The sequence below is a fragment of the Chiloscyllium punctatum genome, chromosome 36, assembly GCF_047496795.1.
Source record: "Chiloscyllium punctatum isolate Juve2018m chromosome 36, sChiPun1.3, whole genome shotgun sequence".
Lineage (NCBI taxonomy): Eukaryota > Metazoa > Chordata > Chondrichthyes > Orectolobiformes > Hemiscylliidae > Chiloscyllium > Chiloscyllium punctatum.
In genome coordinates, this window is record NC_092774.1 from 66,948,914 (window position 1) to 67,021,002 (window position 72,089).

The 72,089-nt window shown below is 46.4% G+C and overlaps 2 long non-coding RNA genes and 2 other non-coding genes across 5 annotated transcripts in view; 2 read left to right on the plus strand and 2 right to left on the minus strand.

Annotated features, from left to right (window-relative positions):
* Positions 1-9,340: 9,340 nt before the first annotated feature.
* Positions 9,341-9,412, plus strand: trnae-cuc (transfer RNA glutamic acid (anticodon CUC)). The gene has a single exon. It is a non-coding gene; the product is annotated as a tRNA-Glu (tRNA).
* A 20,165-nt stretch (positions 9,413-29,577) lies between these two features.
* On the minus strand, positions 29,578-29,667 carry trnap-cgg (transfer RNA proline (anticodon CGG)). The gene is given in 2 exon segments: positions 29,578-29,613; positions 29,632-29,667. It is a non-coding gene; the product is annotated as a tRNA-Pro (tRNA).
* Positions 29,668-62,884: 33,217 nt separating this feature from the next.
* Positions 62,885-68,383, plus strand: LOC140460625 (uncharacterized). Its single transcript, XR_011954245.1, has 2 exons — positions 62,885-62,925; positions 65,449-68,383. It is a non-coding gene; the product is annotated as an uncharacterized lncRNA (long non-coding RNA).
* A 253-nt stretch (positions 68,384-68,636) lies between these two features.
* LOC140460624 (uncharacterized) overlaps positions 68,637-72,089 on the minus strand; it is a 7,348-nt gene continuing 3,895 nt past the window's right edge. For both annotated transcript variants that reach the window (XR_011954244.1, XR_011954243.1), the window contains exon 2: positions 68,637-72,089. This exon is cut by the window's right edge and continues 310 nt beyond it. This is a non-coding gene — a long non-coding RNA (uncharacterized lncRNA).

The following is a 72,089-nucleotide window of genomic DNA, read 5'->3' on the forward strand; positions in this document are numbered from 1 at the left end:
ATATTTGCTCGTCGGCGATATGTCTGCCGGTGCGCGATGGGAGCATAACCCAGAAGGGAAACCATCTTCCCTCTTCACTCAATGTCGAGTTCAGCAGTTTTCCGGATAACGGCGCACTGTTGTGCACCTCGCCTTCTCATCTGCTTCCCAAAAAACGTCGACGTAAATATTTCACATTGATACACAGGCCCAGTATGCAGAGTTGAGATGACACACTCGTGGAAGTCTGCGGGGTCTTCTCCTGTTCTCTGTACCCTATGTTGAGGAGGGCAATACTTGTCACTGGTCACTCCGGTGTCAGAGAAAAGTTGAGAAAGAAAACGGTTGAATTTTCTGCCAGTAGAGAGGGCCCGGTTCCTGGGGACGGGCAAACGGCAGCAGAGAGACAGAATGAGAAGCAGCTGTTGTTACAGTCATAGAGATGTACAGCATGGAAACAGACCCTTCGGTCCAACCCGTCCATGCCGACCAGATATCCCACCCCAATCTAGTCCCACCTGCCAGTACCCAGCCCATATACTTCCAAACCCTTCCTATTCATATATCCATCCAAACGCCTCTGAAATGTTGCAATTGTACCAGTCTCCGCCACTTTCTCTGGCAGCTCATTCCATACACGCACCACCCACTGCGTGAAAAGGTTGCCCCTTCGGTCTCTTTTCTATCTTTCCCCTCTCACCCTAAACCTATGCCCTCTAGTTCTTGACTCCCCGACCCCAGGGAAAAGACTTTGCCTATTTATCCTATCCATGCCCCTCATAATTTTGTAAACCTCCATAAAGTCACCCTTCAACCTCCGACGTTTCAGAGAAAACAGCACCAGCCTGTTCAATGTCAACTGGAACTTAACTCTGAGCAAGACTCAGCTGGTTCAAGAGGTAGGGCGGGGGCAGGGGCGCCGCAGCGGCCAGCGCGTGGCTCGTTGGTCTAGGGGTATGATTCTCGCTTTGGGTCTTCGTCGACGACGACATGCGAGAGGTCCCAAGTTCAAATCCCGGACGCGCCCTTGTTTCATGACTTGTGCGAAAGTGCTTGTTTAATTTTCTCAAAAAGCACCTTCGTAAAACGAGGTTGGGCTCCCTGGAGGACCAATGGGACAGAAAGCAGCGAAGTGAAATGATTGGAGATAGCGTTGAAGAAGTTGACCTGAGTGGTGCAGTGTTTGAGGGATGTCAGCGATGAGGGTCGATTGGAAATTTGGGACAGCTCTCTTCGGAGTACAGAAGTTTGAAATCTGGCCCGATTGAAGCTTTTCAAGTCATGCGAAGTCTAGACAGAGAAAGTAATGTCGTCAAAATGTTCCCACGCCTGAAAGGATCGGCAACGATTCGGCAGAGTTTAAAAGTCATGAGGAAAAGAAACAAAAGTGGCATTAGGAAGAACGCTTTTGTAAAGGGAGTGGTTGGGGTCAGTAAATCCCTAACTGACAAAGAGGCAGATTCATTATACGCAAACGGCAAGACTTGGTCAAACGATACACGGAGTCAACGGACTCTTTTCGTGAGATTCAAACATGCAACTTTCGGATCTCGAGTCAGACGCGCGACCGTTGCGCCACAAGCTCACACATGCCACGACCCTGAAGCTGTGCGCTTTTAATGGGGTCAGGAAAATGTTCCCCAAACGGAAATCTTCTCCACAAAGGGGTTTCTGAATTGAATTAATGTCTCACGTAAGGGACTGCGTCTGCTGAGAAGCCGAGACCAAAAGAGAAACTCGGTAGGTTTGACAGTACCTGTCAGAGAAAACAAAATTCTGAAATGTTGTCGCTGATTCTCTTTCCACAGATGTTGCCTGACCTTCTCAGTTTCTCCTGCAATTTCTAGTTTTGTTTTTTACTGAAAGTTCATTTCATCTTTTGGGATGAAACAACTGCAGTCGCCGTATGCAGATATTTAACCCTTTCGAATCACTGTGACGTGATTGGAGTCAAACAAACTCTGCGATGATGCACTCTTTCTCAGCTCCACAGGCAGACAGACCTGGGAAGTCAAACTGTCAGTGTGGTACTGAATCGTGGGCCGAGTGGTTAATGCGATGTACATGAAATCCATTGCGGCTTCCCCACGCAGGTGTGAACCCTGCCGAGTACAAAATGAGAAGTGTCGTCGAAAAGAAAGGGAGTTTGCTCCCCCGCTTCTTCTTTAAGATTCAAATCAGTGGAGGGGGGAAAATATTTCACTCAAATTGGGACTGGTGGGAATGTGCATCCCACTGCCTGTTCAGGTGGAACAAGCAGATACCCTCAGAGCTTCTTTGGAGGCTATGATCAAAGTGTTTGGAAATGAGACTAGAAGAGTGAGGGGCTTGAAATCGTGATCGAAATGAAGCAGGCACCTGTGGACAAAGGCATTTCCTTTGCCAGTGAAAGATACTGCTTCACAAAGTTGGGCCTGTGGAAGGGAATCAGTGACGGTGATTATATTTGGTTGTTCACCTTGTGAATGTTCCCATTGCTGCGCATGTCCGTGTTGGCGTCAGAACTCTGCAGCATGGTGGCGTTGGATGCGCACAGGGACTGGCGCACCAAACTCCACCTACCTGTTTGAAATGCAGCTCACAGCTTCTTCACACACCTCAATTAATCTTTCTCATTGTTCTGAAGCCGGCGTACGGTTTGAATTCCCGACCTGCGGGAATGAGAATCCTTACACTGTCTCGCGTCAGTAAATGTCCCTGAGAACATCTGAGTCAACTCACAGCGCAGTCAGATGAGGGGAAGCTGAAATAGCCCCACACGCTGTTCACGGGCACATTTTATTCTCCCCAACTCAACGCCTCAACCACTGCGGCTCCTGGCAGTGGAAAAGAAACAATCACCAAAACCCCGTCTAAGCTCTGTGAATCTTCAGAAAATCAGCAAACGTTCATCCCTTCGGATTTTCTATCCTAGGCTGACAGCGATGGGTTTTGTCACTCTTTTGTAGGACATTGCAAGTAGATGTTTTGCAGAAAAGCACCACAATGCCATCTGATTAATCAGGACCTGGATGTTTTCGGTCTTTGAATGTCAGTGTTGTGCAGCAGAACTTTGTTGTTGCCAGTTTCTAATACTTATCTTCCCAGTTCCCTGTATCACTTGTCGAAAATGTTTAATTTGTGTCTTGTAATCCTTTCACTGTCTGCTAATGAGGATAGTGTTTCCATGTTTTACCTAAATTATCTTGACCTTGCATACCTCAAGCCTCAAGCTAATTTCACGAGAAACCTTCTCCAGTTCAAAAGCCAACTGTTAATGATGGCTCTGTTTCTTGTCACGTGTCCAATTTCAGATCGATGTTGTTGATGTCCCTTATACTCCTTCAGATCCAGGTTTCGCTCACAGGGCTAGAACAGAACTGTCACTAAATACATTGACCAATCTACGTTCATCCTATCGATTGTATTAGCATCATCAACACTTCTCATCAAAATAACTCGAGAGACTTTCATCACAATTTTCTGTGAACAGTTCTACATGAGCTTTGCTGAATGAACCCCATACTTCTTGAAGTGGCTCCTTATTTTCGGCCCTGATTATTAATCTCTCTACGCATGGGAATGGATCCTTCCCACCCGCTCTATCTCTCATCAATGTGTTTAGTTCAATTCGATCTCCCATCAGCCTCCTCTGTCCTGATCAAATCCAGGGGAACAGGAAACGTTGGGGCTATGGCGCGGACAGGACAAGCCCAATACTCACCTTTCCTGTTAGAACTATTCCATGAGAAAGTTTAGACCTCAACTTTGGGCGTGTAGTTGTGGCCGAACACTTAAGGTGTTGGCGTAGAGATCATTTGGGGCTCCCCGCCCAGGGTGGTAACCTGCTGGCTATGCTTTCTTCGCTGGCGATTTTAAATAACTTCCTGTTGGTTGCATTATCGCTCAAACTTCACAAAACCCGTCTCAATAAAGACCCGTTTTCTCATGTCTGGGAATTGATTGCCATGCAGGAAACTCGGGTTCTGAACAAACAACGTATCAGACTCACAACGTCAGCTCTGTTTACCTTTCCACAGATGCTGCTCGACCTGTTGGCTTTCTGCAGTATTCTCTGTGTTTATTAGGCACAAGTGCTGCTTTTCATTCAAGAACTTCAATCCCTGTCCTCTGGTAACTGACTCTGGTCAGTGGCAATTGGTTCTTCTGATCATTAATCTGCCCATTCCCACCGCTTCTTCTCCCATCATGACCAACAGCCCCAGGAAATCTCCAGTTATCCTTATTTGCTCCAAAGCGAACATTCTCAACCTTGGGAATGTCTCCCCAGAATGGAAATTCCTCATCCCTGGACATGAGGCAAGGCGTACAATTGGGAAGAGATTTTGGCAAAATATTGTCAGTTAGGCAATGGAAAAATGTTCAAATGTTCATGAAGCAAAACAGAAATCCCAGTCTCCAGCTTTGTGAACCTTTAGAAACACTTTGGGAAGTGGATTTGGAGGAGAATGAAAGATGACCGGTCCGACAGTCCAGACACCGTCCCCTTGTTGAAGAGGCCGGGAGGTTGACTCTGATGTTCTCGGCACACGAACTGATCTGAGACATTTAAAGAATTGTCGTTCCTGCACATCAGGAATTCAAACTCCTTCTCGCCTCCGAGCCAATGAGAGAACTCGGGAACAGGCAAAACACTGAAAGGCTCGAAGGGCGACGGCCCCGGAGTAAGAAAGCTAGTTCCTCGTGACATGGATGTGTCTGCAGACAGCCCCCGGTATCTCCAGAATGCATCTCCCAGGCTTGATTATGGAAAAGTTAAACTGATAGACGACAATTGTAATTCTAGGCGGGGAGGCTGAATTATAAAATCACTAAGCGATGGTGCCGCCTACGTCTGCGCCTGTCTCTGTGAGGCAATTGGTCAGCGTGTTCGGCTGTTAACCGGAAGGTTGGTAGTTCGAGCCCACTCAGGGGCGGGGCGTTCGCTGCTCTCCTTTGGCTTCGAAGCTGTGCGCTTTTAATGGGGTCAGGAAAATGTTCCCCAAACGGAAATCTTCTCCACACAGGGGTTGCGAATTGACTTAATGTCTAACCTAAGGGACTGCGTATGCTGAGAAGACGAGACCCAAACAGAAAATCAACAGGTTTGACAGTACCTGTCGGAGCAAACAAAATTCTGGAATGTTGCCTCTGATTCTCTTTCCACAGATGTTGCCTGACCTGCTGAGTTCCTCCTGCAATTTCTCACTGAAAGTTCATTTCATCTTTTCGGGAGAAACACCTAAATATCTGCAAACGCCATGTGCCGATATTTAACCCTTTCGAATCACTGCGAAGTGATTGGAGTCAAACAAACTCTGCGATGATTCACTCTTTCTCAGCTCCATAGGCAGACAGGCCTGGGAAGTCAAGCTGTCAGTGTGGTTCTGTATTCGTGGGCCGAGTGGTTGATGCGATGGACATGAAATCCATTGCGGTTTCCCCACGCAGGTGTGAACCCTTCCGAGTACAAAATGAGAAGTGTCGTCGAAAAGAAAGGGAGCTTGCTCCCCGGCTTCTTCTTTAAGATTCAAATCAGTGGAGGGGGAAAAATATTTCACTCAAATTGGGACTGGTGGGAATCTGCAACCCACTGCCTGTTCAGGTGGAACAAGCAGATACCCGCAGAGCTTCTTTTGAGGCTATGAGCAAAGTGTTTGGAAATGAGACTAGAACAGTGAGGTGCTTGAAATCGTGATCGAAATGAAGCAGGAACCTGAGGACAAGGGTGTTTCCTTTGCCAGTGAAAGATACTGCTTCACAAAGTTGGGCCTGTGGAAGGGAATCAGTGACGGTGATTATATTTGGTTGTTCACCTTGTGAATGTTCCCATTGCTGCGCATGTCCGTGTTGGCGTCAGAACTCTGCAGCATGATGGCGTTCGATACGCACAGGGCCTGGCGCACCAAACTCCACCTACCTGTTTGAAATGCAGCTCACAGCTTGTTCACACACCCCAATTAATCTTTCTCATTGTCCTGAAGCCGGCATACGGTTTGAATTCCCGATCTGCGGGAATGAGAATCCTTTCACTGTCTCGCGTCAGTAAATGTCCCTGAGAACATCTGAGTCAACTCACAGCGCAGTCAGATGAGGGGAAGCTGAAATAGCCCCACACGCTGTTCACGGGCACATTTTATTCTCCCCAACTCAACGCCTCAACCACTGCGGCTCCTGGCAGTGGAAAAGAAACAATCACCAAAACCCCGTCTAAGCTCTGTGAATCTTCAGAAAATCAGCAAACGTTCATCCCTTTGGATTTTCTATCCTGGGCTGACAGGGATGGGTTTTGCCACTCTTTTGTAGGACATTGCAAGTGGATGTTTTGCAAAAAAAGGACCACAATGCAATCTGATTAATCAGGACCTGGATGTTTTCGGTCTTTGAATGTAAGTATTGTGCTCCAGAACTTTGCTGTTCACAGTTTATAATACTTATCTTCCCAGTCCCCTGTATCACTTGTCGAAAATGTTTCATTTGTGTCTTGTAATCCTTTCACTGTCTGCTAATGAGGATAGCGTTTCCGTGTTTTACCTAAATTATCTTGACCTTGCATACCTCAAGTCTCAAGCTAATTTCACGAGAAACCTTGTCCAGTTCAAAAGCCAACTGTTAATGATGGCTCTGTTTCTTGTTACGTGTCCAATTTCAGATCGATGTTGTTAATGTCCCTTCTACTCCTTCAGATCCAGGTTTCGCTCACAGGGCTAGAACAGAACTGTCACCAAATACATTTACCAATCTACGTTCATCCTATCGATTGCATTAGCATCATCAACACTTCTCATCAAAATAACTTGAGAGATTTTCATCACAATTTTCTGTGAACAGTTCGACATTAGCTTTGCTGAATGAACCCCAAATTTCTTGAAGTGGCTCCTCATGTTCGGCCCTGAATATTGATCTCTCGACGCATGGGAATGGATCCTTCCCAGCCGCTCTATCTCTCATCAATGTGTGTAGTTCAATTCGATCTCCCATCAGCCTCCTCTGTCCTGATCAAATCCAGGGGATCAGGAACCGTTGGGGTTATGGCGCGGACAGGACAATCCCAATACTCACCTTTCCTGTTAGAAGTATTCCATGAGAAAGTTTAGACCACAACTTTGGGCGTGTAGTTGTGGCCGAACAGTTAACGTGTTGGCGTAGAGATCCTGTGGGGCTCCCCGCCCAGGGTGGTAATCTGCTGACTAGGTCCACGTCATCTTTCGTGATGAAACACCCAGACCCGCCATTTGCAGATATTTAACCATTTCGAACCTTGTGAAGTGATTGGATTCAATCAAACTCTGCAATGATTCCCTCTTTCCCAGCTCCACAGGCAGAGAGACCTGGGAAATGAAGCTGTCAGTGTGGTTCTGTATTGGTGGGCCGATTGGTGAGTGCGATGGAGATGAAATCCATTGCGCTTTCCCCACGCAGGTGTGAACCCTGCCGACTACAGTTGAGAAATGTCGTAAAAAGGAAAGGGAGATTGCTCCACGATTTTTTTAAAGATGCAACTCAGTGGAGGAGTTGAAATATTTCAATCACATTGGGCCTGGTCGGGAATCTGCAACCCACTGCCTGACAGGGTGGAACAATCAGATACCCACAGAACAGTTTTTGAAGCTATGAGCCAAGTATTTGGAAATGAGACGAGAACAGTTAGGGGTGTGAAGTCGTGATCGAAATGAAGTAGGCACTTGAGGATTAATGTGTTTTATTTGCCAGTGAAAGATAGTGCTTCACAAAGTTGGGATATGGAAGGGAAGCAGTGACGGTGATTATCTTTGGCTGTTCACCTTGTGAATGTTCCCATTGCTGTGCATGTCCGTGTTAACGTCAGAACTCTGCAGCATGGCGGCGTCAGGTCCGCACAGGGCCGGGGCGCAATGGATGACGCATCTGACTCCACCTACCTGTTTGAAATGCAGCTCACAGCTTCTTCACATACCCCAATTAATATTTCGCATTGTCCTGAAGCCGGCATATGGTTTGAATTGCTGATCTGCAGGAACGAGACTCTTTTCACTGTCTCGCGTCGGGAAGTGTCCCTGAGAACATCTGAGTAAAGTCATAGCGCTGTCAGAGGAGAGGAAGCTGAAATAGCCCCACACGCTGCTCGCGGACACATTTCACTTTCCCCAACTCACCGCCCCAACCACTGCGGCTCCTGGGAGTGGAAAGGGAACAAGCACCAAAACCCAGTCTCAGCTTTGTAAATCTTCAGGAAATAAGAAAACTGTACATCCCTTCGGATCTTCCATCCTGGGCTGACAGCGTTGATTTTAAATGGCTGTCCAGTCAGTGCCGATTCGTCTTGGCTGAAATAATCTTCATTATCTCATCCCAGCATTTCTTGCCTCAGAGACCTGTGCGGCAGAGTTCATGTATATATTTCCTTGTATGGTATTTTTAAAATAACATTCGTTCGCTGGTTGTTTGTATCGGGTATTTCAGGTTCATTAGCCGCTCTTCAAGTGTGTTTGTAGGTTTGTGGGCGACCATGATGCTGAGAGGGTTGAGCTGTCTTGACATCATTTCACAGATGTCTTTAATGTAAAGTACTGTGCTCGTGTTTCTGTCGACGTTGTGTCTGCTTCTGTCAGTTTGTTGATGTGAAATCGTCACACTGAGTTTATTGGTGAGTCAAAAGTGAGGACTGCAGATGCTGGAAAACAGAGTTTAGATCAGAGTGGTGCTGGAAAAGCACCGCAGGTCAGACAGCTTCCGAGGAGCAGGAAAATCGACGTTTCAGGTAAAAGGCCTTCAACAGGAATTAAGGCAGGACGCCTCCAGGGTGGAGAGATAAATCGGGTGTTGCTGGGCCAAAGGTAGCAAAGAGTACAATAGGTGAATGGGGGTGAAGATGGAGGTGACAGGTCAGAGAGTAGGGTGGAGCGGATAGGTGAGAAGGGAGATTGACAGGTAAGACAGGTCCTGAGGACAGCGCTGAGCTGGAAGGTTGGAACTGAGGTAAGGAGGGGGAAGGGGAAATGAGGAAACTGTAGAAGACTGCATTGATGGCTTGTGGTTGACTTTATCTGAAGCAGAAGATGAGGCGTTCATCCCCTCGGCATCGGGGGGTGATGGAGCGGCGATGGAGGATGCCCAGGACCTGCATGTCCTCGGCAGAGTGGGAGGGGTTTGAACTGTGGGGCCAGAGGGCGATGAGGTTGATTGGTGCGGGTGTCCTGGAGATGTTCCCTCAAGCGCTGTGACTTGGCTCTGCGAGGAGTCTCCAGTCTCCCCAATGTAGAGGAGACCGCATCAGGAGCAATGGATACAAGAAATGACATTGTTGGATACACAGGTGAACGCCTTCTCACGACCGTGGCCCAGATTTGATTTCCGGGCAGAGAAGAAACTTTTCGTAGAGCTGTCAGCATTGGCCTGTGTCTCCCTGGTGGTCTAGTGGTTAGGATTCGGTGCTCTCACTGCCGTAGCCCGGGTTCGATTCCCGGTTAGGGAAGCAATTTTCAGGGGTTTCCTCGGTTGCCCCTGCTTCTAAAATACTCGGCTCGTTTATTTGTTGATCTTCGTAGTTCCTCGGTGCAGCTGTGTGTCGTGGCTCGTTGAAATCGTGTCCTGATTCAGATTTGTTTGCATGTGTAGGGATGATTGCTTCTGTCGTTAAGTTCTTGGTTCGCGTGCGTTGTTTTCCTGTAGACGCTGTTTTGAATTTACCATTGACTGTTCACTCTACTGTGACATGTAGAAATGGCACTTTGTTGTTGTTCTCCTCTTTTGTGAATTTTATGCCAGTCAGGATATTGTTGATGGTGTTGTCGGTTTCCTCTAATTTGTTTCATTTTTTGATGACAAAAGTGTCATTGCTGTAGCGGACCCAAAGTTTGGGTTGGTTCGTCGAAAGGGCTGTTTGTTCGAGTCTCTGCATTATTGCTTCTGCTAGGAATACTGATATTGGGGTTCCATGGGTGTTTCGTTGATTTGTTTGTAGGGCTTGTTACTGAATATGAAGTGGGTGGTAAGGCACAGTTCCATGAAGTTGACAGTGCTATCTTTGCTGATGAAGTTGATGCTGTGTTTGTGTCTTTGGTTGTTCGAGTAGTGTCTTCAGTTTTCTTTGGCTACGTTGATGTTAATGGATTGAACAGGGCTGTTATGTCAAAGGACATCATTATTCCATCCTCTTCGATCTTAGCGTCTTTGGTGTTCAGGAATTCTTGGATGGAGTAAATAGAGTTGTGTGAATCTTCGACTTGGTGTTTTAGCCTTCTACGGAGGCCTTTGATAAGTCTGTATATTGGTGTTCCAAGTCGTGAGACTATGGCCTGAGGGGGGCTCCTGGTTTGAAGAGAAGGAGAACGACAAAAAAGTGCCATTCCTAGATGTCACAGTAGAGCAAACAGTCAATGGGGAGCTTCAAACTAGCATCTACAGAAAAACAACACACACAAACCAAATACTTAACCACAGAAGCAATCATCCCAACACACACAAACGAAGCTGCATCAGGACATTATTTCAACCAGCCACTACACACTGCAGCACAGAGAAACTATGAAGAACAGAAGAGAAATACGTATATAGTGTATTTAAGGAGAATGGGTACCCAATAAACCCAGTCCGCCGATTTCTCATTGATGCTTCCAAGCTGACTCTCAAACATTCGATTTTTCCCTCCATTCTTTCCTGTTTGTTTTTTGTGGGTTTTGAAAGCTTTTGCAATCTTCTGACTGAGTATTGGAGTTGGGAAGTTATATTGTGGTTGTACAGGACATTGGTTAGACCACTTTTGGAATATTGTGTGCAATTCTGGTCTCCCTCCTCTCAGAACGATATTGTGAAATTTGAAAGGGTTCTGAAGCAGTAATGGGCAAACAGAGGGGAAGAAGCCCTTCTGCTCCGCTGAGTGCGGGAAGGCCTCTGCCCTGCTGACGCACCAGTTGGTCCACACTGGGGAAGGCTGTTCTCCGGCCCCAAGTGCGAGATGGCCTTCAGCAGTTCTTCCCACCTGCTGAGACACCAGTGGGTCCACACTGAGGAGAGGCCGTTCTTCTGCCCAGAGCTCAGGGAGGGCTTTGCTCTTTCTTCCGACGTGATGGCCCATTGATAGGTCCACATCGAGGAGATGTCGCTCAGTTGCCCTAAGTGCAGGAAGGCCTTCAGCAATTCCTCAGCCCTGCTAAGAAACTAGTCCGTCCACACCGGGGAGAAGCCGTTGTCCTGCGGGGGGGGTGGGAAGGGCTTTACCCGCTCCTCCACACTGCTGAAGCACCAACCGATCCACCCGGGGGGAGGGTTGTGGGGGCGGAGGGCGGTGTCGGAGGGGGGGAGGCCATTCTGCTGCCCTGAGTGCGGGAAGGCCTTCAGCAATTCCTCCGCTCTGCTGAAGCACCAGCGTGTCCACACTGGGGAGAGGCCCTTCAGCTCGCCCGAGTGTGGGAAGAGGTTCATATTTTCCTGCAACTTGCGGAAGCACCAGCAGGGGCACCAACGCTCCCAACAATCAGAACCCACGGGTGACGTTGCCTTGGGTCACCCCCCCAGGACTGAACATCCTGCCAGTCCTGACAGCGGGTGCAGTGGGAGAGTAGATGGGTTGTTTTGTTTTCTGCTGGACTGCAATTGTGTCCCCTACACCCCACAACCACAACCCCATGGTGGCTCAGAGTTGCACTGCTGCCTCATGGCACCAGGAACCCAGGAATAATTCCACCCTTTGGGGTCTGTGTGCAATTTAGGGAGGGTAGGAAAATGGATCTGACTGGGTTACTCTTCAGAAGATCAGTGCAGATGTCTTGGGCTGAAAGACCTGTTTCCACATTGTAGGAGTTCAACCATACTTTGAGCTTTGCTTTCAGTGAACAGTGCTGCTCAATGAGCCTGGTACTGCTCATTGCCAAATGAAATGATCCAGAGAAACCTAAGACCGCAAGACCATCGGAGCAGAAGTTAAGCCATTCGGCCCGTCGAGTCTACGCTGTCATTCGTTAGTGACAAAAGTAGCGCAGATGAGATTAGCTTCAGTGTGAAAACAGGCCATTTGTCCCAACAAGTCCACACCGACCCTCCGAAGAGTAACCCATCCAGACCCATTTCCCTCTGCCTAATGTACCTACCTCTACGGGGAAGGAAGCATGGCCAAAGACATGCACATCTTTGGTGTATGGAAGAAAACATTATCACCCAGAGAAAACCCACGCAGACGCTGGGAGAAAGTGCAAACTCCTCACATACAGTCACCCAAGGCTGCAATCAAACCTGGGCCCCCGGCACTATGAGGATGCAGTGGTAAACACTAAGCCACTACATACTGCATGCCGAAGCAGGAGGTTGGGAGAATACAGCAAGCCAGGCAGCACCAGAATGTGGAGTAGTCAGCGTTTTGGGTATTAACCCTTCTTCAGGACTGAAACGTTGACTACTCTATGAGAAACGATTTACGGGAATGTTGCAGTGGTTTGGAGGATTTGAGCTACAGGGAGAGGCTGCATAGGCTGGGACTGTTTTCACTGGATCATCAGAGGCAGAGGAGTGACCTAATAGAGGTTACAAAATCATGAGAGGCATGGACAGGGTAATAGACAAGGGCTTTTCCCTGGGATGGGGGAGTCCATAACTAGAGGGCAGAGGTTTCGGTTAAGAGGCAAAATATATTAAATGGACAACTTCTTCATGCAGAGGGTGGTATATATACGAAATGAGCTGCCAGAGTATATGGGTCAGGTGCTGTCAAATGGGACTAGATTAATTTAGGATATCAGGTCAGCATGGACAAGTTGGATCGAAGTGCCTGTTTCCATGCTGTACGTGTCTCTGACTACTGGTCCTGATGTAACTTTAAAATAGAGTCCAAGTAACTTTGAATAGTTCAATCTTGTTGAGCTCACCTCCTCAAAAGTTTCAAATGAATCCCTCCGAGCGATACTGTTTACAAATGCTGAGTTGGACAAAGTATCCCATCAAGTTCAACATAGTTGAAGAAGTCAGAAGTCAGAACACCAAGGGGACCAGAACTGAGAGCGATCTAGGGTTGCGGGTTATTAGCTTCTAGAAAATGGAGTCGTGGGTCGGCAGGGTGGTGAAGAAGGCTTTTGGCATGCTTGCTTTCATTGGTCAGAGCATTGAGCACAGGATTTGGGACGTCTTGTTGCAGCTGTCACACATGCCACACAACAACGATAGGCGTGGCCTTGCCCCCCTCTGACTGGCTGTCCCTTTGAATATCTGGGGGAAGATTAGACCCACCTGACTGTGTTTGACTCATATGTACTTATCCAAATAATTTTAAATATTGTAACATGACCTGCATCCAGCACTTCCTCTGACAGTTCATTCTACACACGAACCAACTTCAATGTAAAAATCGTTGCCCCCTTCTGTCCTTTTTAAATCTTTTCCCTCTCATCTTAAAAATATACTCCCAAATTTTAAATGTCCCTACCCTTCGGGAAAAGACACTGGGTATTCAACTTATCTTTATCCCTCGTGACTTCATAAACCTCCATAACCTCCACCCTCAACCTTCTACTCGCCAGTCAAAAAAAGTCCCAGCCTATGCCGTCTATAAATCATTCTGGCAACATCATAGTTAAAAAAGGTTAGTTTTCAGAATTGACTGAAAGGGCAGTGAAGATTCAATCAGCTGACAGTGGATCTGAATCACATGTAGATCAGGCCAGTTTCGGACAGCCGGAAACCAGATAAGTTTCTATAACAAACGACAACGATTTCATCAGTAGACTCTGAATTCCAGATTTATATTGAATTCAGATTCCACCATCTGCCGTGGCAGGTTTTGAACCCAGGTCCCCAGAACATTACCTGGGTGAATAGTCTGGTGACAATAATATCGGCCATCACCTCCCCTGAACACATTGGCTTATTGTGTTTAGAGGTAACAAAAGAGCAAGAGGTTTCAGCAGCTGCTAAGTTGTTGATATTACACAAGGGAACATCAGCACTCTCAGTAAAGGCACTTACTGAAGCCAGGACGCTGTTTCAGAAGTAAGGGCTCGGGAACCATAAGAAATAGGAACAGGAAAATGCCATTCAACCCCTTGAGCCTGCTTCTCCATTCAATAGGATTGTGGCTGATCTGACATTCTCCACATGCATTTTCCTGCCCTTTTCCTGTAACTGTTCATCCCCCGACTGATAACGTATCTATTGATCCTAGTTTTAAATGTGACATGAAGGCTGTTAACAGAGTTACTGGGATGGGGGAGGGGGGAGCTCAGGTCGAACTTGGGGACTAAAACAATGGCTTCACACTTCACAATATTTAACTAATGGAATGTTTATAGTTTATACATAAAAATTCCTAAAGAAGGGCTCATGCCCGAAACGTCGATTCTCCTGCTCCTTGGATGCTGCCTGACCTGCTGCACTTTTCCATCAACACATTTTCAGCTCTGATCTCCAGCATCTGCAATCCTCACTTTCTCCGAGAGAATCCCATGGAGTCTCACAGAGTGACACAGATGTACAGCACGGAAACAGACCCTTCGGCCCAACTTGTCCATGCAGCCCAGATATCCTAACCTAATCTCGTCCCATATGCCAGCATATCCCCATAAAACCTTCCTATTCATATACACATCCAGATCCATTTTAAATGCTGTAATTATACAGGCTCCAACACTTACTCCAGCAGCTCATGCCGTACATGCATCACCCTCTGCGGGAAAAGGTTGCCCCTAAAGTCCCTTCTATATCTTTCCCCTCCCCTCCCTAAAACTATGCCCTCTATTTCTGGACTCCCCAATCCCAGGGAAAAGAACTTGCCCATTTGCCCTATCCATATCCCTCATGATTTTATAAACTTCTATAAGGTCACCCCTTAGCCTCCGACGCTCCAGAGAAAACAGTCTTATTCAGCCTCGCTTTTTCGCTCAACCCTCCAACCCTGGCAACATCCTTGTAAATCTTTTCTGCACCTTTTCTAGTTTCACAACATCTTTCCGATAGGAAGCAGACCAAAATTAGGTGCAATATTCCAAACGTGGCCTGACCAATGTTCTGTACAGTGACAACATAAGCTCCCAACATCTATCCTCGATGCTCTGACCAACAAAGGAAAGCACACCAAACACCTTCTTTACTATCCAATCTGCCTGTGTCTCTACTTTTAAGGAAATATCAACCTGAAAACCAAGGTTTCTTTGCTCAGCAACACTTCCAAGGAACTTACCATGAAATGTAAAAGTCCTGCTCTGATTTGTTTTTCCAAAATTCAGTACCTCATATTTATCTGCATTGACCTCCATCTGCCACTTCTCAGCCCATTGGCCCATCAGATCAAGGTCCCGTTGTAATCTGAGGTAACCTTCTTTACTGTCCCCTACACCTCCAATTTTGGTGTCATCTACAAACTTACTAACTATACCTCCTCCGTTTACATACAAATCATTCATATAAATGACAAAAAGTAGTGGACCCAACATCGATCCTTGTGATACACCATTGGTCACAGGCCTTCAGTCTGAAAAGCAACCCTCCATCACCACCCTCTGTCTTATTTCTCCTAGCCAGTTCTGTATCCAAATGGCTCGTTGTCCCTGCATGCCATAAGATTAAACCTTGCTCACCAGTCTCCCATGAGGAAACTTGATGAACGCCTTCCTGAAGTCCATAGAGATCACGTCCATCGCTCTGCCCTCATCATTCCACTTTGTATTCCTTCAAAAAACTCAATCATGTTCGTGAGACATGATTTCCCAAGCATAAAGCCATGCTGACTATCCTTAACCAATTCTTTCCTTTCCAATTACATGTAAATCCTATCTTTCAGGATTCTCTCCAAAAACTTGCCCGTCACGGATGTCTGCCTTACCGGTCTATAGTTCCCTGGCTTTTCCTAACCACCTTTCTTAAATAGTGGCACCACCTTAACCACCCTCTAGCCTTCCGGCACCTCACCTGTGACTATTGATGATACAAATATCTCATTGAGAGGCCTAGCAATCACTTCTCCAGTTTCCCATAGAGTTCTGGGGTACTCCTGATCAGGTCCTTGGGATTTATGCACTTTTCTGCATTTCAAGATATCCAGCAACTTATCATCTGTAATATGGACATTTTTTCAACATTTCACCATCTACTTTCTCACATTCTATATCTTCAATGCTCTTCTCCACAGTAAACACTGATGCATAATATCCGTTCAGTATCCACGCCCCCCCCCCAACCCCCACCCGATGTACAACAGCTCCACACAAAGGCCGCCTTGCTGATCTTTGAGGGGCCCTATTCTCTCCCTTGCTATCCTTTTGTCCTTACCGTATTTATAAAAACCCTTTGGGTTTTCCTTAACTCTATTTGCCAAAGCTATCTCATGTCCCCTTTTTGCCCTCATGATTTTTCTCTTAAGTATACTCGTACTGCCTTTATACTCTAAGGATTCACTCGATCTCTCTGTCGATACCTGACGTATGCATCCTTCTTTATCTTAACCAAAATCTCAAATTCTCTAGCCATCCAGCATTCCCTACACCTACCAGCCTTTCCTTTCACTCGAACAGGAATATACTGTGTCTGGACTCTTCTTATCTCATATTTGAATGCTTCTCTTTTTCCAGCAGTCCTTTAACCTGCGAACATCTGCCCCCAATCAGGTTTTGAAAGATCTTGCCTCATACCTGCGTCTTCCTCCAATTTAGAACTTCAACCTTTAGATCTGATATATTATTTTCAATCACTATTGTAATGTTAATAGAATTATGGTTGCCGGCCCTTAGCTTTTGCACCCTCGCCAGGATGTACATCCTGATTGTGAATTAGAAAATTTCCTTGTACACACTTAACAAATTTCTGTATTTGGCGGATAAGTAAATGTGCAGGAGTTATACCTTGGGTCAACTCTTCCTTCATTCCCATCAACCCTAACCCCATTCCCACCCAATGGCACATTACCTTGCAACTGCTGAATGTGTGACACCAGCCCATTTACCTGCTCCCTCACTATCCAAGGACCCAACCTTACTTTCCAAGTGAAGCAGCACTTTACCTGCTCTTCCTACAACCCAATCTACTGCATTTGTTGCTCACAATGTGGTCTCATCTTCATTGGGGAAAATGAAGCATAAACTGGGTGACTGCTGCACAGAACATCTACGTTCTGCCCGCAAAAAGACCCTGAGCTTCCAGTTGCCTGCCAATCCCACACCCCACACTGTTCCCGGGCCAACATCTCTGTCTCAGGTTTGCTGTAGTGTTCCAGCCATGCCCTGGGCCGTGAGTTTGTGACGCAACGGTCGTGCGCCTGACTCCAGATTAGGAAGTTGTGTGTTCAAATCCCATCAAGCTCCCGATAACCAACGTCTTACACTGCAAATCAAGAAATGAGTACGTTCACTCCGGATATCTGTTGAGCCAAGTCTTCCTTCTGGAAACTTTCGATCACACGTGAAGCTTTGCTGTCAGTTTGATTTGTGAAGACTGTGTCAGGGAGGTGGAGTGCCCATTGTTTGGGGAAATGCTCAGCTCCCCCAGTTCATCACGGGATTTGAACACAGCCACCTCTCTCTGGGCAGCTGCCTCGTTTAGTTGGTGACAGCGCGGTGTGAACAACATAATACCAACGCTTTAACAACATAATCCAGAGACTCCCAGCTTTATGTTTCTATCGATCAGGAGAGTGACAGCGAGTTCAGATAGAAATGTTTCCCACCAACAGCAAATCCTTTCCTCTCACTGGACACAGTTAAAATTATCGTTATTCAACAGAAGGAGCGGAAACTACAGTCTGACGGCCTCTCTCCACATTAACGGTGAGCCTGAATTTTATAAACGGTGTCAGTAAAATCCAATGGCGGACACTGATTTGGTTCAATCGATTTTTTTGCCAAGTGTAATTCACCGAGAGGATGCTGCTGTGTGAAACAGCGTGGGGAATTAATGCTTTAAACATGACCACCGGATTCCCGTTTGCGTCTCACGAATCTGCCTCTTTGTCAGTGTCAATTAGGGATTTACTCACTCCAACCACTCCCTGGACAAAAGCGTTCTTCCTCATGTCACATTTGGTTCTTTTCCTGATGACTTTTAAAATTCTGCCGATTCTTTCAGGCGTGGGAGCATTTTGACGACATTACTTTCTCTGTCTAAACTTCGCATGACTTGGAAAGCTTCATTCGGGCCAGATTTCAAACTTCTGTTCTCCGAAGAGAGCTGTCCCAAATTTCCAATCCACCCTCATCGCTGACATCCCTCAAACACCGCACCACTCACGTCAACCTATTCAACGCTATCTCCAATCATTTCACTTCCCTGCTATCTGCCCCATTGGTACTCCAGGGAGCCCAACCTCGTTTAACGAAGGTGCTTTTTGAGAAAATTAAACGGGCACTTTGGCACAAGTCATGAAACGCGGGCTGGTCCAGGATTTGAGCCTCGAATCTCTCTAACGTCTGCGTCGAAAGAAACCCAAAACGAGAATCATAGCCCGAGACCAACAAGCCTCACAGCAGTTGCCTCTGCGGCCCCACTCTACCTCTTGAACCAGCTGAGTCTTGTTCAGAGTGAAATATAGTTGACATTGAACAGGCTGGGACTGTTTTCTCTGGAGCGTCGGAGGCTGAGGGGTGACTTTATGGAGGTTTGCAAAATTAGCATTGATAGGATACGGGCTGAAAATGTGTTGCTAGAAAAGATTTACAAGGATGTTGCCAGGGTTGGAAGATTTGAGCTATCGGGAGAAGCTGAATAAATTGGGGCTGTTATCCCGAGAACATCGGAGACTATGGGGTGACCTGATTGTGGTTTATAAAATCATGAGGGGCATTGATAGGATAAACAGACAAGATCTTTTCCCTGAATTCAGGGAGTCTAGAACTAGATGGCATACATTAACGGTGAGAGGGGAAAGAAATAAAAGGGACTTAAGGGACAACGTTTTAACGTGGAGCATGGTGCAGGTATGGAATTAGCTGCTTGAGGAAGTCGTGGAGCCTTGTATAATTACGGCACTTAAAAGGCATCTGGATGGGTACATGGAAAGGAAGGGCTTCGGGGATATGGGCCAGGTGCTAGCAAATGGGACTAGACTGTTTAGGATAACTGGTCAACATGGGGTTAGGAATATGGCATCAATCTTAAAGGAGGGTGCTTTAAAGTGTCCTCTTTGTCTACAGGAGTAGTGCCAGAGGACTGGAGGCTAGCAAACGTGGTTCCCTTGTTCAAGAAGGGGAGTAGGGATAATCCTAGTAACTATAGGCCAGTGAGTCTCACTTCTGTTGTGGGCAAAGTCTTAGAGAGAATTGTAAGGGATAGGATTTATGCACATCTGGATCCGAATAATGTGATCAAGGACAGTCAGCATGGGTTTGTGAAGGGCAGGTCGTGCCTCACAAACCTTATTGAATTCTTTGAGAAGGTGACTAAGGAGGTAGATGAGGGGAAAGCGGTAGATGTGGTGTATATGGATTTTAGTAAGGCGTTTGATAAGGTCCCCCATGGTAGGCTACTGCAGAAAATACAGAGATATGGCATTGAGGGTGAGTTGGAGGTTTGGATTAGGAATTGGCTGGCTGGCAGAAGACAGAGGGTAGTAGTTGATGGCAAAGGTTCATCTTGGAGTGCCGTCACTAGCGGTGTTCCGCAAGGATCTGTTTTGGGACCATTGCTGTTTGTCATTTTTATAAATGACCTGGAGGAAGGGTTAGAAGGTCGGGTGAGCAAGTTTGCGGACGATACGAAAGTCGGAGGAGTTGTAGACAGTGAGGAAGGATGTGGCAGGTTACAGCGGGTTATAGAGAAGCTGCAGAGCTGGGCAGAAAGGTGGCAAATGGAGTTCAATGTAGCGAAGTGTGAGGCGATTCATTTTGGTAAGAGTAATAAAAAGATGGGGTACTGGGCTAATGGTCGGATACTTGGTAGTGTGGAAGAGCAGAGGGATCTTGGTGTCCATGTACACAGATCTCTGAAAGTTGCCACCCAGGTAAATAGTGCAGTGAAGAAGGCATATGGTGTACTGACTTTTATTGGTAGAGGAATTGAGTTCCGGAGTCCTGAGGTCATGCTGCAGTTGTATAAGACTCTGGTGCGGCCGCATCTGGAATATTGTGTGCAGTTTTGGTCGCCATACTATAGGAAGGATGTGGAGGCACTGGAACGGGTGCAGAGGAAGTTTACCAGGATGTTGCCTGGTATGGTAGGAAGATCCTATGAGGAAAGGCTGAGGCACTTGGGGGTTTTTTCATTGGAGAAAAGAAGGTTTAGGGGTGACTTGATAGAGGTGTACAAGATGATTAGGGGGTTAGATAGGGTTGACAGTGAGAACCTTTTTCCACGTATGGAGTCAGCTATTACAAGGGGGCATAGCTTTAAATTAAGGGGGGGGGTAGATATAGGACTGATGTTAGGGGTAGGTTCTTCACTCAGCGAGTCGTAAGTTCATGGAATGCCCTGCCAGTAGCAGTAGTGGACTCTCCCTCTTTATGGGTATTTAAGCGGGCATTGGATAGGTATATGGAGGATAGTGGGTTAGTGTAGGTTAGGTGGTCTTTGATCGGCGCAACATCGAGGGCCGAAGGGCCTGTACTGCGCTGTATTCTTCTATGTTCTATGTTCTATGGATGAATTGGACTGAAGGGTCTCTTTCCATGTTGTCATTCATGTGAATCTGTGGAATCCTCTACCCAAGGGAGCAGATGAGGCAGCTTCATTAATTATATTCAAGACACAGTTGGATGGGATATTGCATGGTGGGGAATTAAGAGTAAATGGAATAATGCAGGTAGTAGGAGCTGAGATGATGGATAGATCAGCCATCATCTGAATGAATAGTGGAGCAGGCTCGACAGGCCAAATAGCCGACTCCTGCTTCTATTACGATGAAACGATAACTCTGCATTTCCCATGGCTAACCTATCTAACCTGCACATCCCTGGACATGATGGGCAATTCCAAACCAAGGCAGGTGAGCAATGTAGTAATGTGGAAAGTGCATGTCAGAGAACAATAGAAAGGGACAAGGGGAATAAATGTACCACCAATCAAAGCTGGATTGTAATGATCACAAAAATTGAAACTAAAGACTGTGTCTGAATGTGTGCTGCACTGTAAGAAAAGTGAACGAATTGACTGAAAAAAATAAGTGTGATCTGAGACTCCTTACAGAGACGTGGTTTTAGGATGACAAGGATTGGATCCTGAATATTGAGGGTACGTGACATACAAATCAAATGGGAAGTTCGGTAATGGTGGAAGGTTGTTGGAAGGTTGAATATCAAAGCACCGATAACATGCTAGTTTGATGTCAACTTGGATTTCAGGTCCTGATTTCTCTGTCCTCTGTTGGTCTCCCCGTTCCCACAGAGCTAGGTGTTGTCTGTTCTCAGTTCTGCTGGATTTCTATTGAAGCTTTGACACCCCCCGCCCACCACCCCGCCAGCCCAACCGCACCACCCCTCCCCCCACCACCCCGCCCCGGCCTTTTACACCTTACCGAACTGCCTTCAGCTGTCCAACACCCAATTCTAAATACTTGGAACTCTTGCACAATTAAATAATGAGAAGTTCAAATCCGTTATGTCCAGATCACACTGCAAACACCACTGTCCAGCACCACTTCCATCTATCCTCATGCCAAATGTGTGAGGCTGAAGTAGCCGCTTGAAAGATTGGTAAATGTTTTACCTCTGAGATGAGCTACCAGCTGCATGTCCACACTTTCATTGGGATCACCTCTTCAAACCTCAGGAATAATTTCTGACCCTGCCCCACCTCAGTTCATCTGCTTCTGAAAATTACACTATTCCTTTGTCACCTCTTGAGTTTGATTCTTCTGTCACACACCTGAAGGCCTGAAACATTCTACTCCCCATAAATCTGAGGTCATCCAAATCGCTAAACAAGAAACAAATAACTATGGATGCTGGAAATCTGAAACAGAAACAAAAACAAAAATTGGTGGAGAACCTCAGTAGGTCTGGTAGCATCAATGGACAGACAGTACAGTCAACATTTCAGGACCAGTGACCTCCTTTCGTTCCAGATCACAGCTGCTTCTCACCTTCCTCACACCAAGTTCATTTCATCTATGATTACTATGCCTGCTGACGCACACAGGTTCCTGGTGATGCAGCAGATCCATTATAAAATGTCAATCTTTGCTCCTAGTCTTGTCCCTCGCTCTCTCTATCATCTTCTCCAGCTCTAAACCTCTGAACTCAAGGAGCTCAGGAAATGCCCAACATTCTCATTCAAACTGACTTCGAACCCCAGGGTTTCCTGATGAAGGGCTTTTGCCCGAAATATCGATTCTCCTGCTCCTCGGATGCTGCCGACCTGCTGTGCTTTTCCAGCACTACACTCTAGAATCCAACTCCAATGGTCTGAAGTCTGGAAGTCATAATAGCACAATTAGGTATTGCAAATAGATGCTAAAGACGTTCAGGTCCCATGTATGAGTAAGATTGAGGAGTGCAGCTAAACAGTCGCAGTAAACTACAAACACCAAAATTATCATGTGAATGAGACAGAGGTCAGAAAGACTCACCACATGACTCCAGTCAAACATTCAAACATTACACGAGGAAAAGCTTGTAAATGCCCCCCGCCCATTAGGGCTGCACGGTGGCTCGGGCGGTGGTTCCCGCCTCGGGCACTGTCTGTGTGGAGTTTGCACATTCTCCCCGTGTCTGCGTGGGTTTCCTCCGGATGCTCCGGTTTCCTCCCACAATCCGAAACTCTGCAGGTTAGGTGAATTGGCCATGCTAAATTGCCCAGAGTGTGAGGTGAATGAGCCAGGTGTAAATGTAGGGGAATGGGTCTGGGTGGGTTGCTCTTCGGAGGGTTGGTGTTGGGCCGAATAGCCTGTTTCCACACTGTAGGTAATCTAATCTAATCTGTGAGAGGAGTTTCTCGGAACCATCACTGTCAGTGTTGGACAGAAATTGACATCATTCTCCCTTCCGGCTTCCGGACCATCAGTGCGCATGTTCTCAACTCCAGCCCATGTGCCTGTAAGCGCGCATTGCGCGTGCTCGTGGGACTCCTGCATTCAGAATGGGGTGCGATCACTTTCGCATGCCATGTTGGGTAAAATATATGCCATGGAAGACAGTGATTTTAGATTAGACAGAGCGATTATAGATTGGTCACTGAAAAAAGTTCAAAATTAATAAACATGGACATTTTCTGAAAGGTAGCTAGATTCAAGGAAGGGTTTTATAGACTGGAATCTAATCAAGAGATGGGGCTTGTTAACTGACAGAATAACACAATCAGAAGTGAACTACAGACGGAAATTTGATCGAGGGAATCAGGATGATTACATCCAGTATAACAGAAAACTGAGTGTGTAATACAGCCTATAAACTAATTGAGGGATTCGGGATAGTTAATATATAGAATAACATACTCGGAAATGAATTACAGACTGGAACCTAATCAAGAGGATCGTTGTGATTTATATGGAGAATAACGTGCGCAGTAGTAAATTACATCCTGGAATCTAATCAAAGCACCTTGATGCCACACTGGGTCGAATGCAGCCTTGAGGTCAAGGGCTGTCAATCTCATCTCACCTCGAGGATTAAGCTTTTTTGTCCATGTTTTAACCAAAGGCTAGAATGAGGTCAGTACCTGAGTGAGACTGGTGGTACTGAGAGGATGTTATTCGATATGTTACACAGCTTTATCGATAATCGAGAGTATACTGATAGGACGATTAATCCTGAGTTGGATGTGTACTGCAACTTGTGCACAGCGAATCTGGCAAATTTCTAGATTGTTGGGTAGATGCCAATGTTGTAACCGCACTGACGAGCTGAGAAAACTGAGTGCAGTTTGTATTACACTCGGAGCAAGTGAATGATCTCTCCCCAGTGTGAACTCATTGATGTGTCGGCAAAAGTGAATTATTTTACACACTCTCACCAGAATGAATGTGTTGATGTATCAGCGGGTTGTGGGACTCTCCGAATCCCTTTGCAAACTCTGAGCAAATAAATGATTTATCTCCAGTGTCAACTCGCTGATATCGCAACAAGTTTGATGTCCGGCAAATTCCTTCCCACATACAGGGCACATAAACAGCCTGTCCCCAGTGTGAACTCGTTGGTGCACAGTGTGGTTGGCTGACTGTGTGAAACACTTTCCACAGGAGGTTCAGCTAAACGGTATCTCCTCAGTGTGATAAGCAAATTTTTCTGGTAGCTGGAATACACTGTAAATCCCTTTCCACATGTAGAGCAGACAAAAGCTTATTTCCAGTGTGACTGTATCAATCAATTTCCAGCTCGACAGGGTAACTCCAATCTCTTCCCATAGTCTCCACATTTACATGGTTGCATCATGGTGTTGGAGTCTTCGTGTTCGTCCAGGACAAACGATCAATGCAATGTGATGATGTCGAAAGCATGTATTGTCAGTTTAAGATAGAGAGTGCTTTTCTCAACTTAAAGTACAGCCACAGCTGTTAGGAAAAGGTCGGGCTGTTTCGAATGTAGCAATTGGCTGTTTAATGGATACCTGTGTTCGGTTTGATGTTTTGACAACAATTCAAATTTACTTAATTTAAGCTATACCCAGGATACCAGAAGACAATGAGATTTGAACTTTATTGTTTTGATCCCTGGAAATCAATCAAATAAGAATTTAATGTGTCCTATGGGGGATATAAACCCGGCATTTTGAAAGTTAGTAGGAGAGCAACTGCCGATCTAAAACCTTGCTCTCAGAGAAATTGAAAACACTCTCCATCAAAGGTAACTGTTCACGTGAAACATGCAGTAAAAAGAAGAGCACCCAGGAAGATCAGCAGCTAGAAAGGTGAAAACATCAATGAAGAGGAGACTGTGTGGCCTTGAGATTAAGTTAATGTAACGTTTAATAAATATGTTATTCGAATAGCATATTAAGTTGTGTCGAGTTGGGGTCAGATAGTAAGTCGTTAAAGAAAGGGGTGTTGGATTTGTGAATAGGTTTTGATTAGCGTTCACTATTAGAGTTAGAAAAATATTTTCTTTAAATAGTGGAATTTAGGAATTGTGTCACTCACATTTTAACAGATTATGAGGCAAGATGAGTTTTTCTGGGCGGTTAGTTTAATTAACAGGGTTTGATCTCCATGACGTAACAAAAAGTATTATTCTTACTCACACACAGATTTATGGATTATGATTCTTCTTTTCATATGTAAATCTTCTCCCAAAAATCTTGTGAGGGAGATTTACAGAAGTTATTCCTGTCTGTTCATGATGGAAATTCTGAATAGATACTTCTGGTTTCCCTGAAACATTGTGTCCTCTTGTTGACCAAAGCTGGAAAATCCGATCTCAGGAGACAGTGGTTTTGTCTCAATGTAACTGGTCTAGTCCTTGCTAACCCTGGTTAATGTTCTGTGAGAGGTGTTCAAAGCTCACCAGGCCAGATAGGGGTGTTCCGTTAAGTCATTCAAAATCTGGACTGTCAATTATTGTCAGATACCATTGGGCTCACCTTTCTCCGGTTCGACTTACATGTGACTCTATTGTGGTTGATTCCTCACCGTCCTCCAGTCAACGAGGGATGGACAATAAACACACGCCGGCTCAGAGATGAATACATATCTCTTTTATGCTTCATCTCTTGTGTGACTGACCGCATGTCCTGCCCAATAGAAAGTGGGGCAGCTCGTGACGACATTCTGGAATTGGCGGGACCCCGAGCCAATCAGAGTGAACAAAAGGCATCGCCGAGTTGTTTATGGAGCATGCGCAGTGCGGGTGTCTGAGCTGGTGGAGTAGAAAAGTGAGAGACAGAGCTGGAGGGAGGCACTGGATGGGTTTTGAAACAACCTGCTGGGAAGTGTTTGTATTCGAGTTAGTACTGAACTCTGGGAAATTCTTTTACACGGGGTTAGAGTGAAAGAATTTCCCCACAGCAATCTCAAACCAAGAGGAACGTTTGTCTCTCCTGCACTGAGAACGAGAGGCTTCGGAGCGCTGGTTCTTGAAGGTCAGTGAGCTGCAATTCTCTCTCTGTGTGTCTCTCCCTCTCTCCAAAGAAACAAATATATGTATCTACAGGAGGACAGTGGGTGTCTGAGAGCGGAGTTTATAGGTGATGCCTCTTCATTCACTCTGATCTTGATCTTATGGAAGTGAAGATCTGTCAGTTATTCCTGTGATGGAGATGGAGCAAACTGTCTGTAAACTTTCTATTGGGCAGGACATGCGGTCAGTCACACACTGCTCTCACTATCTCTACTCTCATTGAGGGCTGAGTCTTGTGTAGGGCCAGAACACGCCCTTCCCCTGAAGGACATTTGTCAACTAGTTGAGTTTTTCATGACAGTCCAGTAATGTTTCACGGTCAGTATTTGAGTTACTTTCACACAAATTGCTGGATTCAAAGAACTCCATGGTGACCCAATGGTTAGCACTGCTGCCTCTCAGCTCAGGGGACGTGAGTTTGATTCCAGACTCGGGTGACTGCGTGGAGTTTGCACTTTCTTCGTATATCAATGTGGTTTCCTCGCGGTGCTTCGGTTTCCTCCCACAATTCCACGATATATGGGTTAGGTGGGTTGGCCATGCTAAATTGCCCATAATGTGCAGGGATGTGCAGGCTGGGTGGGGAAGCCATGGGGAATGCAGGAATATGGGGTGGGTCTGTGTGGGATGTTCTTCAGAGGATGGGTGTGTATTGAAACGGCATGTTACTACACTATAAGGTTTTTATGATTCTTAACTCCTTTTCGTATCTTAAACAGCACGATTATTCAATCTCTATTTTTCCTGATTTAAGTTTGTTTTACAGAGAATCACAGAGTCACATTCATCAGCGAGAATTCCAAGCAAATATCTTATCAGGATCTTAGAGTGAGTCATTTCATCAGGATTTGAAATCCATTGGATTGTCAATGTTTGTCTGTAGGAAAACTTTGCAAACATCAGTGTACCCAGTGACAAATGGACAAGTCCTGCACCAGTTCCACAGATTGAATAGCATCCCACCATTCACAGCAGGGAGAGATTGTATCGTCACAGTGCTCAATCCCAGCCTCAGCCGACTGTATCTGTGGAGTTTGCACATTCTCCCTGGGTCTGCGTCAGCTCCATCTGGGTACTCCGGTTTCTTCTCCCAATTCAAAGATGGGCAGGTTAGGTGAATGGATCATCTAAAATTGCACATTGTTTTCAGAGATGTGTAGGTTAGGTGAATTAGTCAAGGGTAAATGTTCAGTAAAGGGGTAGGAGAATAGGTCTGGATGTCTTTATCCCCAAAGGGTTGGTGTGGACTTGTGGACAGTAAGGATTCTTTCAGTCTATGAACCCTGTCCTGTGTCTGAGTGAGGAATCAGCTGATCATCCAATATGGAGAGACATGATCTACACCACAGACATCATGGAAATGTGCAAACTGTGGGAAAGGATACAAATGTCTATACATGCTGGAAATTCATTGATGCAGTCACACTGGAGATAAGTAATTCATCTACTGTTTGTGGGAAGGGATTCAATCAATCACCCGTCCTTGAGAAACAAGAATTCACTCAGTGGGGAGAGGCCATTCATCTGCCCTGAGTGTAACAAAGCGTTCTCTGTTATCAGCCTCTAGACACACCAACTGGTAAACACTGAGAGACCTTTGAAATGCTCACATTGAGAAAAAAGCTTTAAACACAGACATGAAATGCTGATCCATGAGTCCGTTCACACTGGGGAGAGGCCATTCCCCTCTCTGTATGTGGGGAGCGATTTGTCCATTCAAAAAAACCTTCTGAAACCCCAACGAATACATACTGGTGAGAAGCTGTTACCTGCTGCTTTTCTGGGAAAGGATTTACTCAGTCATCCCACCTTCTGAGTTCACACCTGACTCAGGCAGCTGTGTGCTGCTGCTGCTGCTGTTCTCAATAAAATTCTGATGGATCTCAACTCCCGCCCCGCCCCCCCCCACCCCAAGGACACAGATGCAGTGGAACAGGGAAATGTGGCACTTGTGATGTCACATGGGTAGGCCAGCAGAAGGCGGCGTTGTGTTACTGTACTTCTCAGAGAGAGAGAAACTCTGACTTTGAAAGAATGAATTATAAACGTGATGAATCAAAGTTTGTCCCATTGCAGGCAAGACTGGGCACACACCAACACTCACAGGCACAAAATCAGATTCACAGACAGCAATAAAGAAATTTTCAGACACACGCTTCTGGGACAATGTGTGCCACTGCAGACAGTTTGTCATTCATACACAGACAGACACACTCAAACTTCCCTCCGACATAATCTGTGTCCCATTGCTTGCAGAGATAGTCACATCAACAGAGAAAAACAGACATTAACACAGAGATGGAAGCGCAATACAGTCAGAGTGAGACACAGAATCACTGACTTTTACAAACATGTCCAGAGATATACTCAGACAATGTTGTCTTTAGCTGTGTGAAAATCCTTGTTTCCTTGTGAAATAAATTTGTGTCCTTTGGGTGCAGAATTCTGTGTTTTGTTGTCTCAATGAAAGTGTGTTGTGGCTGCTGCTGGTTTGAATCTGCAGCTTTGTCTCTGTGTGGATTTTAAGTCTGTAATCTGTGTGTGAGGTGAGGAGGTGGGGGAAGGAGGAGAGGGACAGACAGACAGATAGTTTGGACTAAACTATTGAGCTGCTGCTTTCTCTCACACCACCCCCGATTCCTCTCAACTCACAACTTGTAATGCTCCATCCCTGGGGGAGGTATAGTCTCGGTAGAAGAGCTGATTTTTGGGCACATCTTTAAGTCATAGACCTGAAGGTATTTAAAGCAGGTCCTGTCAGCCATAGTTCCCTCTGCCATGTGGATGGAGCAGGAGGTCAGTATCAAAGGGTTTGTGTGTACTGTTAGAGTCTCAGTGTCAGTTTTGATAGATTAACCACCGTCCATCACCCCCACACCGTCCCTGAACCAGCCAGACTGACGTACATTCTAGGAGCAGGGCCTGTCTCTCATGGATGAGAGGGAGTGTATGAAACCACAGAGAAAGCTGGGACCCACTGGAATTGTATCCCTTCCTCAGTCTCTCTATGTTCTTCCTTAACTTGTGTTTTTCTGACTTTTCTCCCTTTTCTCGCTCACTCTGTGTCTCTCTTTCTTCTTGTCTTCCACTCCCATCCGTCTGTCCTATGAGTTCAGGACCATAATTGTTTGAAGTTTGCGTCACCTACTGACCCTGATCACTCCCTGTACGAAAACGTTCTTCCTAATGTCACTTTTACTTCTTTTCCTCGTGATTTTAAAACTCTGCTGAATCGTTGTCGATCCTTTCAGGCGTGGGAGCATTTGCACTACATTATTCCTGTGTCTAGACCTTCATGACTTGAAAAACGTCAATCAGGCCAGCTTCCAACCTACTGTTCTCCAAGGAGAACTGTCCCAACTTTCCAATGTACCTTCATTGCTGACAATCCTCATACACGGCACCATGAACGGCAACCTGTTCAGCGCTGTCTGCAATCACTTCACTTCCCCGCTTCCTGAAATTTCACGCTCACAATTGTGCAATAATGCAGCTGGAGGATTTATTCAGAGTCGGACTGCGCGGGCGAACTAGGTGCAATGCTTTTTTTCACTTTGAACAAGTGTTTCCTTTTCCGATATTCGCTGTTATGGGAGCTCGGCCCCTCAGGCAGCACGATCTCGTTTAATAAATGAGCTTTTTGAGAAAATTGCGCCGGCGTTTCTGCACAAGGCAACTTAAGAAATGAGGGCTCGTCCGGGATTTGAACCCGGGATCTCTCGCAAATCCACCCAACTGAAAACCCGAAGCGAGAATCATACCGCTAGACCAACGAGCCACAGACCCAGCCCAGCGCGCACTGCCCTGACCCCGGACACTCCAAGCGCCCTCCCCTGAAGCAGCTGAGACTTGCTGAATGTGAACAACGTTTGAGTTGCTCCAAGAATCGCAAGCAGCAAAGGGATTCCACAACATTTCCTTCTCATTCCGTCTCCCTGCGCCCAGGACGCTGCTGTTTGTCCCGTTCCCAGTAACTGGACTCTCTCCACTGGCGGATAATTAAACCATTTTGTTTCTACTTGCAAACTGTTCTGGGGGAGGGCAGACCCCATTCGCTTTTCTGCTCTCTCACAATCACTTTGGATGGGAGACGTCAGTTACACTAATGCGTAGGAAATTGCCAAGTTTTAACTACATTACAAAGGTCTGTAATCAAAGAGACAGAAAGATGCTGTGCTGGTGGGACAGAGAGAAATGGACACCGGAAACTGTTTCCTCAGGCAAATTCATATGAGTACATTTGTGTGCAGCCTGCTCGGTGTTCAGAATTCCGTCTTCACACAGCAATCCTACAGAAAGTCTTTTCTAACACTGGCGTCTGTTTCTTTGCTGCGAACGGGCAGCAGTGAACATCTGAGCCCCAACTGTCCCAGATGAAGTTGAAAATGAGCCATTGTTTCTCCCTCAGCCGCTCTGTCCCAGAGACAGGGAGAGGGACGGCATCAACGCGTGACGTCATTCCGCCGCAGCCTGAAGCCGTTCAGTCCATCATTTCCATGTGACTCTCTGTCACTTGTATCTCTCCGAGATGATTCCCAATCGGTGATATGTGTCCTCATCATGGGAACTGTGTCTGTGTGGTGATGCTGCTTTCGAAATGCTGATCGTCCTGTCATTCCCGTCCGAACCGGAGTGGGGAATTATTGCAGGGAATGAATACGACCGCAAATAATGTGGCTGTGTGGCTCAGTGGTTAACACTGCTGTCTCATAACGGGACGTGAATTCGATCCTACCCTTGTTCGGCTTGTTTGTGTGGAGTTTGTTCAATCTCCCCGTGTCTGCGTGGGTTTCCTGCGGTGCTCCGGTTTCTTTCCACAGTCGAAAGATGTGCAGGTTAGGTGGACTGACCATGTTAAACTGCCCCATAGTGCCCAGAGGTCGGTAGGTTGGGAGCATCAGTCAGAAGTAAATGTCGGGTATGGGCGGGTTACTCTTCGGAGGGTTGATAAGGACTTGTTGAGCAGGAGGGCCTGTTTCCACACTGTAGGGATTCGAATTCGAATATGGTTCAACTTCACCAGCTCATTCCCATTTCAGAGAAGAGGTGTTAGGATTCAGTTCAGAGCAGACCGTTGGGAAACAACTCAAATCTCCACAAGCACTTCCCCTCAATTGTGTAAATTGGGCCCGTGTTTAGTGACATATTCAGCTCAGATGCTCTAAGATTTGGGAAGCAGAGGCAAAGGCAAGACACAGAACAGAGTCCCGTTACAAAGGGAAGCAATAGCAGACGGTAGTTTCGATCGAGGGACATGAACCCAGCACCCTCCCGCTGCGCCACTCTACTTTCCCACACGGAGTGTTTTCCATAGATCCCTTCAGCCTTTCGTCTGGCGTGTGGCAGGCAAGTTCGAGACTGATGTCAAAGATCTCCACTGCTGTCGTGTAATATGCTGTTGCGCAGACGTATGGAGGCAGTGTAAATATAAACTGTCTTCTAACTTCCCACATTCTAGTGGTCGAACTGTGATTTAACGCTGAATCATAACACGCGTAGACGGAGGCCATGCGGCCCATCTTCGCTCTGCTGGTTCTACACCGTAAGTAAACGCGTGTCTCAATTCGTATCATTCTCTTCCCTTTTCCGTGTAAATCTGCGCATCTGAACATGACCACAAGTATTGCCCTCCTCAACAGAGAACAGGAGAAGACTACACAGACCTCCACGAGTGTGTCACCTCAACTGTGCACATTGGGCCAGTATATCAATGTGAAATATTTATGTTGAGTTTTTTGGGAAGCAGATGAGAAGGGGAGGTGCAGAACAGAGCGCCCTTCGACGGGTAAGCTGCTAAAGACGACATTACATAAATAGGAGAGACTAGGACATGGCGGATTTCAGGCCCTAAAGTCATGGAACTCGATATTGAAGACAGGGGGGCTGTCGGTCTTCAAGTGGAAAATGAGGCGTTGTTCTTCTATCTGGAGCTGAGCTTTGCATGTCTGAGACAGAGATGTTGGCCAGGGAACAGGGTGGCGTGTTAAAGTGGCGGGCAACCAGAAGCTCAGAGCCTTTTTTGCGGGCAGAATTGAGATGTTCTGCGAAACAGTCACCCGGTTATGCTACTTTGGGGAAACCACACTGTGAGCAGCGAATGCAGTAGACTAGGTTGTGGCAAATGTGCAGGTAAAGTGCTGCTTCACCTGGCGGGTATGTTCGGGCCCTTGGATATTCAGGAGGGAGCAGGTAAATGGGCAGGTGTTACACATTCAGCGGTTACAGGGGAAAGTATTTTGGGTCACTGGGAGGTGGGTGTGGGGTGTTGAGAGTGAAGGAAAAGTGGACCCGAGGTGTAAGCCCTGCCCACTTACCTCCTCTCATATATAAATCCATGAAGTTGAAAGAACATTCCATAGAATGGTTCAGTACCACGTGACTCATGAACTAATTCGTATTAATGTTCCGGGGCCAGCATCATTATTGTGTCACAGCAGCTGCAGGCCATCACCGGGGGCTTGCCCTATGACGTCACGGTACGTCTGGAAGCCCCAGGGATAGTTTATCAAAGAAACCTCCCGGTGGGTCAGGGCAACCCCGCATTGGGAAGCACTGGGATGGTGAACCACTATCAGTTTACATGGGGAACACATCTCCACGTTGCACAGCCTCGAGGCAAACTTCCCGCTCTTCCACTTAAAGTTCAAGAGCCCTCAGACCGAACTTCCCCAGCTACGTTTGGAAGAACTTTTTCCAGGTGTTCGCAAAGTATATCTATGAGCACTTTGTTAACGTTTGAATTTTGCGCGTGTTGAAATTTTGCGTTTTTGAGCGAAATCACAGTTCGATAAAACAGAATGTGGGAATTTAGACAGAGTTTATATTTGCGCGTCGGCGATATGTCTGCGGGTGCGTGATGGGAGCGTCACCCAGAAGGAAAACCATCTCTCCTGTTCACTTAATGTCCTCTTCAGCAGCTTTCCCGTATAACGGCGCACTGTTCTGCACCTCGCCTTCTCATCTGCTTCCCAAAACATTTTGACATAAATATTTCACATTGATATACTGGCCCAATGTGCACATTTGAGGTGACACACTCGTGGAGGTCTGCGTGGTCTTCTCCTGTTCTCTGTTGAGGAGGGCAATGCTTGTCACTGGACACTCAAGTGTCAGAGAAAAGTTTCGAAATAAAAAGGTTTAATTTTCTGCCAATAGAGAGGGCCCGGTTCCTGAAGACAGGACAAACTGAAGCAGGGAGACAGAATAAGAAGCAGATGTTCTGGAAATAGTTTGCTGGACCCCATTAAAAGCGTTCAGTTTAGAAGCCAAGGAAGAGCAGCGAAGAGATCGCCCCTGGGTGGGCTCGAACCACAAACTTTTTGGTTACGGGCCAAACGCGCTGACCAATTGCACCACAGAGACAGGCAACAGCGGGGTGGGGGCATCATCGCAGTGGGGAGGCTATTAGTGAATTCATAATTCAGCCTGCCCCGCCTAGAATTACAATTGTCGTCTATCAGTCTTAATTTTCAAAAATAAAGCCGGGGACAATCATTGTGGAGACACCAGGGACAGTCTGATCTCACTCTCTGCAGACACATCCATGTCACGAGGAACGAGCTTTCTTCCTCCGATGCTGTCGCCCTTCGAGCCTTTCAGTGTTTTGCCTGTTCCAGAGTTCTCTCATTGGCTCGCAGGGGAGAAGGGGTTTGAATTCCTGATGTGCAGGAACGACAATTCTTTCAATGTCTCTGACCAGTTCATGTCTCGAGAACAACAGAGTTAATCTCCCGGCCTCTTCAACAATGGGACGGTGTCTGGACTGTCTCTGCTCAGTCGGACCGGTCATCTTTCATTCTCCTCTAAATCCGCTTCCCAAAGTGTTTCTAAAGGTTCACAAATCTGGAGACTGGGATTTCTGTTTTGCTTCATGAACAATTTTCCATTTCCGAACTGACAATATTTTGCCAAAATCTCTTCCAAATTGTACGCCTTGCTTAATTTCCACGGATGAGGAATTTCAATTTTGTGGAGACAGTCCCACGGTTGGGAATGTTCCTTTGGAACAAAGAATGTTAACTGGAGATTTCCTGGGCTGTTGGTAATGATGGGAGAAGAAGCGGTGGGAATGGGCAGATTAATGATCAGAAGAACCAATTGCCACTGACCAGAGCCAGTTTCCAGAGGACAGGGATTGAAGTTCTTGAATGAAAAGCAGCACTTGTGCCTAATAAACACAGAGAATACGACAGAAAGCCAATAGGTCGAGCAGCATCTGTGGAAAGGGAAACAGAGCTGACGTTGTGAGTCTGGTACGTTGTTTGTTCAGAACCCGAGTTTCCTGCATGGCAATCAATTCCCAGACATGAGAAAACGGGACTTTATTGAGACGGGTTTTGTGAAGTTTGAGCGATAATGCAACCAATAGGAAGTCATTTAAAATCGCCAGCGAAGAAAGCATAGCCAGCAGGTTAGCACCCTGGGCGGGGAGCCCCAAAGGATCTCTACGCCAACACCTTAAGTATTCGGCCACAACTACACGCTCAAAGTTGTGCTGTAAACTTTCTCATGGAATGGTTCTCACAGGAAAGGTGAGTATTGGGCCTTTCCTGTCCGCGCCATAGCCCCAACGTTTCCTGTTGCCCTGGATTTGATCAGGACAGAGGAGGCTGATGGGAGATCGAATTGAACTGTACACATTGATGAGAGATAGAGCGGGATCCATTCCCATGCGTAGAGAGATTAATAATCAGGGCCGAAAATAAGGAGCCACTTCAAGAAATTTGGGGTTCATTCAGCAAAGCTAATGGGAAAGTGCTCACAGAAAATTTTCATGAAAGTCTCTGGAGCGATTTGATGAGAAGCGTTGGTGATGTTAATACAATCGATAGGATGAACGTAGATTTGTAAATGTATTTGGTAACAGTCCTCGTTATAGCATCGCCCTCTTGTTTAATTGATTCGACCCTCCTCATCTCTATGTACAGGAATTGCTCCCCAGCCTATGTCGCAACTCTGTAACAAAATGCATCAAAATTACTTAGTAAATCTTGAGTACCAGATCAAGTCACCATGCAGTGGTTCCATGAGCATTGAAAGTAACATAAAACGTACCATGGCAACGATTGCTCTGAGATAATTTGGGTGAGGAAGTTTCTTAATTTTTTTCCTCGAAATGAATCACATCTTACTCATTTCAGTGTTCTTTAATATGGGCTGGTATTAATTCCCATAGCACTTGACCGTTCTAATTCTGTGACTGAGCCATTTATTGGCTTCGATGCATGAGTAGAATCTGTCAATTTTCAAGTGCCACCGTTAAGCCACAACTACAAACTTGTCTCCCGTTCACTCTCAGCTTTCCCTCATAACCGAGCAACGGGGACAGGAAGAAAACGAACGGGACTAAAGCTCAGTTTGAATATGATTAGATTGCCAGTTGAAGAAAGAGCGAATGTTCCGCACAAAAAACAAAGTTTCACGTGAACATTGCACAATATGGATGTCAAACTCACGACCTCAGAATAAAAATCTTTTGTTCTACTACTGAGGTATTCGAACATATAGTCAGGGTGTGACCAGTTCTTTCATCAGGGCAAAATAACTTTTTAAAATTTACGAAAATAAATACATTTATCAGCAGAAGTCCACAGCTCCAATGCTTTCTGCTCAAAACTCAGGAAAATCATTAAGATTCCACTTCCTTTTTGCTTCTTTCTAAACGCTAACATCCAGTTTCTTCAGTTTCTCTTCTTGAATGTAAAGTTGTTTGCTTTTTTTTGCCTTTTTTTGAAAGCAAATTCGCTTCAATATCAACAAAACTGACAGGCAAACCTGACACACAAACAGCCACTCGCTGCCACATATCCCCAATTCTCACTTTCGGATTTGCAAAGGTCAATAAAATATAGGAAGTAAGCAGTTGAGCACGTTTACAAAGTAGATGACTGACTTTTATGGGTGACTCGCTTGGGCCTTTGCCAATGCTGCTCGCAGGTTTCGTGATCAGGCTATAATCTCCCTCAGTTTTGCTGAGCCTGTGCTCGGTTCATTGGGAGATTAGGCCCGGGTTGCGGTCGACCCCGATTTAAGTTGCATTGTTGCTTTTCACTGGCAGCAGAAGATTGGAGATTATAGGACCAGAACATTACTGCTTTTCTGTTTTTTCTTGTGTCATTCCATCTGGGACTGAGGAAAGCGAATCATTATCGGGAAACCAAGAACATTACGTTTCTAAAGATTCAAATGCAGGAATTCAATCAGTTATCTGTTCTGAGACTGTGTTTGTCCGAATATTGGTGTAAGATGCCTGGGTGTGCCTGTTTTCGATATTTCAAGAACAAATAACTGGAGAATATTTTCTTGCAGATTGTGTCCCCAATAACAGGCCGGAAATGTGCAACAAGGAAACGGTTAAGATTATAGGAACATAGGAATATGAGTAGGCCATTTAGCCCCTTAAGTGTGTTCCAACTTTCAAAGAAATCATGGCTGATCAGAGGCCTAACTCCATTTATCTGTCTTTGGCCCATGTCCCTTAATACCTTTCCTGAACAAAAAAAAATGTTTCGGATTTAAAGCTGACAAATGATCCTGTACCCACTGCCGTTTATGTGGGATATTTCCAAACATCTGACAAACTCAATGTGTAGAAGTGCTTCTGAACATTTACCCTGAAAAGTCTGGACCTAATTCTATAATTTTGCTCCATTTCGACTTCCAACTATTTTAGTGAACAGCCGGACTTCCTGACTAAATGCACCAAAGAGTCTGAGATGTAAAAAAAAACAGTAAGATCACGAAACCCGAGTGTTAGCGAATTCCAGCTTCAAAATACAATTACTGAAATAGCAATTGTCGTTTATCAGTGTGACTTTACCAAAATAAAGGCTGGGACATTCATTGTAAACAGTCTGACCACAGACACTGCAGACACACTCATGTCACAGAAACCACCCCTGTGTGGGGATACAAACAGAGTGGTATGGCAGCCTGTCTGCAAATTCGTTCGTTTCACTTGCATTGTCACTTTTGTCTCGCTTTAGAAACACGAAGTGACTGAGCGGAATATAGTCTTTCTCAGCCGTAATCATATGGTGCTTTAAAAGAACTATCACTGCTTTAAGTATTGATCGAGTAATTCGGGAACGTGGTTTAGAAGCCGATGGCTCTCACCGTGTTCAAACTTTACCAAATGTCTGCAGATATCATTAGCCAACATCGGGAAAAAGTGCTTTTAAACATACCTGAGGAATCTCGGGGTTTGATAGGCCTTGAACTTAAGTGGAAGGAAGGGAAGTCCCGATCAGGGGCTGCCTGACCCTCTTTAAAAAACTGTCACCAGAAATTTCAGCCGCAACACGACCTCATAGGACATGCCCAGTGATGGCCTGCAGCTATTGTGACGCAATAATGATGCTGGCCCCTGGAACATAAATATGTATTCGGCATGGGTCACGTGGTACTGAATCCAAAAAAATAGTTTTCAGAACATCTGCTTCTCATTCTGTCTCCCAGGACCCGGGCGGGTCTCCACTGTCGGATAATTACACCATTCTGTTTTTAAATTTGGCTCGAACACCCTAGTGGCCAGGGACAAGCATTACCCTCCTCAACAAAGGGGACAGAGATCAGAAGAACACCACCCTGAACTCCACAAGTGTGTAACATCAACTTTCGACATTGGGCCAGTGTATCATTGTGATGATATTTAGTTCACATCTTCAAACATTTGTTGGGGTAGTGGGAGAGGAGGGAAAGCTGCAAAAAATGCCACGCGGCAGCCTTTCCAGACAAGTTTTCAGGTTTTCATCTGGTGTGTGACGATACACGTTCGAGATTGATGTCAAAAGATCTTCACTACTCTCGTGAAATATGCTGTTGCGAAGATGTATCGCTGTTGTGCAAATATTAACGTTGTCTAAATTCCAACATTCTGCTTTTCGAACTGTGATTTCGCTCAGAATTACATAATTTCAAGAATCACCATGTTCAAACGTAAACACAGTGCCCACAGAAAGAATTAGCCATCCCAATGCTTCCCGATGCAGGGCTGCCTGACCCTCAGGGAGGTTTCTTTGATAAACTGTGTCCAAGCATTCCGGCCGCACGTCATCGGACATGCACGATGATGGCATGCAGGTATTGTGACGCAATAATGATGCAGGCCCCTGGAACATGAATATGAATTAGCCGTGGGTCACGTGGTAGTGAATCATTCAAACGAATGTTATTCCATGTCCAGGGATTTATTTGAGGGATGAGGTAAATGGGCAAGAGTTACACCTGGGGTTCACTCTTCCTTCACTCCCATCACCCGCCCATAGACCCATGGCACTTTCTCCTGCAACGGCCGAAATTGTAACACCTGCCCGTTCCCCCCACCCTCCTCAGTATTCAAGGGCCCGAACATACCTTCGACGTGAAGCAACAGTTTACCTGCACATTCTACAGCCAAGACTACAGCATTCGCTGCTCACAATGTGGTCTCGTCAACATTGGAGAAACTAAGCAGGTGACTGCTTCGCAGAACATCTAGGTTCTGCCCGCAAAAAGGCCCTGAGCTTCCAGTTGCCTGCCACTTCAGCAGACCACCCTGTTCCCTGTCCAGCATCTCTGTCTCAGGCTTGTTGCAGTGTTCCAGCAGAACAATTTTACACTTGGGGACACTACAGTCGTCCTCAATATTGAATTCAATAATTTTAGAGCCTGCACTTCCCCACATCTTAGCCCCCTACCACGCACATAAGGCCTTGTTGTCACGTAGTCTGCCAGTACACACCATCTATTCTTAGCACTTAACAGTTTCCTTTAACAGCTATTCACCCTCCCAGACAGATCGCTCTCAACTCCTTTGTCTGTCCAACATTCTTGTCTCACTTTGGGCTCCATCCCTATCTACCATTTACTCCGCCGCCTTTTCCCACCCTCCCATCTGCATAGTAACCGACAAGTTCCGAATCATCACCAGCTCTGTGGAAGGGTCACCGGATTCTTCTTCACAGAAGCTGCCAGACCTGCTGAGCTTTTCCAGCAACTGCTGTTTTTGTTTCTGATATACAGCATCCGCAGTTTTTATTCAGAAAGTGTTGCAAATTGGTTCGAGAGACAGAGTGAGAGAGTGAGTGAGACAGAACAGCCATGAACCGTTGGCCTCCGTTCTCAATCATAACTCAAAATCATTGCAGTACGATCACTTCCCTCAACCCTGCGTAGTCTGGGCTTGTGACGCAATGGGAGCGTGTCTACCTGCTGCCTACACGGTTGCGCGTTCACATCACATCAGGCTCAGTGAGGCACAATGTCTGCTGCTTCAAATCAAGAAGTTAGATTTCACGCTGCTGGTGTCGAGGCTGTGTAAACATAACCTTTGACTAAATTGCCACCTTCTGTTGGTCCAACTGTCAGTTCACTCAGAATCACAGAATGTGTCACAGCCCACCTTTGCTCTGCTGCTTCTCCAAAATGAGCAATGTACCTTTATTCGTATCGTAATCTTGCCTTCTCCCTGTAAATCTCTGCATTGATACTTTGACCATGACCACCCCGAAATCCCTTTTGTGTCCATTGAATCTGCCTCTCTGTCACTATCAGGCAGCCTTTCCTGATTCCAACCACTCCCTTTGCGAAAACGTTCCACTTAATATCCGTTCTCCCCGTGTCTGCGTGGGTTTCCTCCCGGTGCTTCGGTTTCCTCCCACAGTCCAAACATGTGCAGGTCAGGTGAATTGGCCATGCTAAATTTCCTGTAGTGTTAGGTAAGGGGTAAATGTAGGGGTATGGGTGGGTTGCGCTTTGGCGGGTCAGTCTGGACTTGTTGGGCCGAAGGGCCTGTTTCCACGCTGTAATGTAATCCAATCTAATCTTAATATCACTTCTCCTACTCTTCCCAATGACTTTTAGTCTCTGCCTATTCACTTTCGATCCTTTCAGGCGTGAGAGCATTTTCACCAAAGCGGGAATCATATGCCTAGACCACCATACCATACACGGTGGGCCCTCTCACCTCCTGAAGCAGCTGGGACTTGCTCACTGTTGAATACATTCTACATTCCTCCAAGAATTGCATGCAGCGAGAGTTTCTACAACATCTGCTTCTCATTCTGTCTCCCAAGACCCGGGCTATCTCCATTGGTGGATAATTACACCATTCTGTTTCTGAATTGTTCTCTCACACCCGAGCGGACAGGTACAAGCATTATCCTCCACAACAAAGGGAACAGAGAATAGGAGAGCACCACATGAGTGTCACCTCAACTTCCTATGTTGGGCCAGTATATCAGTGTGAGATATTTAGTTCGCATCTTCAAAGGCAAGACACAGAACATAGCACCAGTGTAGGGGAAAGCTGCTAAAGGAAACATCGAGAGGAGAGTCGAGGATGGCTTCGACCCATCGACTTCAAGATTAGATGTGAATTTCAGTGTTTGTTAATATTCCCAGATGCACTCCGATGTCCAGCGATACACGAATTCAAACAGCAAAGGTGGTAACTGTGCAGATTCTCTCTCCCTCTCTCTGTCTCCTGCACTGTCCTCACCATGTGCTTCCTTTGTCTGCTCTTCTCTCCTTTAAAACAGCTGTTGTTTTGTCTTTTTTTCCAAAGTTCCAAAACAATTCAACAGCATATAAAACAGTAATTGCTGCTTCTGGAATTCGAGGAAATCACCTCCAACACCTAAAATACCTCAAAAAAAGGAGCAGCTCTTACAGCCAGAAGGTTTTCCCATCCAATATCGTGGATTACCCAGAATCCGGATTCCCCATGGGAGGATGATTAGCAAGGTTAGATCTCATGGAATACAGGGAGAACTAGCCATTTGGATACAGAACTGGCTCAAAGGTAGAAGACAGAGGGTGGTGGTGGAGGGTTGTTTTTCAGACTGGAGGCCTGTGACCAGTGGAGTGCCACAAGGATCTGTGCTGGGCCTTCTACTTTTTATCATTGACATAAATGATTTGGATGCGAGCATAAGAGTTGCAGTTAGTAAGGTTGCAGATGACACCAAAATTAGAGGTGCAGTGGACAGCGAATTGGGTTACCTCAGATTACAACAGGATCTGGACCAGATGGGCCAATGGGCTGAGAAGTGGCAGATGGAGTTTAATTCAGATAAATGCGAGGTTCTGCATTTTGGGAAAGCAAATCTTAGCAAGACTTATACACTAAATGGTAAGGTCCTAGGGAGTGTTGCTGAACAAAGATACCTTGGAGTGAAGGTTCATAGCTCCTTGAAAGTGGAGTCGCAGGTAGATAGGATAGTGAAGAAGGCGTTTGGTATGCTTTCCTTTATTGGTCAGAGTACTGAGTACAGGAGTTGGGAGGTTATGTTGCGGTTGTACAGGACATTGGTTAGGCCACTGTTGGAATATTGTATGCAATTCTGGTCTCCTTCCTATCGGAAAGATGTTGTGCAACTTGAAAGGGTTCAGAAAAGATTTGCAAGGATGTTGCCAGGGTTGGAGGATCTAAGCTATAGGGAGAAGCTGAACAGGCTGGGGCTGTTTTCCCTGGAGCGTCGGAGGCTGAGGGGTGACCTTATAGAGGTTTACAAAATTATCAGGGGCATAGATAGGATAAATAGACAAAGTCTTTTCCCTGGGGTCGGGGAGTCCAGAACTCGAGGGCATAGGTGTAGAGTGAGAGGGGAAGGACATAAAAGAGACCTAACGGGCAACTTTTTCACGCAGGGGGTGGTGCGTGGATGGAATGAGCTGCCAGAGGATGTGGTGGAGGCTGGTACAATTGCAACATTTAAGAGGCATTTGGATGGGTATGTAAATAGGAAGGGTTTGGAGGGATTTGGGCCCGGTGCTGGCAGGTGGGACTAGATTGAGTTGGGATATCTGGTCGGCATGGACGGGTTGGACGGAGGGGTCTGTTTCCATGCTGTACATCGCTATGACTCTATGATTTCTGGGTTATGGGCCCAGTACGCTCCCTCTATGCCACTCTGCTATGCTGCATGGCAGTTTTTCCAGAGAAGTATTCAGCTTTTCATTTGGACTGTGGCATGCACGTTCGAGATTGATGTCAAAAGATCTTCACTGCTGTCGTGTAATATGCTGTTGCCCAAGCGTATCGACATTTTGCAAATTTAACTTTGTCTAAATTCCCACATTCTACTTTTCGAACTGTGATTTCGCTCAGAATCACACAATTCCAAAAATCACCATGTTCAAACGTAAACACAGTGCTCATAGAAAGAATTAGCCAACATCCGGAAGAAATTCTTCCAAACTTACCAGGGGAATTTCGGTTTGATGAGTTTCGAAATTTAAGTGGAAGGACAGGAAGTTTGTCTCGAGGTTGTTTAATGTGGAGATGTGTTCCCCCATGTAAACTGATAGTGGTTGACCATCCCATGTTTCCCGATGCAGGGCTGCCTGACCCACAGGGAGGTTTCTTTGATAAACTCTCCCGAAGACTTCCAGCCGCTTCATGACGTCATGGCACACGAGAGTGGGAAGGCAGAATTGCGGGAGATGGATCGGACCCGGTTGAAACGAAGTGCAGACTGGGTGACTGCTTCATAGAGCATCCATATTCTGTTCGCCAGAAAGATGTATTGTTATTCCCAATCGGTGATAACAAGTAGACAACTATTACATCAGGCAGCATTTGCTTTGCAATATCGTGCTCATAGATCACACTTCCAGTTGAGCAAAGATCACTCAACTCCGGATCTCTTTATGTTCCTGGTGCAAACACGGGGCAAACAGCTGAATTCCAGAGCTCTGAGCGATTATCCTCTACATTTACTTTCTATTTGACAAACTACTTTCTCAAGGAATCATAAACCTCGAGTCAATGGGCATCAGAAAATATTTTTATCTCTGCGATTGTGGGTATTTACAAATATCAAGCGTTCTGACCTGAGTAGATCATAACAAGGTGACTTTATTTAAGCTTGTACCACATATGTGTGGAAGAATTCCGTAACTCTCGCTTGGAGACGCTCTGCCATTTTGAGTGCAGACTGCATATTAGTGCACATTCTGTCTCAATAGTTACATGCAATATTGGTGTAAAATAAAGTTTTTGTTCAAAGTTTGTGAGAAGATTTGTAGCTCGGGTGCTCGTTGTTGGGGTTCTGTTCGCCGAGCTGGGAATGTCTGTTGCAGACGTTGCGTCCCCCGTCTAGGTGACATCCTCAGTGCTTGGGAGCCTCCTGTGAAGCGCTTCAGTGATCTTTCCTCCGGCATTTGTAGTGGTTTGTATCTGCCACTTCCGGTTGTCAGTTCCAGCTGTCAGGTGCAGTGGTCGGTATATTGAGTGCCATGCCTCTCGGAATTCCCTGGCTGTTCTCTGTTTGGCTTGTCTTATAATAGTAGTGTTGTCCCAGTCGAACTCATGTTGCTTGTCATCTCTGTATGTGGTTACTAGGGATAGCTGGTCACGTTGTTTCGTGGCTAGTTGGTGTTCATGGATACGGATCGCTAGCTGTCTTCCTGTTTGTCCTATGTTGTGATTTGTGCAGTCCTTTCATGGGAGTTTGTATATTTCTGAACTAACAGCCAGACTACTACGACCACCAGGACTCATAACAGCACACAAACCAACAGCCACTCTCAGACAACATCTCACCAGGACAAAAGACCCGATACCCAGCATGGGCAAAACCAATGTAGTGGACAAAATCCCATGCAAGGACTGCACAAAACACTACTTGGAACAACCAGGAAGACAGCTAACGATCCGCATCCATGAACACCAACTAGCCACGAAACGACACGACCAGCTATCCTTCGTAGCCACACACGCAGATGACAAGCACCATGAGTTCGACTGGGACAACACTACTATTATAGGACAAGCCAAAACAGAGAACAGCCAGGGAATTCCTAGATGCATGGCACTCATCCACAGATTCAATCAATAAGCACATCGACCTGGACCCAATGTACCGGCCACTGCAGCGGACAGATGGAACTGACAACCAGAAGCGGCAGAGACAAACCACTATAAATGCCGGAGGAAACAACACAGAAGCGCTTCACAGGAGGCTCCCAAGCACTGAGGATGTCACATAGACAGGGGACGAAACGTCTGCAAGTTCCCAGTTTGGCGAACAGACCACAACAAAGTTTTTGTTTGCAGGAACTGAGTGACATAAGCAGGTTGCTGTCAAATTTCGACAGGAATTACACTTCTGTTCAAGATTTACGGAAAGCTTTGTAGCTCGGTTGCCGATTGTCGTAGCTCGCCGAGCTGGGAAGTTGATTTGCAGGCGTTACATCCTCTGTCTACGTGAGATCTTCAGTACGTTGGAGCCACCTGTGAAGCGCTGCTGTACTGTGTCTTCTGGAATTTATTTGGTTCTGTTTCTGCTGCTTTTGTTTGACGGTTCTGGTTGTTCGTTGCAGTGATTGGCATATGTCAATGTGTTTATTGGTGGAGTCCGTGGGTGAGTGCCGAGTTTGTTGATTTCTCTGGCTGTCCTCTGTTTAGTTGTGCTATGACCATTGTCCTGTCCCCGTCGATTTTATCGTCCTTGTCATCTGCGTTTGTGTGGGTACCAGAGACAGTGTTTAATGGGTAGATGGTGTTAATGGTTACAGATTGCTCGTTGTCTGCCTGTTTGTCCTGTACTGTATAATTTTCGTGTAGCCTTTGCATGGAATCTTGTAAACTATATTGGTTTTCCGCATGATGTGGTTGGGTCTTTTGTTCTGGTGAGTTGTTGTCTGAGCGTGGCTGTCAGTTTATGGGCTGTCATGAATCCGAGTGGTCGGAGATGTCTGGCTATTAGTTCTGTGAGGTTTATTATACAAGGTAAAGTGGTGAGTGTGTTGGGTCGTGGCAGATCCTCGTCCCGTTGTTTGTCTGCTCGGCACTTGTGGATGAACTTGCGTTGATATCCGTTCTTGGTGAAGCCTCTGTAAACGTGTTCTTCTTCCCTTCACAGGTCGGCAGTGCTGCAGTGTGTTATCGCCCTTTTGAACAGTGTCCTAATGCAGTTTCTCTTGTCTGTGTTTTGGTGTTGTAGTTCAGGGTCTGGTCTTGGGATGTGGCTTTTCTATACACTTTTGTAGCACATCCCCCGTTCTGTGTCCTTTCTCCCATAAACCGTCAGCTTCCAGTTTCCTGTCACTTCAACCTCCCACTGTGTTCCCATGACACCATTTCAGTCTCTGATCTGCTGCAGTGCTCCCACAAGGCACAGCGCAACCTGGAAGAGCGAAACCTCATTTTCTCCGGAGAGACCGTGCTGCCTTCAGGACCCAACACCGAGTTCAATCATTTTAGAACCTGTCCACCTTCTTCCACGGTCTTTACCCGCCCACACATCCCATCAGTTCCGAAGACGGATCGTTGGGCTCAAAACATTATCTCTCCTTTCTCTCCACAGATGGACTAGACCTGCTGGTTTTGTACATTTGAAAATGAACAAAATGAGCAGGGAGACAGAATGAGAAGCACTGTTCTGGAAACTCTTTTGCTGCTTGCAATTCTGAGAACAATGGCGAATGTATTTCACACTGAGCAAGACTCAGCTGGTTCAGGAGGTGCTGGAGCCAGCGGCCTGTGGCTCGTTGGTCTAGGGGTATGATTCTTGCATTGGGTCTTCTACCGTGCAGTCTTGCGAGAGATCCCGGCTTTCTTAACTTGACTTGTGCAAAAATGCCCGATTAAACTTCTCAAAAAGCATCTTCGTTAAACGAGGCTGGGCTCCCTGGAGTACGAACGGGACAGGAAGCGGGGAAGTGAAATGATCGGAGATAACGTTGAACAGGTTGACGTGAGTGGTCCCGTGTTTGAGGAAGGTCAGCAATGAAGGTAGTTTGGAAAATTGGGACAGCTCTCCTCGGAGAACAGAAGTTTGAAATCCGGCGTGGCAAGTTTTCCAAGTCATGAGGGGTCTAGAGATTGGAAATAATGTCGTGAAATTGTTCCCACGTCTGAAAGGATCAGGAACGATTCGGCAGCGTTTTAAAGTCACGAGGAAAAAGAAGTAAAAGTGACATTCGGAAGAACGTTTTCGTACAGGGAGTGGTTAGGGTCAGTAAATCCCTGTCTGACTGTGACAAAGGGGCAGATTCAATGGACACACAATTGAATTCGGTGGTCTTGTTCGACCAACAGAATGTTCATATCAACACAGCCTCCACACCTCTGCACAGCAGTATATTATATAACAGCCGTGGAGATCTTTGATATGAGTCTGGAACGTGCATGCCAGGCGCCTGTCGAAAAGCTGAAGGGTTCTGAGGAAAACACTGGGCAGACCAAACGCAGAGTGGCGCAACGCAAGCGTGTGGCCCCCACAACCCAGAGGCCCCTAGATCGATGCCATCCTCTGTTGCTATGGCTCAATCTCTCCTTGAGTAGCTTTCCTTTGTAGTGAGGCCCTGTTCGATATCTTGCCTTTGCATCTGCTCCCCAAAACTTCGCGTGTCTGAGTAACATACTGATACACTCGCCAAATTCACGCAAGTGAAGTGAATCGCTTCTGGACGTCCGAGTGGTCTTCTCCTGTTCTCCGTCGAGTTGCTCTGAATTGAATCGTAAAACCACTTTTCTGAGATGTCAATGAGCTGATAAAGTTGAAACGCATGCCTTACGTTTTTCTCCATTCCCTGCAGTAATTCACCACGCCGGTTCGGACGTGAGTGATAAGACTGTCGGCATGTCAGAAAGCGCATTACGCCTCAGACACATTCCCCCACGATGAGGACAGATCACCGATTGTGAATAACTTCAGAGAGAGGCACGTGACAAAGAATCGCCGTGGGTTGATGGGCTGAACGGCTTCTGTCTGCACGAGAATGATGCTACGCGTCATCCTCCCAAGAGGGAGCAGAGTGGCGCAGCGGGAGCGTGCTGGGCCCATAACCCAGCGGTCGATGGATCGAAACCATCCTCTGCTATCGTTCACAGTCCCCTGTGAGCTGTGTTCCTTTGGGTCGCTGCCCTCTTCAGCAAGCTGCCTTCGCATCCATTTGCCGAGTGTCCAAATGGCATGTTCGTATCGACGCACTCTCCATTGAAAGGATGTGGTTTTAGAGGTCTCAGTGATATTCTGTTCTTGGTCGGTTTCCTCTGAACTGAATCGCAAAACCAGTTCTCTCCGATGCTAATGAGCTGGTAAAGTTGAAACCCGTGCCTTGCGGTTTCGGCCATTCCCTGCAGTAATTCGCCACCCTGATTCAGACGTCAATGACAAGCATGTCAGAAACCGCATCACGACTCAGACATCGTCCCCCACTATGAGGACGGATACCACCGATTGGGAATAACCTCAGAGAGACAGAGACGAGAGGGAGACAAGTGACAGTCAGTCGCCGTGGACTCCATGGGCTGAATGGCTTCTGTCTGCGCGAGAATGATGCTCCGTGTTTATGCCGTCCCACTGCCTGTCTCTGGGACAGACAGGCTGAACAACAAAAATGGTTCATTTTTAACCGTCCCTTCCGTGTTGGACTGCCTGCAGTCCCTCAGCTCAGGGCGGTGGGGATGACTCTCAGTGAGTGAAGGTTTCACGCGGATTCTCTTCATCTGGGACACTTGGGGCTCAGATGTTAACTGCTGTGCGGTCGCAGCAAAGAAAGCGATGCCCACTTTGCAATAGACTTTCCGTGTGATTGCTGCGTGAAGACGATTTCTGAACACCATGCAGGCTGCACAACAATGTGAATTTACCTGGGCGAAGAGTCCTCGGTGTTCATTTCTCTCTGTCCTGCCAGCACAGCATCTTTCTGTCTCTCCGATAACAGACCTTTGGAGAAAGTTCACAATCAAAGTTGTTCATGTTCCCCGCATTAATGTAACTGACACCTCTCACCCCAAGAGTTTCAGAGAGAGAGTAAGAGGAAGAGAGAGCAGAAGAGCGAATGGACTCTTACCCTCCCCCAACCCTACATTCCCCCACCCCCCTCCCCCCAGAACAACGTGCAAGTAGAAATAAAATGGTTTAAATATCCGCCAGTGGAGATAGTTCAGTTCCTGGGGATGAGACAAACATCAGCCCCCCGGGGACAGAATGACAAGCAGATGTTCTGGAAAGGCTTTGCTGCTTGCAATTCTTGCAGCAATGTGGAATGTACTTCACACTGAGCAAGTTTCAGCTGGCTCAGAGTCTCCAATGTTCATTGCTGTGTTTGCCGCCAGCTCAGAGAAAGAACAATATGAAGGACGTAGAGTGAATAACGATCCTCGTGAGAGGGCGAATAGCTGTTAATGGAGACTGTTAGTGGCTAACAATACGTCGTGTGTCATAGCAGACGAGGTGATAAACAGGAGTCTTTCGTGTGGTAGGGGTCAAGGACATGGGGGAGTTCAGGCCCTATAGTTATAGAACTCGATATTGTAGACCGGAGGGCTGTAAGGGCTCCAAGTGGAAAATGAGATGTTGTTCTTTCATCTGGAGCTAGAACGCTGCTGCAAGCCTGAGACAGGGATGTTGGCCAGGGAACAGGGTGATGTGTTAAAGTGGCAGGCAACCGCAAGGTCAGGGCCTTTAGTTTCTGCGGGCAGAAGCGGGATGTTCTGCGAAGCAGTCACCCAGTTTATGCTTCATGCTACGTTGGGGAAACGACACTGTGAGCAGCGAATGCAGTGGAATGAAATAGCAGCAGGGAGACTGGATGAGAAGCAGCTGTTCGGGAAAGTCTTTGCCGCTTGCAATTCTGAGAGCAATCTCAAATGTATTTCATACTGAGCATGTCTCAGGTCACTCAAGAGGTGTGGGGCATTACCCGCATGTGTGCTTTCTGGCTCGTTGGTCTAGGCGTATGATTCTTGCTTAGGGTCTGTTACTGCGCTGATTTGCGAGAGGTCCCGGGTTCAAATCCCGGACGAACCCACGTTTTTTGACTTGTGCAAAACCGCCTGATTCACTTTCTCAAAAATCACCTTCGTGAAACCAGCGTGGGCTGCCTGGAGTACGAATGAGGCAGAAAACAGAGAAATGAAATGGTTGGAGATCGTGTTCAACAAGCTACTTGGATGCTGCCTGAACTGCTGTGCTCTTCCAGCACCACTAATCCAGAATCTGGTTTCCAGCATCTGCAATCATTGTTTTTACCATAGTGCTCAACAGGTTGACGTGAGTGGTGCGGTGTTTGAGGAATGTCAGCAATCAAGGTAGATTGGAAAATTGGGACAGCTCTCCTCGGAGAACCGAACTTTTCCAAGTCATGTGGGACCTAGAAACAGGAAATAATATTGTGAAAATGCTCCCACGCCTGAAAGGATCCATAACGATTCGGCAGAATTTTAGAGTCACGAGGAAAAGAAGTAAAAGGAAGAACGTTTTCGTACAGGGAGTGGTGAGGGTCAGTAAGTCCCTGTCTGACATTGACAAAGAGGAAGATTCAATGGACCCAAAAGGGAATTCGGTGGTCACGTTCAGATGTGCAGATTTACGCTGAGAAGGCGAGAGAATGAAACGACTAGAGTGACACGTTTACTTAAGTGTAGAACCAGCAGAGCGAAGGTGGGCCGCAGAGCCTCCGTCTGCGCTGTGACACATGTTGTGATTCAGTGTGAAATCACAGTTCGACCGACAGAATGTGGGAATTTAGAAAAAAGGTTATATTTACACAGCCTCCATACGTCTGCGAAACAGCATATCACACGACAGCAGTGGAGGTCTTTGACATCAGGCTCGAAGGTGCCTGCCGCGTGCCAGACAGAAACCTGAAGTGTTCTGTGCAACCCGCTCCCCAAGCGGGAGTAGCGTGGCGCAGCGGGAGCGTGCTGGGCCCATAACCCAGAGTATCGATGGATCGAAATTTTCTTCTGCTATTGTTCACTGTCACTTTGCTTTCTTTCGGGTCGTTGCTCTCTTCAGCAAACCGCCTTTGCATCTCCTTGCCGAGTGTCCAAATGGCATGTTCATATCGATGCACTCGCCAGATCCACTCCATTCAAGTGGCATGTTTTTTGAGATCTCGGTGGTATTCTGTTCTTGGTCGGTTTCCTCTGAACTGAATCGCAAAACCAGTTCTCTACGATGCTAATGAGCTGGTAAAGTTGAAACCCATGCCTTGCGATTTCGGCCATTCCCTGCAGTAATTCGCCACCTGGTTCAGACGTGAATGACAAGCATGTCAGAAATCGCATCACGACTCAGACATCGTCCCCCACTATTAGGACGGATACCACCGATTGGGAATAACCTCAGAGAGAGAGAGAGAGAGACGAAAGGGAGACAAGTGACAGTCAATCGCCGTGGACTCGATGGGCTGAATGGCTTCTGTCTCCGCGAGAATGATGCTACGTGTTTATGCCGTCCCACTGCCTGTCTCTGGGACCGGAGGGCTGTAAGGTCTCCAAGTGGAAAATGAGGTGTTGTTCTTTCATCTGGAGCTAGAACACTGCTGCAAGCCTGAGACAGAGATGTTGCCCAGGGAACAGGGGGACCTGTTAAAGTGGTAGGCAACCCCAAGGTCAGGGCCTTTTTAGTGAAACTGACACCTCTCACCCAAGGGATTCAGAGAGAGGGAGACAGCAGAAGTGCAAAAGTGCTAGATCACTTTCCCACAAAAGCATCTTCGTTAAACGAGATTGAACTACAAGAAGTAGGGGATGGGGCTGAGCTACCATTGCAGCGAACACTGCGAAGGGAAACATTTGTTCAAAGTTAGAACATGTTTTGCAGATTGTTCGCCCACACAATCCGAGTCTGAATGAATTCTCCAGCTGCGTCATTGCTAAAAATCTGAGAGTGAAATTTCAGGAAGCGGGGAATTGAAGTGATTGGAGACAGCGCTGAACAGGTTGTCGTGAATTGTGCCGTGTATGAGGAATGTCAATAATGAAGGCAGATTGGAAAGTTGGGACAGTTCTCCTTGGAGAACAGAAGTTTGAAATCTGGCCCAGTTGACGTTTTCCAAGACATGAGGGATCTAGACAGAGAAAATATTACCATGAAAATGGTACCACGCCTGAAAGGATCACTCACAATTAGGCAGAGTCTTGAGCAAAGGAAGTAAAAATGACATTCTGAAGAACGTTTTCGTGCAGAGAGTGGTTAGGGTCAGATTTACACAGTTGCGCTGGCACCTTTGTAGAGCTCTGAGTTGTCTTGTCCTCTTCTGTCGCTGGGTTCTGATCTCAAGTGTGAAACCTCTTCCCCCACATGGTAATGAACTGGTGAAGTAGAAACACATGACTTGCCGTTTTTGTCCATTTCCTGCGGTAAAGAAACAGACGCCCTTGTAACAAAATACTTTCTGCAGGATTGCTGTGTCAAGGCAAATTCTGAACACCAAACAGGCTGCACAAGAAGGCACTCATATCAATTTACCTGAGGGAAGAGTCTCCGGTGTCCATTTCTGTCTGTCCCGATAGCACATCACCTTGCCATTTCTCCGAGAACAGACCTTTGGAACAAGTTCAAAGTTGCCATTTGATGCATTCATGTCAATGACGTCTCCGACCCCAAGTGATAGGGAGAGAGAGCAGAAGATCGAATGGGCTCTGCCTTCCACCAGCACAGCTTGCAAGTAGAAACAAAATGGTTCAATTATCCGCTAGTGAAGAGAGCCCGGTCCCTGGGGACGGGACAAACAGCAGTGTCCTGGGAGCAGGAGACAGACCAAGAAGCAGATGTTCTTGATACTCGTTGCTGCTTGAAATTCTGGGAGCAATGTACAATATATTTCGTACTGAGCAAGTCTCAGCTGCTTCTGGAGCTGGCTGCGCCCATGGCATGTGGCTCGTTGGTCTCAGAGTATGAACAGGTTGATGTGAAGGTGCCGCGCCTGAGGAGTGTCAGTTCTGAAGGTAGATTGGGGAAAGTTGGGACAGATCTCCTTGGACCTGTAGTTGCTGTGGAGGAGGATGATAAGACACAGAATATCGAATAAAATATTATAGTGTTAGCAACTTAAATGATATATTGAAGAAACCTAGATTGCTGTTGAGTCTTTCATCTTTTAAAACGGGTTGTAGATTTCGGTTCATTAATCTGTAAATCCCAGAACTTTTGAAGTCACATTCTCCAGATAACTTTCGGTTCAAAAAACGGAGGTGACACCTCAGGTCAGACAATGTATGAAAGCTGTGAGGGTAGGGTCTATCTGTATCCTAATCTTGAGTGAGACTGGTTCTATTTCCAAATATATAATCCTGCAAACACAGATTCACCCCAAAGACTTCTATATATGAGTGGATGCATGAGAGAGATCGTGTGTGTGCGTGTGCATGCTGGGTACAGTGTGTGTGTGTGTGTGATGGAGTATAAGCATGTGAGATGGTGTTTGCGTAAGTTTGAGAGTGGGCGGATGTATTACTGTGTGTCTGAGAGAGAGCATGTCGATCAGAGAGGGTCTGCACGATCGTGTGAGTATGTAAGAGAGTGTCCTTGTGTGTGAGAGAGTGTATTGTGTCGCTGGGTCTCCTGGAGTGTGACGTGAACCCAGGGTCTCGGCTGAGGCCATCCTCATGTGTTCTAAACTTGGCTATCAGCCTCTGCTCGGCCACTAGATCAAAGAGGGCTGAGGCACGAGAAAGGACGGGGATGGGGGGGGGGCGGGGGAGGTGGGCACTGGTGGTGGTGGAGAAGGGAGAGAAATGGAGAGGGGACAGAGGTTGGGGAGTAGAGAATGACTGGGGTTCAGAGGGTTGGGGAGAGAATCGGGGTGCAGTGTGGAGAGGGGCGAAAGGGCAGGGGCAGTGGGTGGTGAGAAAATGTACAAGGGGCAGAATAGGAAGCGAAAGACAGCACAAATCCCACCTTCCCCAGGACTGGTGTCAGTGTCCCACGAACTGGAACCCACTCATTCCACAGCAGATTTGGGGCAACCATTTCTCAATATAAGCATGGCTAAGGCATATCATCCCTGCAGGCCATTCACACCGACCTTCCCAACAGCATCTCACTTAGACTCACTCAATTATGCTACAGCCCTGCAGTTCCCCATGGCTATTTCCTGATGAAGGGTTTTGCCCGAAACGTCGATTCTCCTGCTCCTCAGATGCTGCCTGACCTGCTGTGCTTTTCCAGCACCACACTCTCGACCCTAATCTCCAGCATCTGCAGTCCTCACTTTCGCCCTGTAAGGAGTGAATGTTATATTCCTAGTCTTTTAAATCTTTTAAAATCTTTTCCCCTCACCCTAAACCTATACCCTGTAGTTTTGGAATACCTCTACCCTGGGGAAAAGACAGAAACGTTGAGCAGCCAGACAAAATGCAAAAGCAATAACATGTCAAAGCACAGGGGAAAAAACATTTCGACACAACATTGCTTTGGCATTTTTCTCTCGTATTCGCATTTGGACACATAAAATTTGTCATGATCTGGAGGTGCCCGTGTTGGACTGGGGTGTACGAAGTTAAAAATCATACAACACTAGGTTACAGTCCAATCGGCTTGTTTGGAAGCACTAGCTTTTGTAGCGCCGCTCCTTCATCGGGCGGTTGTGGAGAATAAGATCATAAATTCTGTGTCTTACGATCTTATACTCCACAACCACCTGATGAAGGAGCAGCGCTCTGAAAACTAGTGCTTCCAAATAAGTCTATTGGACCATAACCCGGTGTTTTGTGATTTTTAACTTTAAAATTTGTAACAAATTCCTGCACACTGAGCATGCTCCGCGGTGTCAGCAATCAATGTGCATGACCGCCAGTGTCAGCAAAGCACTGCGCATATTCCTTGGTGCCCGCAGAAACTGCGCGTCAGCTCCTTTCCATGGACCAATGAAGAACCTTGGAGGACCGGAAGGAGACTGGTCCTCCTGCCAATCAGAGCCGGCCATTGTCGAAATGTGGAGGTTGGACCGTGAGCTCTAAAGTTGCTGTTGCTCCTTTCTCTGTGAACTTCACCCCAGACTGTAACTTCCTTCCTCTGTCTCACTTTTGTGAGTGCAACAGTCTGTTTCTCACCACTTTTTCCATTTTTTGTTTCATTCTGGGGTTCAATTGTTGACTTGCAGCAAATGAAAGGAAAGAGTGAATCAATGGAGGGGACAGAAAAGTTGATCCAGGTCTATGTCTCACTTTGCAAACACATGGCAAATGCAGTGACACAATCTATAGCCTTTGATGTTTAAAAAAACGCAGAGAGGAGGCGCATTGTTTTAATGGTGATATGTTGAGATGTGGTGAAAGTGAGATGATGGAGATCAGAGTTGAAAAGTGTGGCGCTGGAAAAGCACAGCAGGTTAGGCAGCAACTGAGGAGAAGGAGAGCCAATGTTTTGGGTACGAGCCCTTCATCAGGAATGATGTGTGGATGGACAAAGGGGCCTCAGGGTCCTTCTACACCAGTCACTGCCAGTTGTCAGACAGGAGCAGCAAGCAATGAAGAAGGGCTTATGCACGAAACGTCGATTCTCCTGTTCCTTGGATGCTGCCTGACCTGCTGCGCTTTTCCAGCAACACATTTTCAGCAGCAAGCAATCAGCAAGGCAAGTGATATATTAGCAAGAGAAGTTGAGTTCTGAAGTGGGGATGTCTTCCTGCAGTTAGGTCAGTCATTGAATGTATTCAAGGCTGAGTTCATTTGACTTTGAAGAACAAAGAAGTGGATGGGTATTGGGGGAAGGTAAGAAAATGGTTTTAAGACCAGTGTAGAACAGTTACAGTCATAGGGCTTTTGCCCAAAACATTGATTTTGCTGCTCCTTGGATTCATCCTGAACTGCTGTGCTCTTCCAGCACCACTAATCCAGAATCTGGTTTCCAGCATCTGCAGTCATTGTTTTTACCAGCACAGAAACAGACCATTAAGTCCAACTAGTCCATACTGACTGTGTTCTGAAACTAAACCAGTCCCACCTGCCAGTGTTTGGCCCAGACTCTCTGAACCTTTCCTATTACAATTGCAACAGTTAAGAGGCATTTGGATGGGTATATGAATAGGAAGGGTTTGGAGGGATATGGGCTGTGTGCTGGCAGGTGGGACTAGATTGGGTTGCGAGATCAGGTCAGCATGGACGGGTTGGACTGAGGGGTCTGTTTCCATGCTGTACATCTCTAGGACTCTATGTACGTATTCAAATGCCTCTTAAACACTGTAACTGTACCTGCATCCACCACCTCCTCTGGACATTGATACCACATGAGAACCATTCTCTGTCTCAAAATAAAAAGGTGCCCCTCATGTCTTTTTAAAATATTTCTCCTCTCATCTCCAAAGTTTGCTCCCTAACCTTGAAAAACCCATTCCAAGGAAAGAATACCTGCTGTTCACCTCATCGATATCCCTGAAGATTTTATAATCCTCTCTAAGGTCATCTCTCAACGTCCGATGCTACAGTGAAAAGAATCCCACCCTGTCCACCTAGATGCCGGTATATTTATATCTAGTTATGAACTGTTCAATGCTGGTGCTGACTGGAAAGACCAAATGACCTATTCCTGCTCCCAATTCTCACACTCTGTGTCCAGGACAGCAAGAGACCATATGACATAGGTGCAGAAATTAGGCCATTCAGCCCATCAGATCTACTCTACCATTCAATCACAACTGATACGTTTCTCAACCTCATTTTGAAATGTTGATTTTGGAAAGGCAGATCAGGGCAGGATCTGCAAAGTTAATGGGGCGTGTTGTTGACCAAAGATACCTTGGAGTGCTGCTTCATAGTTTCTTGAAAGTGGAGTCGCAGGTAGACAGGATTGTGAAGGAGGTATTTGATGTGCTTGCCTTTATAGGTCAGTGCATTTCAGTACAGATGTTGGGAGGTCATGTTGCCCCTGTACTGGACATTGATTTGGCCACTTTTGGAATACTGTGTTCAGTTCTGGTTACCCTGCTACAGGAAAAGTGTTGTGAACCTTTGAAAGGGTTTGGCAAAGATTTACAAGGCTATTGCTAGAGTTGCAGGGTTTGAGCTATAGGGAGAGGCTGAATAGGCCGGGACTGTTTTCCCTGGAGCATTGGAGGCTGAGGGGTGACTTTATAAAAGTTCATAAGGAGCATGGATAGGGTGAATAGCCAAAAACATTTCTGCAAAGTAGGGAAGTCCAAAACTAGAGGGCATAGATTTGAGGTGAGAGGGGAAAGATTTAGAAGGAAGCTTTTGGACAACTTTCTCACACAGAGAGTGATGCAAGCATGGAATGAGCTGCCAGAGGAAGTGGTGGAGTCTGGTATAATTACAGCATTTTAAATGGCATCTGGTAACAGGGTGAATTGAGAGGAATATAGGCTAAGTGCTGACAAATGGGACTATGCTAATTTGGGATATCTGGTCAGCACAGACAGTTTGGACTGAAGGAAAGCAGAAGTATTGTTGTGAAGACTGGAATTTCAGAGCAGCTTTCAAAGATATTTTGTCCTTACTGGGAGCAGAAGCTACAATGAAATCTTTCATTTGAGAGACAGCAACTGAGTAAGTGAGGACATCCAGGATTTTGATGGAATGTGGGAATTTGTTGCCATGTGGGGTTGAAGTGTTTCAAGTAAAGTGTCCTGAGCGGGAAGCCTAGTGAAGGGTTAGGTGGGCTTTTGTTTTAAACTGCTCATTTCTTTCAGCCCCCAACAATGTATTTCCAATGCTGTGCATCAGAAGGAGCGGTGAATCAGTAACTGGTATCATCAGAAATCTTACGATTTTCTGTACTGCAGGTATTGCATTGTTGTATCAGCATTGTAAAGGTCACTGGCAGCAGCGGGAGATGTGGGCTGTATTCACTGGAAGCGATGAAGCAGTTAGGTAACTCACATATGAGAGGGCAGAGTGGGGCTTGTCTTTCAATTTGCAGAAGTTGGGAGGTTGTGGGAGCTGTGGTTTTGGGCAAACACAACTGCAGTAAATCATAGAAGCCCTACAGTGTGGAAGGAGGCCATTCAACCCATCAAGTCCACACTGACCCATCGAACAGCATGCCATCCAGACCCACACTATCTCGTCGTTTCTGCAGGTGGGTTAGACTCGGTAACAAGATTAGAGGTAGGTTTAAGGCAGAGGAGGAGGGACTACGTTTCCTGGAGAGTGGTGAATCTATGGAATTCTTTGCCCAAGGAAGCAATAGAAGCAGGCATATTCAAGACACAGTTCGATGGGATTTTGGATGGTAGGTGAATTTAGGCTAGTCAGGATAATGCAGGTAAGAGGAGCTGAGATGATGGATAGATCAGCCATGACCTTAAAGAATGGTGGAGTAGGCTCGATGGGCCAAATGGCCTCTTTCTGCACTGCAGGGATTTTATGATTGCTTCATATGGTGTATAGCTGATATTCGCTGTTGTACACGCTGCATGGCTATGATTTTTCACCTTTTAATATAGTAATGGAATTACATCCTGTATTTCTTGTATTCATCTTTACTGAACAGGTCAGCAGGAAGTCTTTCGGCAACTTTACTGGCTTTCTTTCCTGAAGCAGCCTTGATATTTCATTTTCATATCCATATTGATTCAGCTCCATTTCCAGCACCTTTGTAGGAAGGTTGTTCCAGGTCATTGTCACCTGAATGAAGTTTTCCTCTTTATATACCTAATGCTACCTTGCTGAATGAGGGTTTTCAGGTTTCTGTGTCATGGATAATATATGATCAGCAGGTATCTGGCAATCTAAGGAATTGTCACCGATGTTATGTTCATTTGACTGTACTGACCGTGACTTATTTTGTGATTTCTTTTGCAGGAAGACATGGGGAAAGAAATCTGAAACCAAAAGATACATCAGCTTCTGACAGAGCCACTTGATTCATTGGGACTTGAATATCAGCAGCCATTCCCGTCGAGAAGAAATGTTTGCTTTTGTCTGCTTGGACACTGGTGTGGCAGGAAGAATACTGATACACCCGAATGAGGGAGATTCAGTGCAGTGACTGTGAAAAGTACAGTACTTCACACCAGTTACTCAGCTTGGAGGATCAAAGAGACCGTTCACTTGCTCTCCGTGCGGGAAGGGCTTCACCCACTCCTCCCACCTGCAGAGACATCAGTGAGTTCACCGACCATCGCAGGGGGATTGAAGGAGCTTCGGCCGAGTGCCATTATCGACTGCATTAATAACCCAGTTCTGGGGACTCCCGGGTTTGAATCTCACCAAAGCAGATGGCGGATTTGGAGTTCAGTCAGAAATCTGGAGTTCAGAATCTCATTATGAAACCATTTTCGGGGAACATACTCCCCAATCTGATTCACTCATGCTTTCGGGGAGGAAACTGCCCTTGTGGGAAAGGATTCACTCAGTTGTCCCAGCTGCATCCTTTCCCTGGTCTGGCCTATATGTGTCTCCAGACCCACACAGTGTGGTTGATTCTTGACAGCCCAACTGCAAATGCGTGGGGAGAATCTTACTTGCATACAGACTATGGGTTGCAATTGCTGAGTGAAGCAATACTTCCTCCAGGCTAAGGCTGCACCAAGGATCGAATTACAAAGGGACAACTCAGCTGACCAATAGTGAAGAAAGTGGGATGCAGGGAAGGGGTGTGTATGTGTGTGTGTGTGCGTGTGTGTGTGTTTAAAAAAAAAGCTACTTTTTGTGCACCTTTTTGCTGGGTCGATCTGAAGCTGCAACAAAGTTGGGTCCCAACAAAAGTTACGTGAACTTATCGTCAGACTCAGACATTGAAGGCTATGAGATCCAACAGGTTTTTCTTTTAAAACTGCTCATTTCTTTAAATCTCCGGCGCGAGGTTTCCAATGTCTTATATCAGAAGGAGCAGTCAACGTGTAGCTCGTAGTATTAGAATTGTACATTTTTCAGGAGTGATGGTTCATTGTTTCCTCAGCATTGTAAAGTTTACTGGCAGCAGTGGGAGGGGTGGGCTGTCTTCACTGGAAACAAAGGTAAAAATCCAGTTCTAGTCCAACAGGTTTATTTGGAAGCACTAGCTTTCGGAATGTTGCTCCTTTGTCAGGTAGCTGTACAGCAGGATCATAAGACACAGAATTTGTAGCAAAATGAAATATTGAACAAATCTCGACTGCTGTTAAGTGTTTCATCTTTAGAATGGGTTGCAGGTTTCAGTTCATTAGTATGTAAATCCCAAAACTTCTTTTCAGTTACAGTATCGAGATAACTTAAGGTTTTACAAAGAGGTGCCATCTCAGCCCAGACAATGCATGAAAGATGTGAGGTTCGAGTCTGTCTTGAGTCAGACTGATTCTGTTCTTAAAGTAGGAGTTTATAAAATATTACATGGATTGACTGTCTGCAGATTGTGCACTTTTCGAGAAAATAGAATGTATCTACAAACATAATTCTGCAAATGCAAATGCACCCCATGGTCTTATCTATGTGTGCATGCATGAGAGTGAGTGAGTGTGTGCATACACAAGAGTCTGTCTGAGAGAGTGTGTGTTTGTGTGTGTGCATGCTTGGTAAAGTGAGAGTGTGCAGGAGTATAAGTCTGTGAGAGGATGTGTGTGTAGGTGAGAGTGTGAGTGGGTACATGTGTGTGCATCTGAGAGAGCGTGTATATCTGAGAGAGTGCCTGCGTGAGTATGTGAGAATGTATGGCTGTGTGTGAGAGACAGAGAGACAGAATGTGTCCAGTGTAGTGGGGTCACCTGTAATGAAACATGAACCCAAGATCCTGGTGGAGGCCATCCTCATGGGTTCCAAACTTGGCTATCAGTCTCTGCTCAGCCACGAGAAATGATTAAGCAGTTACACAATAGACACGGGAGGGGGCAGGGTGAGACTTGTCTTTTGATTTACAAAAGGTGGAAGGCTCTGGATGATGTGATCGAGGGCAAACACAACTTGGAGGACCTTCGGCTCAGAGAGGTGGAGCTGGAAGCCAGGTTGCTGACACGCTGGGAGGGCAAGGCGGAAAGTTAATCAGATGCTTTGTATTCCGGGAGATGGTCTTTCCCTCCGGACAGAGCCTTCTGATGGGATCAGTGGACAGGGTCAGGAGGGTGTGAGCCTGGGTCAGGCAGGTAAAGGGGATCTGAGAGAAGGCTGCAGGGGAGAGGAGCTAACTGTGGGGTGGTGGGAGTAAGAACAACGTTAGGGAGGGGGAGGTAAGGGACAGAATAGTGACGGGGATTGCCTCCGTTCTCTGCAGTTGGCAGCAGAAGCACAGATGGCATCAGAATCTGATGCCAGGTTTCAAGACCACTGTGCTCTGGGCTGGAGAAGTGGGAAAGGGCGGTGCAATGGGTGTGTTCCAACAATGTCAGCAGGACACAGCCTCTGCTGAGGCTACATGAGAAGTTAAAAGCTGCAAAGACAAAGCAGAACCTCAAAGCACTGGGTGGGATGGTGGCTCAGTGGTTAGCAATGCTGCTTAATAACGCTCGGAGACTGGGTTTGATTCCACCCTTGGGTGAGTGTCTGTGTGAAGTTTGGCATGTTCTCCCCCTTGTGTCTGTGTTGGTTACCTCTGGGTGTTCTGGCTTCCTCCCACAGTCCAAAGATCTGCACTTTAGGGTGGATCAGCTGCGCTAAAGTGTGCAGGTGAGCTTGCATCTTGGATGACCATGTTAGTTTCGGTTCCTTCATTTGTAAATCCGAGAACGTTTTTAAACTTACATTCTCAAGATAGCTTTTAACAATAGTTGTCATCTCAGCTCAGATAACGTATTGAAGGTGAGACATTAAAGTCTGTCTGTGTCCCAATGTTGGGTCAGACTGATTCTATTTCTAAAGTGGGAGCTACAGAATCTTGCATGGATTTATGCAGTTTTTGATTAATTCAGAATAAATGGACTTCTGCAAGGAAGTGTACAAACAACTGACCAGGAACACGATAGGCAACTACCAGCTGATCTGACCAAAGAGCACAAACGTGAACTGACAGCATTCATCAAGACTTCTGATCCAATCCTTCCAGAAGCTCAGCATCCACGGACTAGTTGAATCCGTGGATGTGTCAGTACTCTACACCAGCATTCCTCATGATGATGGCATCACGGTAACAGCTTCAGTACTCAATACCAACAACTGCCAATCTCTGAGCACTGTCCTACAACTCATCCGCTTCATTTTCAACCACAGCATTTTCACCTTTGGTAACCAGTTCTTCATCCAGACACATAGAAAAGCCATGGGGACCAAATTTTCTCCCCAGTATGCCAACATTTTCACGCAGAGGTTCGAACAAGGCTTCTTTTCTGCACAGGACCTCCAACCAACACTATACACCAGATATATTGATGACATTTCTTCCTCTGGACCCATGGTGAGGAGTCACTGAAACAACGAAACTGTGATATTAACAAGTTTCATCCCACCATCACACTCGCCACACTCTTTAGTATCTGTCTCATTTTTGAACACATGCAGCTCTATCAAGGATGGGTATCTCAGCACTTCTCTGTACCACAAACCCAAGGATAACCTGACAGTGCTACACTTCTCTAGTGAAACATATTAAAACAGCCACCCCCTCTGGACAAGCCCTTCGCATACATAGGATCTGTTCAGGTGAGGAGGAACATGGCAGACACTTGGAAGTACACAAGCATGCTCTCATAAGAACGGGGTACAATGTTCAACTCATCAACTGCCAGTTCCAATGTGTCACAGCAAGAAACTGGAATGACTTCCTTTGGGAGACAGACACGAGCTGCAACCAAAATGGTACCATTTGTTGTCCAGTACTTCTCAGGAGCCGAAACACTACGCCATGTTCTTCACAGCCTGCAACACATTATTGATGAGAATGAGCACCTCGCCAAGACCTTCCCCACGCCTCCACTTCTCGCCTTCAAACAACCACCAAACTTTAAACAGATAATTGTTCTCAGAAAACTGCCTGGTCTTCAGGACAAGATGATACAGCTCTGTTACGGCAGATGATGAAAGACGTATCAGAGTGTTGACACGATTACCACCATTACACGTGGGGACACCACCCACCATGAGTGCAGCAGGTACTCATGTGACTCAACCAACATTGTTTTATCTCATACGCTGCAGGCAATGATGCCCTGAGTCTTGGTATATTGGCGAGACCGAGCAGAGGCTACAGCAACAGATGAATGGACACTGCACAACAATCACCAGCCAGGAGTGTTCCCTCCCAGTCGGGGAACACGACAGCGGTCCGGGACATTCAGCCTTGGACCTTCGGATGACCATCGTTCAAGGTAGACTTCAGGATAGGCAACAACGGAAAGTGACTGGGCAGAGGCTGATAGCCAAGTTCAATACCCATGGAGATGGCCTCAACCAGGACCTTGTGTTCATGTCACACTACAGGTGACCCCACTATGCTATACATTCTCTCTCTCTCTCTGTCTCTCTCTCTCTCACACACACACACACACACACAAGCATGCATTCACACAAATACGTGCTCCTCCAAACCAACACACTCACACAGACTCCCTCTCATACACATGCGCTCTCTCAAATGCTCTCTCTCTCACACACACCCTCTCACAAACTTATACCCCATTACACACCCTCACACACACATGATCACTCGGTTTCTCCTGCACACACTTACACACATAAAGGTTTGTGGTTGAATTTGTACTTGCAGAATCGCATTTTATTTTGCTCAAAAACTCAGACACGTAAGATTCTGTAATACCACGATAGAAATAGAATCCGTCTGACCTAACATTGGGACGCAGACAGACTTTAACTTAACACCTTCAATGCATTATCTGATTGAGATGACACCTATTGTTAAAAGGTATTTTGAGAACGTAACTTTTGAAAAGTTCTGGAATTTACATGTGAAGGAATCAAAACTAACATGGTCATTCTAAAAGATGGTAGAGGTCAGCTAAAGTTGTTTGATATTCCATTCCATGACACTGCAATCCTGTTGCTATAAAGTCTGTGTGTTATGATTCTGCTCCACAACCAACCGATGAAGGAGCAGCGCTTCGAAAACTAGTGATTCCAAATGAACCTGTTGGGCAACAACGTGGCATTGTGTGATTTTTAACCTTGCAAATCTGTCAGTAATGCCAACACTTCCATACTGCGCATGCTACTCGGTGTCATCAACGCACTGCGCATGTGCCACGGTGTCAGCAAGCCATTACGCATGCTCACGCAACAAGCGGAAACACTCCGTGACCTTTTTTGGATGGACCAATGAGAAGCTCTGGAGGACCGGATGGAGACTGGTCCTCCTGCCAATCAGAGCAAACCCATCGTTTGGATGCGGAAGTCGGACCATGAACTTCTGAAATTGCTGCTGCTGCTCCTCTCTCTCTGAATGAAGATTGAGCTTCACCCCAAACTGCAACTTCCTTCCTCTGTCCAACATCTGTGAGTACAACACACTCTTTTCTCAACCCCTTTTCTATTCTGGGGTTGAGCTGTTGACTTGCAGGAACTGAAGGGAAACGGAGTGAATCCAGGGAGAGGACAGACTTGGAAAGTTCGTCCAGGTATTTTTTCAATGGCAAATACAGGAGAATTGACATTTCAGGCTCGAGCCTTTCATCAGTAATGATGTGTGGATGAACAAAGGGGCCTCTGCGTCCTTCTAATCCAGTCAGTGTAAGTTGTCAGACAGGTGCAGCAAGTAGTGAGTAAAGCAAGTGGTATATTAGCAAGAGGAATTGAGTTCAGAAGTGGGGACGCCTTCCTGCAGTTAGGGCGTAATTGAATATATCCAAGGTTGAGTTCATCTGATTTTTGAACAACAAGAAGTGATGGTTATGGGGGAAGGCAAGACCAATCCAGATCAGTTACAGAAACAGACCCTTCACTCCAACTAGGCCATGCTGACTATGTTCTCAAACTAAATTGGACCCACCTGCCTGTGTTTAACCTATATCCCTTTGAACCGTTTATATTGGAGTCATAGAGATGTACAACACAGAAACATACCCTTTGGTCCAATTTGTCCATGCCTACCAGTTATCCTAATTTAGTGTATTTGCCAGCCCTGGGCCCATATCCATCGAACCCCTTCTATTATAGACCAATCCAAATGCCTTTTAAATTCTGTAATTATACCAGTCTCCACCACTTCCTCTGGCTGGTCATTTCATACATGCACTACTCTGTGTGAAAAGGGTCCCCTTACATCTCTTTTATGTCTCTCCCGGTTCGCCCAAAACCTTTAGTTCTGCACTCCCCCACCCCAGGAGAATACTTTGTCTATTTACCCTATCCATGCCACGCAAAACCTGTGCGTGCTCCTGGTTGTCGGTGAAAACTGCGCGTGATCTTCTTTTGTTGGACCAATAGGAAGCCCTGGAGGACCGGAAGGAGCGTGTAATCAGAGACATCTCTATTGTCTCTGTCTCTCTCTCTCTCAATCTCAATTTCTGGAGGGGACAGATTCTGGAAAAGTTGAGCCAGGTCTGTGTCTCAGTTGGCAAACTCATGGAAAATGCAGTACCACGATGTGAAGTGATATTCCCTGTTGGGGGGTAAACAGCAGAAAGGAGATGCATTGTTTAAATGGTGATATATTGGGATGTGGAGAAAGGACTGCAAATGTTGGAGATCAGAGTCAAAAAGTGTGGTGCTCGCAAAGCACAGCAGATGAGGCAGCATCCGAGGAGCCGGAGAGTCCGCATTACAGGTACGAGCCCTTCATCAGGAATGTGTATAAAGGGGCCTCAGCGTCCTTCCATACCAGTCAATGCCAGTTGTCACAGGTGCAGCAAGCAATGAGCAAAGCAGGTGTTATATAAGCAAGAGGAATTGAGTCCAGAAGTGGGGATGTCTTCCTGCAGTTATGGGATCATTGAATATATTCAAGGCTGAGTTCATCTGATTTTGGAACAACAAAGAATTGGATGTTTATGGGGGAAGGCAAGAAAATGGTTTTCAGACCATTGCAGAACAGTTCCTGAGTCAAACAGCACAGAAACAGTCCCTTCAGTCCAACTACTCCATGCTATGTTCTCAAATTAATCTAATCCCACCTGCCAGTGTTTGGCCTATATCCCTCTGTCACAAAGCTGGTCCTTATACTAAAAGCTGGTCCTTCTTCTCAAGGATGCTGTGTCCTTGGTTTTTTTTCAGAGGGGTGGTAAAAAGACCCGGGCTCTGAAGCGACTGGTTTAGTACAGAGATGAAAAACGGTATTGGGAGGCATTTTTGGTTATATGTGAACAGATGAGACTTGAGGCCAAAGCTTTTATGTTTTAGAAATGACCTGTACAATAAAAGGGGAGTGGTCAGTCCTGAAAGCTGAAGTCTCGTTTGGGTGAGTTAAGCAGTGGTCTATGTGGAGAAAGGCTGCTAACACTGTCTCCTTCTGCCCTTCTAACTTCAACTGTAAGTCTCTGTTTCAGTTTTACTTTGTTTAAGGGATTTGTTTTTTTTTGGTACTGCTGTGTACCAGCATTGCGAAGAGTATTAAGAGTTTCTCCACAGCTTGTACTGTACTTAATAAAGTTTGGTTGTTCACAGAAGTTGGCGTATTGCAGTGTAAGAAGCTCAAGCAAAAGAACTTAACAAAGGAACCTAAGGGATAAGTCTTTCATGCAGAAAGTGGCGTGTTTAAGGAAAGAGCTCTCAGAGGAAGTGGTGGGTGCTGGTACAATTATGACATTAAAAGGCATCTGGATGGGTATACGATTAGGAAGGGTTTAGACGCTGTGGGCCAAATGCTGGCAAATCGGCCGAGATTAGGTTAGGTTATCTAGTTGGCACGGATGAATTAGACCGAAGGGTCTGTTTCTGTGCCTAATATCTCTATCACTCTGGCTTGCCACTAACATTTGCCACATCTGTGTGTACAGTTGCTCTTTGGTGTCAGTGTCAATGCCTTGATATCTCACTCTTAACTGGACTGGCAGTGATGACTTTTGTAATCTTTTCTTACAGACTATCTGAAGACAGAAGTTTCAAAGTCAACAGATAAAGGGCTGATGTTCAAAATGTTGATTCTCCTGCTTCTCCGATGCTGCTTGCCGTGCTGCACTTTTCCAGGGACGCAGTTTTTGACTCTGACTCTCCAGCGTCTCCAGTCCTCCCTTTCACGTCAGTGTCTGACAGTTACTCAATCCATCAGGACCACAACAATTTTCAACTATGATTCTGTGAGAAGGAGCAAAGCTTTCTTTTTGGTTCCTGTTTGAGTACGGGGGCACTGGTTGAAAGACCCTACTGTTGCAGCGCACTGAGTGTGAAGACTGAACAACTCTACTGCCTGGAAAGAAGAATTCATGGCGGGGTTGTACACGTGTGTGTGCAGCTGAAGCTTCGGCCATGGAGAAACCCGAGGAAACACAACCTGTTGAGAAACCATGGAAGTGTGGCGACTGTGGGAAGGACTTCCGTGTCCCATCTGTCCTGGCGGCTCATCAGTGCAATCACACTGGGAAGAGGCCGTTCTCCTGCCCCGAGCGGGCGAAGGGCTTTACCTGCTCTTGTGTCCTGCTGGCCCACCAGCAGACACACACTGGTGAGAGGACGTCTTACTGCTCCATGTGCGGGAAAGGGTTCACTTGGGTGGACAACCTCCAGACCCACCAGCAATTCCACACAGGGGAGAGGCTCTTCAGTTGCCACGAGTGCGGGAAAGCCTTCAGCAATTCCTCCGACCTGCTGAAGCACCAGCGAGTCCACACGGGGGAGAGGCCATTCAGCTGCCCCGAATGCGGGAAGGCCTTCAGCGACTCCTCCAACCTGCTGAGGCACCGGTGAGTCCACACGGGGGAGAGGCCCTTCAGCTGCCCAGAGTGTGGGAAGGCCTTCAGCAATTCCTCCAACCTGCTGGTCCATCAGCAGGTCCACACGGGGGAGAGGCCCTTCAGCTGCCCAGAGTGTGGTAAGGCCTTCAGCAATTCCTCTGACCTGTTGTCCCACCGGCGGGTCCACACTAGGGAAAGGCCATTCAGCTGCCCCGAGTGTGGGAAGGGGTTCACCCGCTCCTCCAAACTGCTGGCCCACCAATGGGTCCACACTGGGGAGAAGCCGTTTGCCTGCCCCGACTGTGGGCGGAGGTTCACATTGTCCTGCAACTTGCAGAGGCACCAGCGGGGGCACCAGTGCATCCAACAATCAGATTCCACCAGTGATGCTGCAGTGGGTCACCCACAGGGCTGAACCTCCTGCCCATTCTGACAGTGGGTGTAGTGGGTTTTTTTTGTTTTGTGCTGGACTCACCATTCCCCCCCCCCCACCCCGCAAGCCCACCTATGTGGCTCAGGGGTGGCATGGTGACTCAGTGGTTAGTACCATTGCCTCATGATGCTGACCTGGGTTCAAATCCACCCTCGGGATGACAGTCTGTGTGTAGCTTTCACAATGCCACCCCCACATCTGTATGGGTTACCTCTGAGTGTTCCAGTTTCCTTCCCCGGTCTAAAGGTGTGCAGGTTAGAATGGATTGGCCCATCTAAATTGTCCCATAGGGTTCAGGGATGTGTAGGTGTGGTGCATTAGTTGGGGTAAATGTAGAGGAATAGGGATAAGGGAATGGGTCTGGCTGGGTTACTCTGCGAGGGCCAGTGTGAACTTGTTGGGCCAAAGGACCTGTTTCCATACTGTAGGGAATCTAATCTTAAAAAAAAAGATTTCCTCCAAGCGATACTGATAAAATATGCCGAGTTGGACAAAGTATCCCATCAAGTTTGAGACAAACCCAGGGTTGAAGAAGTCGGAAGTCACATGACACCATGTTACAGTGCAACAAGTTTATTTGAAATCACAAGCTTTAGGAGCATTGCTCTTTCATGAGTGCTGCTCCTTCATCACTTCATCTGGTGCCATGTGACTTCTGACCTTATCCACCCCAATTCAACACCAGCACCTCTGCATCAGAGGTGACGAATGAGATTGGATTTTATTCGGCCTGATTTAGTGAGATGTTCATTTGGAAACTCAAAACTGTCGGACTGACAAAGAGACACGAATCATAGAGTCCCACAGCAGGAGACAGGCCCTTCGGTCCAACATTGTCCATACTGACCAAACTGTCCATCAACACTAAGCCCATTTCCTTCCATAACTTTCCTATCCACGTATTTGTCCAAATGCCTTTTAACTGTTGTTAATGTACCACCTCAACCACTTCCGCTGGCATCTCATTCCATATGTCTACCACCATCTGCATAAATAAAGTTGCCCCTCACGTTCCCTTTTATTCTTTTTCCTCTAACCTGAAAATGATGCCCTCTAGCCCTCACATCCCCAACCCTGGGGTAAAAGTCTGAGTGCATTCAACCTCTCACGATCTCTTCACTTCTCTAAGGGCCTCTCTCAGTCTCTAATGCTCTAAATAAAAATATCTTAGCTTGTCCAACCTCTTCCTTTTACACAGACCCTTGAGTACTGGCAACATCCTTGTACATGTCTTCAGCACTCTTCCAAGTTTAATAACATTGTTGTTATAGACACTGCCTGTCTACATATTTTGTTGGAGAAAGAGGACCAAATATTATCCAAAATGGATAATCTGGCTGATGGGACAGGAAACCACTTCCTTTCTTGAGACAAGTCTCCTGGAGAGAACTGGCTGGCTGACTGATCTACTGACCCTCACAGTGCCCCACTGCCCTCAGTTATCTGGAGGGAGTCCACACATTTGCCTAAGGTGGTGCTTGAAACCTTTATCATCTTTGGGATGGATCCCTATTCATTCCGTGCTATGGAGTCATGCAGCCTGGAAACAGACCCTTCAGACCAACCAGTCCATGATCCCCAACTAAACTCGTGCCACCAATCTGCTCCTGGCCTGTATCCGGTTTGTTAATAGTTTTGTTCATTTGTTCACCATGAGAGTTGGATAAATAAATTGCTGATTGTTGATTTTAAAGTGTTGAGGATATATTCTTATCACTAGAGCAGGTTACACCACTTTTCATGCTAATTTTACAGATTATTGGGCGACACGCTCCTCTGGGTGTTTCTGTTTGAGAAAGGTGGTGCTGTCAGCCTTCGCTTTATAAGAGTATTGACGTGATGTACTGCTGAATGCAATGGAGTCAACATGAATCGCAGCCTCTCACTGTGGTTGTGGGTGAATCGCCTTAATTTGGCTCTGAACTCAGAAACTGCACACAATTAACTGCTGAAACAATGATTTACACTTTATTGTATGTAACAACAAAAATAAAACTCAAGTAACCAAGTTCAACCTCACTCACAACTTGGCTATCTCCCAATTGATGGCTGAATTTAACTGAGTTTCCACCAACAGTTTATGTCTCTGGAAGTGTTCATGGATTCAATGCAGCATTCTTCTTCCAAGTACTGCTGCTACATCATTCTGAGGTTGAATTCTGGTGGAGATTCCTCACTTTCAAATCTGTGATGTGATGTTTCTTTCGATTCTAACACCACCTCCCCACACTTCTGGAGATCTCTGGTCTGCAGCTTACCTTCTTATACTCGAGGTTTTGTGGTTTGTTTGACACAGCCTTTCCTGCAAAATACCCTTTTACGTCAGGGCCTTCCTTCCACAGACAAACTTAATTGTCCTTTTGTCATGAGGTTATTAAACGCTTAGCTCATCTGTCCCAGGAAACAGTTTGTTGTTTTGCGTCCTTCTTCCCAGGGATGGTTAACTAGCAGAAATTAGGCCATTCAGTCTGCTCCACTATTCAATCATTGCGGATACGTTCCTCAACCCAATTCTCCCCATAACCCTTGATACTTAAGAATGATTGAGTCTGCTCCACCATTCAATGAGCTGAATGGCCTAATTTCTGCCTCTGAGGTCTTCTGATGTAGCAGTTTCTCAGTGGCCCTTTTGTTTCTTGGTCCAGAAAGAGTTCCTGCCGACTCAGGGAGTTTGGAAAGTTCTGCAGTTGAAAGGACCACACCACATTCCCCTCTGCCTCCTCCTGCGATAGTGGCAATTCCCAAGATCCCTTGGTATCCCTGAAAACAATCGAGGTGTCTGGAAATCTCTGCTGCTACTCTGGAACAGAAGGATTATGGGAAGAAAATTCAGAAATCTGATGTGCAAAGAGACTATGGAGTTCTACTCCAGGATTCTCTCAAGGTAAACTTGCAGGCTGAGTCAGTGGTGGGAAGGCAAATGCAATGAAGGCACTTATTTTGATCAGACTTGAATATAAAAGCAGGGATGCACTTCTGAGGCTCTACGTCTCCGGTCAGGCCACAATTGGAGTACTGTATGTAGATTTGGGCCCCATATCTCAGGAAGGATGTACTGGCCCTGGAACGTGCTCAGAGGTGGTTCAAAAGAATGGTCCAGGAATGAAAAATTTAACATAAGAACATTAGAGGACTCTAGGTTTATACTTCATGGAGTTCAGAAGGATTGGGGGTGGGGTGGGATCTAATTGAAACCTACAGAATAATGAACGGTGTGGATGTTGGGAAGATGTTTCCATTGGTCGGACAGACTAGAACCTGAGGGCTCAGCTTTCCTGTCAAGGGAAGACCCTTTAGAACAGAGGGGAGAGAAACTTCTTCAGCCAGAGTGTGGTGAATCTATGGAATACACTGCCACAGAAAGCTGCGGAGGCCAAGTTACTGAGTATATTTAAGACTGAGATAGCTAGGCTCTTGAGTATCAAGGGGATCAAGGATTACGGGGAGAATGGGGTTGAGAAACGTATCAGCCGTGATTGAATGGCGAAGTAGACTCAATGGGCTGAATGGCCTAATTTCTGGTCTTATGGTATACTGATGTGTGGAGGGCTGAGGACGGGGGAAAGAGATGGAGAGAAAGACATTTAAGGTGAAGCTCGATAGAGATGAAGGAAATATAAGAATTGTATGATAAATGGCAGAACACATATGAGCACTGTCATACAGAGGGGTCTGGGCATATAGATCCGTGGAAGTGGTAATGCAGGTTGGCACGGTGGTCAAGGAGGCACACAGCATGCTTCCTTGAGTGTAAGAGTTACATTACAGCTGTTTCTTCTGGCCACATTCGGAATATTGTGTGCAGTTCTGGTCACTGTGCTACTGGAAGGATGTGGGTGCTCTGGCTGAGGATACAGACAAGGTTCACCAGGACATTGTCTAGTCTGGGCGGCTATCGTTATGAGCAGAGGAGGCATAAACCTGGATTGTTTTCTTTGGAAAAACAGAGGCTGAAAAGAGACCTCGACAAAATGATGAGAGACACAGATTGGCTGGACAGGGGTGGCAGGGTAGCTCAGCGGTTCGCACTGACACCTCACAGTGCCAGGGACCTGCGTTCCATTTTAGTGTCAGGCAACTAGCTGTGTGGAGTTGGCACATTATCCCTGCACCCCACCTCCCGTGTCTGCGTAGGCTTCCTCTGGCTGCTCCGGCTTCCTCCTACAATCCAAACATGTATCAGTTAGGGTGGATTAGCGATGCTAAATTACCCATGGTGTCCAGGGAGAGGAAGGTTAAGTTGGTTTGTCTGTGTGTAAATTGCCCCACTGTTCAGGGATGTGTACGTTTGGTGCATTAGTCAGGAGTAAATGTAGATAATAGGGGTAAGGGAACGGGTCTCCATGCGTTAATCTTTAGAGGGCCGGTGTTGGCTTGTGGGGATGAATGGTCTCTTTCCACGCTGGAGCGATTCTGTGATAGTCAGAGGCGTTTTGTTTCCTCTCCAATGTGAAAAGGTCAACTAAAAGAGGCCACAGGTTCAAAGTGAGCAGGGGACTGTTTGGGGGAAGAGGTGGTGGGGGTGGGGAATCACACAGAAGGGTGGTGGGGGTTCCTGGAACGCACTGCCAGTGCAGGTAGTGGACGCAGGCACCTTAACAATGTTTAAGGTGTATCTTGATATACACATGAACGGGAGGTGAACAGAGGAACGGAAACCACACATGGGCAATAAATAGCAGGTCTAAGTAAGGATTAAGAATTAGCACAGGCTTGAGGGTGTGTGTGTGCCTAAACCAAGTGAGACGGGCCTGAGACTGTGCTGTATTGTATTGATACAGCTTTACCCCAGTATTTGAAAGTAGAGTGTTCCTTTCATAAGCCGAAATGGCCTAAAGCGAGGAAGCAATTACCATGAGTTAATTTGTATTATGCCTTTCTTTGTAAAAACGACAATCCTCTTCAGATTTCTTTCGGTTTGTGGGAGCAGGTATTAATGTAGGTCTTTTGTAAAAGTGAAGTAGTGGAAAGCGAACTTTGGAAAAGTGGGGGATACCTTTATGCTGATGGAGGGAAGATGGGGGGCAATGAAGAGGGGTGGATGGAGGCTCAGGTGGAGAATAAACACAGAGACCAATTGAGCAGCTTGGCCTGGCCCTGTGCTGGAGACTCAATGGGACAGAGACAAATGTATCTATTTCAGGTATACCTGCAGATTGCTCCATCCAGGATAAAAAAATGTTCTTCATCTGCTTCAGCATACAGGGCAGATGAGCAGTTTCTCCCCGGTGTGGACCAAGAGGTGATGCGACTGAGTGAAGCTTTTCCCGTGCTGAATGCAGGTGAATGGCCGCTGCCCGGTGTATAAATGCTGATGAATATTGGGCAGGCGGGGAAGGGAAACCGTTCCTACATTTTCATGATTTCTCCATGGTGCAGGTGTCCTCATATTTCTCCAG